The sequence below is a fragment of the Oncorhynchus kisutch genome, linkage group LG14 (assembly GCF_002021735.2).
Source record: "Oncorhynchus kisutch isolate 150728-3 linkage group LG14, Okis_V2, whole genome shotgun sequence".
Lineage (NCBI taxonomy): Eukaryota > Metazoa > Chordata > Actinopteri > Salmoniformes > Salmonidae > Oncorhynchus > Oncorhynchus kisutch.
The window spans coordinates 30,444,990-30,517,078 of record NC_034187.2 but is presented as its reverse complement, the minus strand read 5'-3'; the positions used below and the strand labels follow the sequence as shown (position 1 = coordinate 30,517,078).

General features: G+C 42.3%; 3 protein-coding genes and 2 long non-coding RNA genes across 10 annotated transcripts in view; 2 read left to right on the top strand and 3 right to left on the bottom strand.

Annotated features, from left to right (window-relative positions):
- Nucleotides 1-6,713, bottom strand: part of LOC109904527 (serine/threonine-protein kinase PAK 6) — a 21,177-nt gene extending 14,464 nt beyond the window's left edge. Inside the window, exon 1 of the mRNA XM_020501742.2 lies at nt 6,226-6,713. The gene's annotated coding sequence lies outside the window, so the exon portion shown is untranslated. The remainder of the gene's footprint in view (nt 1-6,225) is intronic.
- A 9,502-nt stretch (nt 6,714-16,215) lies between these two features.
- On the bottom strand, nt 16,216-24,122 carry LOC109903989 (uncharacterized). 4 transcript variants are annotated; one of them, XR_002257113.2, is made up of 5 exons: nt 23,543-24,122; nt 18,102-18,216; nt 17,635-17,819; nt 17,438-17,533; nt 16,216-17,171 (listed from the first exon to the last, which is right to left on the bottom strand). It is a non-coding gene; the product is annotated as an uncharacterized LOC109903989 (long non-coding RNA). The 4 variants fall into 4 exon arrangements; XR_004202740.1 differs by having other exon boundaries at nt 23,852-23,953; XR_004202739.1 differs by having other exon boundaries at nt 18,102-18,271; nt 23,543-23,952.
- A 105-nt stretch (nt 24,123-24,227) lies between these two features.
- Nucleotides 24,228-27,042, top strand: LOC109903990 (uncharacterized). The gene is made up of 4 exons (XR_002257115.2): nt 24,228-24,419; nt 25,161-25,262; nt 25,787-25,954; nt 26,163-27,042. It is a non-coding gene; the product is annotated as an uncharacterized LOC109903990 (long non-coding RNA).
- A 4,306-nt stretch (nt 27,043-31,348) lies between these two features.
- On the bottom strand, nt 31,349-48,023 carry LOC109903174 (protein phosphatase 1 regulatory subunit 14B-like). Its single transcript, XM_020499819.2, has 4 exons — nt 47,621-48,023; nt 36,520-36,600; nt 32,008-32,040; nt 31,349-31,806 (listed from the first exon to the last, which is right to left on the bottom strand). Exons 1-4 carry the CDS (start codon nt 47,807-47,809, stop codon nt 31,738-31,740), a joined length of 372 nt encoding a protein of 123 aa, XP_020355408.1. The 5' UTR covers nt 47,810-48,023; the 3' UTR covers nt 31,349-31,737.
- A 15,798-nt stretch (nt 48,024-63,821) lies between these two features.
- Nucleotides 63,822-72,089, top strand: part of LOC109903991 (kunitz-type protease inhibitor 1-like) — a 17,908-nt gene continuing 9,640 nt past the window's right edge. Inside the window, exons 1-5 of one of the 3 annotated variants that reach the window (XM_031788227.1) lie at nt 69,386-69,615; nt 69,729-69,808; nt 69,952-70,411; nt 71,102-71,259; nt 71,436-71,577. In XM_031788227.1, the coding sequence (XP_031644087.1) occupies nt 69,994-70,411; nt 71,102-71,259; nt 71,436-71,577 (718 nt within the window). In that variant the 5' untranslated portion in view covers nt 69,386-69,615; nt 69,729-69,808; nt 69,952-69,993. Of the gene's footprint in view, nt 64,205-69,385; nt 69,616-69,728; nt 69,809-69,951; nt 70,412-71,101; nt 71,260-71,435; nt 71,578-72,089 lie in introns of those variants that run through there. The other 2 variants (XM_020501041.2, XM_020501040.2) reach the window with 2 other exon arrangements.

The window sequence follows — 72,089 nt, the reverse complement described above, 5'->3', positions numbered from 1 at the left end:
GGATGTGAGTCCCCCAAGCTTAAGTGAATGTTTTCCCTATTTCGTCCTGATTGACTTTCCATCCTTTTTGGCAGGATTGCACTGATGTAGGTAGGATGAAGGTTACTATGCTTGTAAGATCAGTAGCGTGTTCAGCCCTCCTGTGATCCAATTTTAGGACACAGTTTCTCCCACGAGTGCTGACGCACGTTTGTTGTTCACAAAATATGTGTCAAATTGTGAGGTGTGGGTGGGAGATGGGACAGAAGGTTATCCTCTTTTTGTGTTTGTCAATGCAGGGCTGAATTACACAGCTAGACCTGTGCCGTGGCATAGATACCATCAAGGTCTTAACTGCTGTTTTGGACTCTGCAGTGCGGTGGTGTGGGCTCAGAGATTTCTATTCTATCAGCTTCATTATGATGCCCGTTTTGCCCTTTGAGTGTAATGAGACTGCATTGCCTCTCAAGGGGGGTGGAGGTGGAGGGGTATGTTTTTTCAGTACACACACACACACACACACACACACACTCTGAGGGAAGGATAAAGGTACACAATAACTGGACGTGACTGGACGGCACAATTGCAGTGTTTATGATTGTGGTTGATGCTGCCCTTTCCTTCAGTAGCCATGCCTGTCTAAAGAGTCACTTCTAGTGGCAATAACAGAGCTGAATCAACACGCAATAGGGTGATGATTATTGTTTTAATTTAAACGTTTAATTTAAAAGGTGTAATCAGACTGGATTCTTATGACACATAAAGACATACTCCCTCCATATATATTTCATTAGTAAGTGGTCTGGTATATCATGCAAGTGGTGTGCAAGCAAATGAAAGGGGAGACACACTATAGAACCTGCACTAAGTTACTCGTTGCCGGAGTGTGACTGTAGAGTCACTGGGGGCAGACCTTCCTCATAGAGGGAAATGGGGTTTCTTTGCTGATGGCCTCAATCATCATGTTACCGTTACTCAGTATAACATGAGCTGTTACAGGAGAGGGTACAGTACTCTACACCACAGTACATCATATAATAGGAGATAAATTATATACATCTAAAAGTGGTTTAGGATCTAGACAATAACATTGCAATGAAAAGAAAGAAAGTGCATTTGTGCTTAATGTTTGCTCCTCCCAAGTGTGGTCTTTAGTTGAGCTAGTGGTACAACAACAGCATATAAAAACAAAAAAACGTATTGTTATATCGCTAGCTCAAATAAAGACCACACTTGGGAGCAGCCAGCTATGTACAGTATACCCTGGGGCTAGATCATGAACCACATTCATTAGACACTGTAGTTTATTAAAGTAAAGCTCTAAAACAGAAGAATATTCTCGAAAAGTGAGAATGCAAAACTCACTGAACTAGGTCATCTGCCCTTGCAAGCTCCAAACTCCTGTTAAGTAAGCAAGTCAGAACTGCATCAAATCACTGAAATTCTGGTTTTAAAGGAAACTGAAAGCTTTTCCATCATGTTCTTAGTTTTCTTTTCATTGAGTGACTAAGAAATTACTTTCAGAAATTAAGAAATGTCCTTATCCTACAACTTTGCACTGTTTTAACTTCTAGGGTAGAAACAGTACATGACTGCACATAACTTTTGGCTGAATATTGACAGTATGGAGTGGAGGAATAGTCCAAAGAGATAGAAAGGTGTGGGGGGGGTATTTAGCAAGGGCTGTCAGTATTGTCGCCGGACACTGATAACATTTCAATGGTTTTGATGTCTTAGTTTATCTCTCTTTGTGTTGGAACCTCGCCACGTGTTGTCCTCCCTCCTCATCACCAAGAGACTCAAAGACTCAAACTTTTATATGTCAACATTGACTGGCTTCAATGGCTGTAAAAAAAAAAGCCATAATAGGAGGGATTTGAGAAGGGGACAGGGAGCTTGACAGAGAATATACATCATTCTGCCTGAATTAGATTGGCACAGATTCTCCAGGCCCAGTAAGTGTGAGAGAAAATGGCTTAGTTCTTCACTAGGCCAGAGTCGATGAAACACTAACAGTCATGTAAAGTAAAAGCTAGCTCTTATCTACCCCAAGCACCTTGACATAATGACACTGTAAACAGCACATCTCAAGTCGTAAGCCCTGGTGTGCTATTCCCCCTGTATGCCTCCACTGCCTCCGCTGATCCTCAACACTGGAGCTCCCCAGGGGTGCGTGCTCAGTTCCCTCCTGTACTCCCTGTTCACCCACGACTGCATGGCCAGGCACAACTCCAATACCATCATTAAGTTTGCTGACGACACAACAGTGGTAGGCCTGATCACCGACAATGACGAGACAGCCTATAGTGAGGAGGTCAGAGACCTGGCCGGGTGGTGCCAGAATAACAACCTATCCCTCAACGTAACCAAGACTAAGGAGATGATTGTGGACTACAGGAAAAGGAGCACCGAGCACGTCCCCATTCTCATCGACGGGGCTGCAGTGGAGCAGGTTGAGAGCTTCAAATTCCTTGGTGTCCACATCAACAACAAACTAGATTGGTCCAAACACACCAAGACAGTCGTGAAGAGGCCACGACTAAAGCCTATTCCCCCTCAGGAAACTAAAAAGATTTGGCATGGGTCCTGAGATCCTCAAAAGGTTCTACAGCTGCAACATCGAGAGCATCCTGACCGGTTGCATCACTGCCTGGTACGGCAATTGCTGGGCCTCCGACCGCAAGGCACTTCAGAGGGTCATGTGTACGGCGCAGTACATCACTGGGGCAAAGCTGCCTGCCATCCAGGACCTCTACACCAGGCGGTGTCAGAGGAAGGCCCTAAAAATTGTCAAAGACCCCAGCCACCCCAGTCATAGACTGTTCCCTCTTCTACCGCATGGCAAGCGGTACCGGAGTGCCAAGTCTAGGACAAAAAGGCTTCTCAACAGTTTTTACCCCCAAGCCATAAGACTCCTGAACAGTTAACCGAATGGTTAGCCAGACCTTTTGCATTGTGTGCCGCCCCCCCAACCCCTCTTTTACGCTGCTGCTACTCTCTGTTTATCTTATATGCATAGTCACTTTAACTATACATTCATGTACATACTACCTAAATTGGCCCGACCAACCAGTGCTCCCGCACATTGGCTAACCGGGCTATCTGCATTGTGTCCCACCACCCGCCAACCCCTCTTTTTACTCTTCTGCTACTCTCTGTTCATCATATATGCATAGTCACCTTAACGATACCTACATGTACATACTACCTCAATAAGCCTGACTAACAGGTGTCTGTATATAGCCTTGCTACTCTTTTTTTCAAATGTCTTTTTACTGTTGTTTTATTTCTTTACTTACCTACACACACACATACCTTATTTTTTCCCACACCATTGGTTAGAGCCTGTAAGTAAGCATTTCACTGTAAGGTTGTATTCGGCGCACATGACAAATAAACTTTGACTTGATTTGATTTGATGCTACTGACACATGCCTGTACCAAATGAGTGCTCTAAAAAGTCCTAGCTCCCAAATCGCCCGGCCATAGGGTGATATCTAGTCAGTTGAACCAGAGAGGTGTGGGGGGCTGCCTTGTCAGCTCGGGGATTCGATCCAGCAACCTTTCGGTTACTGGCCCAACGCTTCTACCAGCCAGGAAACCTGCTGCCCCGTATAGAGTACTTATAACTGTTCTACTGAGGCCTATAGGCAGTAGGGAAGTGAAGTACAGTACTGACCTGCACTCTGTTTGATTAAAGATGCTACTGGCTTCCACCAGTCCTTTAAACAATCTGACTCTCAGCAGATAAATACATATAATCTGGTTAGTCCAATGAGACAGGCCAAATGGCCTCTCAGGGGTGTAATTTATTGATGCAGAATTCCGCCCTAGCAATCTTTACTGTACACCCTTCTTCCTATGAAAGGGACAAAATGACAAAATATATGTTTTCCCTCCATGTTATCAATTTGCGGCAGCTCAGTTCCTCTTCCATCACCCAGTATGGGCGCTGTCGCATCACACAGTGTGACTGCAGGGCATCCTGTCCTAATTTTACTTGGTCGCGTTCTAATCCTCAGTGTTTGACATCTCATGGCCAGTGGCCACAGAAAACTCTTAATGCCCACTCTCCTCTCCTCTCCTCTCCTCTCCTCTCCTCTCCTCTCCTCTCCTCTCCTCTCCTCTCCTCTCCTCTCCTCTCCTCTCCTCTCCTCTCCTCTCCTCTCCTCTCCTCTCCTCTCCTCTCCTCTCCTCTCCTCTCCTCTCCTCTCTTGGCAGACACAACTGTGAGTCGAGCATTCCTCTTGCCTCCAGCAGGCCCACATGTGCACAGTGCTGGGCTGTATGCTAAGGGTCCAGTATGGGAACTCTGTCTCGGCAGCACCTGTGTGCTTCTCCATGGGGTCCGTCTGTCACCATCCCAGCTGTACCTGAGACAGGCCAGCTCGTTTGTCATCGCCTTGACAGCAATGTGAGGCAGCGCTAGACCGTGAACTTTTAGAAAAATGAGGGACAGAAAAAAGAGGGTTCCAAACAAGTAATGACGTGAGAAGAGGAGTCACGAGTGTGTATGACATGTCACTCACCCTCAGCTAGCATATGTCCACCTGGCTCTGTGCGCTCCATAAAACTCTCCTCTCACATGCTCTTTCTCTCCTTCCCTACCTGGCCTTCTTGAATATCAATGAGAAACCTGAGAAACAAACACATGGCGTGTCCGTTACCTCTTGCTGTGGTATAAAGAGTGTCCAAAGTTTAGTGTTAACTAGAATCTGTAGAATCCCCCCCCCCCCCCACCAACTAATTAAACACACTTACAAAAAATAGAACAGGGTTAATTAATGACCGATCAGGTTATCTGAGTGCTGATTATTGATTAACCTCAATTAATCCTCCAGCACCTAGGAGTGGAGCCTCTGCCACTCCTAACCATCCCTGGTCTGGGGAAGCTGAGCTCTATAGATCTGTTGATCCAGGATGTCCCAGAGCAGTGCTTCTCTGTCTGATGGTTCTAACTGGCCATTAGCCTGCTAGTTAACAGAGGCAACCCTGTGCTGTGCAGCAGGTGCAGAGGGGCCTTTCAGCTGAGTCAAACGGGGTCAACTACTCACAACTCATTTACTGGTGTGAGAGGTAAGTGGTGCATGTCATACTACTGCAGTCAAACATGTATGATTAAGGCATAATTTGCAGTATAACTTCAGGGCATGTGGTTAGAGTTTCAACCTACGGCAGTTATAAACCAGAGCAGAGATTCGTCAAGTTGTTGATCGTACCAGCAATCCCATGAAAACTATATCCCATTATATGATCTCCTTGGTGTAAGTACTTAAAACAAGACTAGTATAACGTAGACTATTAATGTAATACAATCTACAGTATAAAACCTTGTAAAATGGCATGAGTGGTTAATTGTCAGTCTGCCACTTGGTCTCTGCTATTCGCTGAGCAATTCTTCTCTGTATCCTCACTTCCACAGAGTACAAACACGTAGCAGTACATTACAACCATCCTGGCACACTAAAGGAACACATTTTGTGCATGATGTCACAGAGCAGAAGAAGAAAGCTCATGTTTATCTAACAAATCCCACACTCGTCAGTTTGTTCCCCTCCCTCGGCATCCACGTAAGCATAACTATACATACAGCAGCTGGATCCCTCAGTCAGCTTACAGTCAGCTTACAGTCCCAGATAAGGACAGATGCATAGGGACAACAATGAGTACCTTTATTCTGCATGCATGCAATGAGCATGGAATACTATAGCTTTGTCTGTATTGTCTCAACATCATTCATTCTCAGTCAAAACACATAAGTATCTGCTTGCTCACCAGACACTCTGGGAGATCATTTCAACAGAAGCTGAGGAGAGAGAGAGAGAGAGAGAGAGAGAGAGAGAGAGAGAGAGAGAGAGAGAGAGAGAGAGAGAGAGAGAGAGAGAGAGAGAGAGAGAGAGAGAGAGAGAGAGAGAAAGAGGACGAGCAGGTGAAAGCAGCCTTTCAGTCAGTCTTTTCTTCTCTCCCTTATTACCACCTGGGCTTACTGCATCCTGTTCTCTCTCTCTCTCTCTCTCTCTCTCTCTCTCTCTCTCTCTCTCTGATCTCCTCCACCACCGCTGTTGCCTTCCGACACCGCACACCGCACACACACACATAGACACACACTACCTTGTTCATTATCAATGGAGCTAAGCCTCTTTTCCCTTTTTCTGCCCCATGCCCCCATCCCCACTCCCCAGATGGAATACACAGGGTGTGTGTAGGGATTCATTAGTGGAGAAAAAAAAACGTCAGTCTCCTTACCTTGCCGATCGCTGAAGAGGAGAGCCTCTCCTCCAGGAAGGGAAGAGTGCAAGAGTGAGCACACACATATACACACACACACTTGTTATACACACTCCCTCACACACACACCCACACTCTTGCACATACACACATGCATACACACATGCACACACACACACACACACACACACACACACACACACACACACACACACACCGTCGAGGAGGGCTGGCTCTCAAGCAGACGCACACTGCAGGCTGCTGCTTGCTTGAGAAAGCCTGATGCATTCCTCCCTCCAGGCAGAAACACACACTGCCATCTCGAAAGCTCTTTGTTGGGGATGATTCATCCCCAGCTCCCTCCGTGGCTAACAACTCGTCCGTGCACCGCTATACCGCTGCCTGCTCCTGGGGACACAGGGTGGCCAGTGACAGGGACAAAACCAGAGGAAAAGCCCCATCCAAGATGCGAGAATATCACAGCCATGCAGAGTTCCTTCCCTCCCCCTCTCTCTCTCTCTCTCTCTCTCTCGCTCTCTCACACACACACACATCCCCTCCTACTCTCTCTCTCTCGCTCTCTTTATCACCTCCCTCCCTCCTCCCACCCTCTCATTGGGTTGTCTTTGCAGTGGCCCTAAGTTGATAGCAGCGTGCTGTGTGTGTGTCTGTTTAGGCTTGTTTCCAATGACTGAAAGGGAAGTAGAGCTGCTGTACACACAACCTGGGATACCTTTCATCCATCTGGTCCCCCTTTCCTTCTGGGGGGGGGGGGGGGGGGGGGGGGTATTAGAACAGTAACCCAAGGTGCCTTTTTCTCCCTGCCTGGTCAACAGATGCAGGGTCGGGGATGACAGAGTGTATTTTCTCTAACAAAAGATATCTGGAATTAAGGAGAATGATTATAGCAACAAAAAAAACACAACAATAAGAAAATGAAATACATAGCAGAAATAGCCTGCAAGACTAATAAGATTTAGGACACTAATACATGGTCTTTTGATAAAAAAAATACTTGTGCATGAGCTCTACAACAACCAAATATAAAGTTATTTTACCCCACATCAAATAAACCCAAGTAAAAGGCTTGACTCAGCAAATTTGCATAACAATTATACAGATTTGAACACTAGGGGGCTTGCAGATGTGACCCCCCTCCCTCTGTTGTCTTTGTTATCATCACTGTTATTGCTGATATTGATTGGTCAGCCTACTGGGTCTGTCCTGTTAGTACTGTCTGCAATGCAGTGCTATTGGGTGGGCAGCCTTATCCAGAACACAGGTCTCATAGCTCACAATAACAAATAAAAATGCCTCTGTTTGCTCAGACTATCTGATGGTGTCTGGTCCTTTTGCTGCTTGTTTACAGACAACCGTTTGTTTGTTTGCACCTCATATCCTTCTGTGCTACAAGTTTGCATATGGTTGGAGAGACATATATGGCTTAAGTGGGTAAAAAAAAGTCCCTTTCCTCCCTTTATTTAAATCCTCCCTTTATTTATGACAATATGCATTCTGTCTATGGCCTCTGTTATTTATCTGTCTAGGATCGTAATATCATTCAAATTCAACACGAGGCAATACAAACCTCAATATGTTACTTATGTCCAAGAAACTGACACATTGCACATAAGAAATAGTGATACTAAACCTCACCCACCTATTGTTGTTTGTCAAGCATTGTCACGCTTGATGAGGCTGCTACTGCTTCTGATGAAAACATCGAGTCACCAGATAAACTGGGGGTCATGACACGCATTGCAAAGTAGGCCTACATTGACAATGCCTTTTTAGCCTTTTGCAGCTATTGTTATTAAATGAAGCCCTTTCTCTTCGTGAGAGACAACCTAAATTGCTTGCATTTCAATTTCAATGCCATTTAGTGGGGCTTCTCAGGATTATGCCTGGGCAACATTCAGGCAGGGGTTGGAGTGCCTACAGGCTTTAATGTTGACTGTGGTTGTGGGTGGTCAGTGAGTGGTCATCAGTGAGTGGTCATCAGTGAGTGGTCAACGCCCACGTCATTCCATGACCTGAGGATCTCAGAGTGGGCTGCAGCCTCTGAGCCCACATCCTAACATGTCATTATCAAGCATGACATGACATTACTTTCAATTGATTAGCTGTCATACACCTGTCCCTTCCCTATGACTAGTTCAGTATAACCCTGCAGTTAACTAAGCCATGTCTTGCAAAGACTTTTGCTAAGTAAGGTATTGGCCTGGGAAGGAATCATGCTGTTAACTGGTGAATGTATTGTAAATAAAAAAGGACATAGCATAAAAGCACCAGTTGTGAACAAAGCTAATAGTGCCTGGATTTGTTTGTCAATCGAAATATCCTTCTCCCAGGGCCTTGCAAAACCCCAATTAGGCATAGGTACTAGTAGTCTCTCCAAATCGAGCTCCAAGTAGAGAGAGAGGTGTAGATCAGTAGATAGCAGCAAGTCCTGCAGCAAAGATGCTAGTGAGAATACAAAATATTTCAGAATTGCAACAGCACTAATACTCTATAGTGCCTTCATAAAGTATTCACAACCCCTTGACTTTTTCCACATTTTGTTGGGTTACAAAGTGGGATTAAAATGGATCTACAACAAAATACTGTGTAATGTCAAAGTGGAAGAATGTTTTTTACTTTTGTAAAATAATAATGAAAAATAAAGCACCAATATATCTTGATTAAATAAGTATTCAACCCTATGAGTCAATACATGTGCAAATCACCTTTCCCAGTGATAACAGCTGTGAGTCTTTCTGGGTAAAGTCTCTAAGAGCTTTCCAAACCTGGATTGTGCAACAACATTTGCCCACTACTCTATTCAAAATTCTTCAAGCTCTGTCATGTTGGTTGTTGATCATTGCTAGACAACAATTTCCAGGTCTTGCCATAGATTTTCAAGCAGACTGTAAGTCAACCAATCAGGAACATTTACTGTCTTGTTGGAGCAACTCCAGTGTAGATTTGGCCTTGTGTTTTGTTATTAAACTGTTGAAAGGTGAATTAATCTCAGTGTCTGGTGGAAAGCAGACTGAACCAGAGCCTCAACTGTTTTGAGCCCCACCTATTTTGTTTTGTTGCCGGTTTTGCATGTTATTTTGGCATTAATACGTGTTACATTTCAGTTTGCAAACAAATGTATAGATATTTTTAACTAATTGAGTTAATAAAGCCGAATACAATCATGGTTCCAAATACAGGTGTTTCAGCCTAGCTCATAACTTTCTGTGGTGGTGGGGCAGCCAGAAGAGAATACGGAGCGCAGGTAATGTTCTGTAGTTTTACCGTGATTAGCTCAATGTTCTGTCATTCATGGGGACACTACGTCACCGGAAAATCTATGGGAGAGCTCAAAAATTCAGGCCCCTTGGGAGCTGCCATAGAGTTACATTAGAAGTGTTGTGGTGTATTGTGTAATGGCTTTGCTGGCATGATTCTAAACGTTTTGGGGGGAGTTTGCCCAACTACATTTACAAGCCAAAATCGCCACTAGACGTTACAGATAATTGTATGTGTGGGGTAGTAATTCAAAAATCATGACAAACTCTGCTATTGCACAGAGTCGATGCAACTTATGTGACACGTTAAGCACATTTGACTCCTTAACTTATTTATGCTTGCCATAACAAAGGGGTTGTATACTTATTGACATAAGACATTTCAGCTTTTCATTTTCTAATAATTTGTCAAATGGGACTCACCATTTGAGAGGCACTCAAATCCAGTCAAAAATGGAGGGTGAGGTCAAAATAGTAGTTTGAGGGTGGGTTTCTATGTGATATCCTCCAGCAGTCAAAGTGAATGTGATTTATGCTGTCCTTCTCTCCAGCTCCTTGGTGCAGCAGCAGCATTTTGGTGGTAGGGGTCTCAGGGGAGTCACCAGGCCAGCTATGCTGCTCACACAACCCAAGTAAGGAGGCTGGATTTAACATGCTAATTAATGAGTCACCTATCTACCCTCGGTGTATCACATCACAGTGGATTACTCAATAACTTGGTAGTTTGGCTCCTGGATGCTGATTGGATGAAAGCAGTCGTAGATGAAACAATACACCACAGGTATGATGCAAAACTAAATGTTTACTGTTCTAATTATGTTGGTTACCTCTATATACAGTGCATTTGGAAAGTATTCAGACCCCTTGACTTTTTCCACATTTTGTTATGTTACAGCCTAATTCTAAAATAGATTTTTTTTTATCTACACACACAATACCCCATAATCAAAAAGAAAAAACAGGTTTGTATATTTTAGCACATTTATTACAAATAAAAAACTAAAATCACATTTACATAAGCATTCAGACCCTTTACTCAGTACTTTGTTGAAGCACCTTTGGTTAGCGATTACAGCCTCGAGTATGACGCTACAAGCTTGGCACATCTGTATTTTGGTAGTTTCTCCTATTCTTCTTTGCAGATCCTCTCAAGCTCTGTCAGGTTGGAAGGGGAGCGTTTCTACACAGCTATTTTCAGGTCTCTCCAGAGATGTTCGATCTGGATCAAGTCCAGGCTCTGGCTGGGCCACTCAAGGACATTCAGAGACTTGTCCTGAAAATACTCCTGCGTTGTCTTGGCTGTGTGTTTAGGGTCAGTGTCCTGTTGGAAGGTGAACCTTCTCCCCAGTCTGAGTTCCTGAGCAGGTTTTCACCAAGGATCTCTCTGTACTTTGCGCCGTTCATAATACCTTCTACCTCATGGCTTGGTTTTTGTTCTGAGATGCACTGTCAACTGTGGGGCCTTATACAGTGCCTTGCGAAAGTATTCGGCCCCCTTGAACTTTGCGACCTTTTGCCACATTTCAGGCTTCAAACATACAGATATAAAACTGTATTTTTTTGTGAAGAATCAACAACAAGTGGGACACAATCATGAAGTGGAACGACAGTTATTGGATATTTCAAAACTTTTTTAACAAATCAAAAACTGAAAAATTGGGCGTGCAAAATTATTCAGCCCCCTTAAGTTAATACTTTGTAGCGCCACCTTTTGCTGCGATTACAGCTGTAAGTCGCTTGGGGTATGTCTCTATCAGTTTTGCACATCGAGAGACTGACATTTTTTCCCATTCCTCCTTGCAAAACAGCTCGAGCTCAGTGAGGTTGGATGGAGAGCATTTGTGAACAGCAGTTTTCAGTTCTTTGCACAGATTCTCGATTGGATTCAGGTCTGGACTTTGACTTGGCCATTCTAACACCTGGATATGTTTATTTTTGTAGATTTTGCTTTATGTTTTGGATCATTGTCTTGTTGGACGACAAATCTCCGTCCCAGTCTCAGGTCTTTTGCAGACTCCATCAGGTTTTCTTCCAGAATGGTCCTGTATTTGGCTCCATCCATCTTCCCATCAATTTTAACCATCTTCCCTGTCCCTGCTGAAGAAAAGCAGGCCCAAACCATGATGCTGCCACCACCATGTTTGACAGTGGGGATGGTGTGTTCAGGGTGATGAGCTGTGTTGCTTTTACACCAAACATAACGTTTTGCATTGTTGCCAAAAAGTTCAATTTTGGTTTCATCTGACCAGAGCACCTTCTTCCACATGTTTGGTGTGTCTCCCAGGTGGCTTGTGGCAAACTTGAAACAACACTTTTTATGGATATCTTTAAGAAATGGCTTTCTTCTTGCCACTCTTCCATAAAGGCCAGATTTGTGCAATATACGACTGATTGTTGTCCTATGGACAGAGTCTCCCACCTCAGCTGTAGATCTCTGCAGTTCATCCAGAGTGATCATGGGCCTCTTGGCTGCATCTCTGATCAGTCTTCTCCTTGTATGAGCTGAAAGTTTAGAGGGACGGCCAGGTCTTGGTAGATTTGCAGTGGTCTGATACTCCTTCCATTTCAATATTATCGCTTGCACAGTGCTCCTTGGGATGTTTAAAGCTTGGGAAATCTTTTTGTATCCAAATCCGGCTTTAAACTTCTTCACAACAGTATCTCGGACCTGCCTGGTGTGTTCCTTGTTCTTCATGATGCTCTCTGCGCTTTTAACGGACCTCTGAGACTATTACAGTGCAGGTGCATTTATACGGAGACTTGATTACACACAGGTGGATTGTATTTATCATCATTAGTCATTTAGGTCAACATTGGATCATTCAGAGATCCTCACTGAAACTTCTGGAGAGAGTTTGCTGCACTGAAAGTAAAGGGGCTGAATAATTTTGCACGCCCAATTTTTCAGTTTTTGATTTGTTAAAAAAGTTTGAAATATCCAATAAATGTCGTTCCACTTCATGATTGTGTCCCACTTGTTGTTGATTCTTCACAAAGAAATACAGTTTTATATCTTTATGTTTGAAGCCTGAAATGTGGCAAAAGGTCGCAAAGTTCAAGGGGGCCGAATACTTTCGCAAGGCACTGTATATACAGATGTGTGCCTTTCCAAATCATGTCCAATCAATAGAATTTACCACAGGTGGACTCCAATCAAGTTGTAGAAACATCTCAATGATGATCAATGGAAACAGGATGCACCTGAGCTCAATTTCTAGTCTCATTGCAAAGGGTCTGAATCCATAAGTAAATAAGGTATTTCTGTTTTATATTTTTTATACATTTCCCCAAATTTCTGAAAGCCTGTTTTCGCTTGTCATTATTGGGTATTGTGTGTAGATTTTTAAAAAATCCATGGGAAGTTAAGCCCTGGAATTTGGGGAATTTTGCTTAAATTCATCAAAAAAGTCAGCATAACAGTGAACCTTTTGTTGTGGGATACACATAAGGTAATTATATGTCTTGTGGCATATTTTGGTTAAACCCTCTGCATGCACAGTGCATTCTTCCATCACATGTACAGCCGATTCTCAAGATCTTGCACACTAATAAGATGCTATTGAGCCAACACTACTACACGGTCTTAGCCAACGACTACATGCTTTCTGGTTTTGATTACAATACTGGGTGGGGTGAATATATTTTACATTACATACATTATTTTTTGTTAACTAGGAAATAGTAGCCAACAGCAAAGTGTGTTTAAATCATTTCTAATGTGTTAACCATTTCTGCTAGTTAGTTTTTGCTACCATGTGGGTTTTAGCTTGCTTGAGCCTGCTAACTGAGGAATGTTAATTCACCTGTTTCCATACATGTTTCATTTAAAAACATTTATCTCACAAAGGAGTTGTTTAATCTAACTGCTTAGCTATTTTTCTGTTCATGGAATTGTATTTATTCTAATCTTTACAGGAAAATGCCTCAGGCACTATCTGATGTGTGGAGACATTTCACTGCAGATAATGTAGAAGGAAAAGTTGTGTACATTTGCAAATACTGAGCCAAATCATATGTGAAGAATGCAACAAAGATGCAGAATCATCTGACCAAGTGCATAAAGTTCCCTCAGTGCTCACAACAAGCAACCTCTGACAAACGTCCATCTACTTCTATTCGAGGTGAAGAGGATGAATCAGGCACCTTATCGATAGCAACAGCTCATGGTCCTCCTGGAATCAGAAGTTTTTTGGACTCAATGGTGGAACATAGTCAGAGAAATGCTGATGAATGTCTTGCTCGAGCTGTGTATGCAACTCGTTCACCTTTGATGTTCACAGGCAATGTGTATTGGAAGAGATTTCTGAATGTTCTTCGCCCAGCATACACCCGTCCAACCAGACATGCTTTATCTACTCATTTGCTGGATGCAGAGTTCAACAGAGTTCAAGTGAAGGTCAAGCAAATCATAGAGAAAGCAGACTGTATTGCAATAATCTCTGATGGATGGTTGAATGTTCGTGGGCAAGGAATAATTAACTACATCATCTCCACCCCTCAACCAGTATTCTACAAGAGCACAGACACAAGGGACAACAGACACACCGGTTTCTACATTGCAGATGTGCTGAAAGCAGTCATCAATGACCTTGGACCACAGAAGGTATTTGCACTGGTGACAGGCAATGCTAAGAAAATGAAGGCTGCTTGGTCTAAAGTGGAGGAGTCCTACCCACACATCACACCCAATGGATGTGCTGCTCATGGATTGAATCTGCTCCTCAAGGACATCATGGCACTGAAAACAATGGATATACTCTACAAACGAGCCAAGGAAATGGTTAGGTATGTGAAGGGTCATCAAGTTATAGCAGCAATCTACCTCACCAAGCAATGCGAGAAGAATAATATCACCACATTGAAGCTGCCCAGCAACACCCGTTGGGGTGGTGTTGTCATAATGTTTGACAGTCTCCTGGAGGGGAAGGAGTGTCTCCAAGAAATTGCCATATCACATTTTGCCGATATGGACAACTCCATCAAGAGGATCCTCCTGGATGATGTATTTCTGGAGAGAGTGGTAAGCAGCCTGAAACCTTAAACAGTAGCCATTGCACGGATTAAGAGAGACAATGCCATCCTGTCTGATGTTCAGACTCTGCTTGCAGATGTAAGAAAATAAATTCCTACTGCCCTGCCCACTTCACTGTTGCTCCAAGCTGAGGAAACTGCAGTTCCGAAATACATCAAAAAGCGTGAAGACTTCTGCCTGAAGCCCATACACGCCACAGCGTACATTTTGGACTCCAAGTATGCTGGCAAGAGCATCCTGTCTGGTGCAGAGATCAACAAGGCCTATGTTGTCATCACTACCGTGTCTCCGCCACCTTTGCATGGATGAGGGCAAGGTTCTTGGCAGTCTGGTTGAAGTACACGTCCAAGCAAGGGCTTTGGGATGGAGATGCAATATGGCAGTCGTGCCAACATATCTCATCAGCCACCTGGTGTAAGGGACTTGTTTGGGAACACACACACCATAGCTAGCAACAGGCTGACCAATACATGGGATGAAAAATTGGTAGCCATCCTGACAAATTTGAGGGTTTTTGAGCCTGACAACGAGCCATCCTTAACAAGGTTGGAAAGTGACAGTGAAGATGAGGCCTCAGAGTCTGATGTTCAAGAGGTGGACATAGAGGAGATCCAGAGAGAAGAGAGGAAGAAAATCAAAGCTTAAGTTTCTAGACTATCATTTCACATTATCATCACATTATCATATTCCCTTTATTTTGTTGTTCAGTGAAATCATCCCATGTGAAGAGTCAACTCATTTAATTAAAGTTCAATTCGTAACTAAATAATTTCAAAAAATGTCTATTGATACGATTTAATCATTTGCAAATATGTCTACTTATGATAAGGTAAAGGGTTTATGTTTCTGTCTCCATATGATATGGTAAATATATCCAATGCAAAAAAACATCTACATTTAAATTGTATTAATATTAATTTGCATATATTTCCCTTTATTCCCAAGGAAAGTTTCCACCTCTGAATATTCCCCCAAATGTGCAACCCTAGTGGTACATGGCCATAATACCACGACTAAGTGCTGTATCCAGGCACTCCACGTTGCGTCATATATCAACCACACCCCCTCAGGCCTTTTTGTTTAACTATACCAGTGGGGACCGACTGAACCTCATTGGACAACAATTAAGAAAATCTTGTCCCGGTTTCCCAGAAGCATGCGCTCCGTTAGAAACATTGTTCGAACCATTTAGCTTAATGGTTCTAACGATGAACTTAGCCTTAAGATGCTTTTGGGAAACCGGGCCCAGCACAGTTAACGATAAAGATTCTGGATGTAATACAATACGTCAAGTAGCTATATCATTGTGGGCAGTTTTCATAACAGAAAAATACAACATAACACCCTCTAGTTAGAGAATGGAATAATTACATTTGAATAATTAAGATATCCAAGTGGCTGCATTTAACTCTGTTCACCATATTTATGGTGCAGCTCGTTTCTTGTTGTGACAAGCTGCCAGTGTTTACGACTTTAGCTTTCAGCAAGAACATGTGTAGAGCAGTATACCCTTTGCTCTCATATTCAATGAGGTTCAAATAACATTATCAGATGAAAAACATGCAAAGTAACCCATATTTGAACTTCGTGGTCTGCAGTGCCTCTCCCATCCAGAGCTCCTCTTGCATGCCCTCTACTGATAGTGACTTATACGACAAGATCCAGTTAATCAGGCAATGATTATCACAGGAGTCATCACCATTATTTCACATTTATTTAACACTATCACCACATGGCCTTGGGGGGACATTTTTACCAATATATACAGCAGTGACATCTATAATGTGAATTGAGCCTTGTCATAGGCTCCTCCTCTGGATTTCTCTCTGTCATTCTCATACACTACTTTCACCACATGGGGTACTGAAAGTTTAATTCCTAAGAGGTAACGTGAAGAAGGCAAAGAAATAATGGAGAGAGGAACCAGACGGAACATGGCATGTTATCTAAAGCCCTTTTCCAAACATAATAGATTAGTGGAATGAATGTAAAATGTAGAATACAGTTTTGTAGTGAATTGCCATGAAAGAAAATATATTACAGAACAGTCTCAACAGACAATTATTGCAGAATATCCAAGGATATGCAGTAACAACAACCACCAGTATTTCAGTTCTCAAATCATAGCACCATTTTCTCACACAACTCTTTTCAATCCAATTACATTAGATGATTTTTCCCTCTGGGATACTGTGTGGCCCAGAGCCTAGATAGTTATCTATGGCTATGACTGGTGTGACCTATGACGTTCCAACTGCAGTTTATATATACACATCACAAACAGTAAAATACATACATGACGAAAGACATAACAGATGATACTGGCAGTCTGCTACCTAAATACAAAACAATCTGAACATGTCAATGTTCAGGTGGAAAGGTGTCCGTTTGGAAGACCAGAGCCCCCTTGCTCTTCCTTGACACTGCCTCTGACTCCAAGGCCTTCTTCTGGTGGTAGCTTTCTGCCCTCAGTTCCTAAAAGCAGAACTCAGAGGCGACACTGAGCAACAGGTCCTTGCAATACATGCTCTGCTTCTGAGCTTTCCCCTCTTCCTGCTGCTGATGTTGCTGCAGTCTCTTCAGAGGAGTCTCATCCCTGCAGGGCTTTCGTGCAGACAACACCGAATTCACCGCTGGGTTGATCTTACAGTGTCCTGGAGGAAGGTGCCAGAAAAAATAACTAAAACCTTAAGAACACAACTGGAGTAGACATAAACGATGCCACATGAATACACCTTGGGGTTACTGCTGGGTTTTAGTCATCCCGTTTTAAAATAATTTATTGCTAGATAGACATTTCTTTAAATAGAAAAACAGATATTTGCTTTGGGAAAAGCCACAGGCATTAATTCATTCAGTTATGAGAGAAAAGTGAAATGAATGAGGGCAGCAAAATAAGATGATCTCAGTGAACACTTACATGGTCGGAGGCTGATCCGACTCCTCCAAAGGGCTGGAAGTTTGGCTTGCTGGGCGGAGCCACAACACTGTGACCAAACCTGGACTTCATAGACATCTACAATTGAGCACACACAAATGATGTCAAATAATTTAGCTTACAAATTGTCACGTCACCGTGTCATCACATAAAAAGTCCCATTACTGCGTGTCTCATACCTTTATGTTGCTCCATTTCTCATTCTCCTTAGATCTCGATGGGGGTGGGGCCATCCAAGATTCCAAATTTGGATCAGACGGTCCAGCACTGGCAGCCTTGTTCTCATCAAAGATCACAAGGCGACTGTTTAGACCACTGTTGGCAGGGGCTGGTGGGCCTTGTAACTGTAGCCTTAGTGAATTACCTGTGAACAAACAGGAAATATAAGGTAAAACATAACAGATTTGACGTTCAACAGATTTCAAACCTCCATGACATTACACAACCCAACATTACATCTGGTGTTTTAAGATAGCGCTGAAGAGGATGGCTGACGTTTTACATGCCCATAACCAATTGTGCTATTTTTTAAATTTTTATTGCGTTGTTTGTAACTTATTATTTCACTTATTTTGTACATAATGTTGCTACTACCATCTCTTATGACCAAAAATAATTTCTGGACATCAGAACTGGGATTACTCACCACGAACTGGAAGAAGCTTTCTCCTTTAACGAGTCCTACGAGAAGGGTATACTGCTCTCCCGGGAACAGGCACAGATCCCCGTCATTTGCGTGAAGAGGAAGCAGATCGGGCTTCCTTTTGAGAATCAGTAGGCGAGCGAGTAAACTCCCACGGCCATCAATTATATTTGCTATTATGCAATAATTAGAAAATAAAATTGATGACCTACGATTATCCTACCAACATGACATTAAGAACTGTAATAGCTTATGTTTCACTGAGTCGTGGCTGAACGACGACACGGATAACATAGAGCCGGAGGGATTCTCAATGCACCGGCAGAACAGAGAAGCTATGTCTGGTAAGACGAGGGGTGGGGGTGTGTGTCTTTTTGTCAATAACAGCTGGTGCGCGATGTCTAATATTTAAGAAGGCTAGAGTTATTGCTTGTCTGAGGTAGAGTACCTTATGATAAGCTGTAGACCACACTATCTATATTATTTGTAGCCGTCTATTTACCATCACAGACCAATGCTGGCACTAAGACCGCACTCAACCAACTCTATAAGGCCATAAGCAAACAAGAAAATGCTCACCCAGAAGCGGCGCTCCTAGTAGCCGGGGACTTTAATGCAGGCAAACTTAAATCAGTTATACCTCGTATTTACCAGCATGTCACATGTATAACCAGAGAAAAAAAATCCTAGACAACCTTTACTCCACACACAGAGATGCATACAAAAGCTCTCCCCTGCCCATTTGGCAAATCTGACCACAATTCTATCCTCCTGATTCCGGCTTACAAGCTAAAACTAAAGCAGGAAGTACTAGTGACTCGCTCAATATGGAAGTGGTCAGTTGACGTGGATGCTACGCTACAGGACGGTTTTGCTAGCACAGACTGGAATATGTTCCGAGATTCATCCCATGGCATTGAGGAGTATACCACCCCAGTCATCGGCTTCATGAATAAGTGCATCGATGACGTCGTCTTCACATTGACTGTACAAACATATCCCAACCAGAAGCCATGGATTACAGGCAACATCCGCATCGAGCTAAAGCTGCCACTTTCAAGGAGCGGGACACTAATCTGGACGCCTATATAAAAATCTGCTACTGTAAGGGGTAAAATAGAACAATCAATAAATGGGTACATAACCCGACGCACATCAGACATAACGTGCACAAGCACTTACAATAAACAATTCTGGACAAGGACATGGGGGAAACAGAGGGTTAAATACACAACATGTAATTGATGTAATTGAAACCAGGTGTGAGGGAAGACAAGACAAAACCAATGGAAAATGAAAGGTGGATCGGCGATGGCTAGAAAGCCGAACACCGCCTGAACTAGGAGAGGGACCAACTTCCGCGGAAGTCTTGACAGCTACGCCCTCAGACGAACCATCAAACAAGCAAAGCGTCAATACAGGATTAAGATTAAATCCTACTACACCGGCTCTGACGCTTGTCGGATGTGGCAGGGCTTGAAAACTATTACGGACTACAAAGGGAAACCCAGACGCAAGCTGCCCAGTGAGCCTACCAGACTAGCTAAATGCCTTTTATGCTCACTTCGAGGCAAGCAACACTGAAGCATGCACCAGCTGTACCGGATGACTGTGTGATAACACTCTCGGTAGCCGATGTGAGCAAGACCTTTAAACAGGTCAACATTCACAAAGCCAGATGGATTACCAGGACGTGTACTCAAAGCATGCGCAGACCAACTGGCAAGTGTCTTCACTGACATTTTCAACCTCTCCCTGATTGAGTCTGTAATACCGACATGCTTCAAGCAGACCACCATAAACCTTGTGCCCAAGGCAGCGAAGTTAACCTGCGTAAATGATTACCGCCCCGTAGCACTCACGTCGGAAGCCATGAAGTGCTTTGAAAGGCTGGTCATGGCTGACATCAACAGCATCCTCCCAGATACCCTAGACCCACTCCAATTCGCACACCGCCCCAACAGATCCACAGATGACGCAATCTCAATCGCACTCCACACTGCTCTTTCCCACCTGGACAAAAGGAACACCTATGTGAGAATGCTGTTCATTGACTATAGCTCAGTGTTCAACACCATAGTGCCCACGAAGCTCATCACTAAACTAAGGACCCTGGGACTAAACACCTCCCTCTGCAACTGGATCCTGGTAAGGGTAGGCAACAACTAGTCTGCCACGCTGAACCTCAGCACGGGGGCCCCTCGAGGGTGTGTACTTAATCCCCTCCTGTACTCCTAGTTCACCCACGACTACGCGGCCAAACACGACTCCAACACCATCATTAAGTTTGCTGACGACACAACAGCTTCTACCCCCAAGCCTGCTGAACAATTAATCAAATGGCCACCGGACTATTACATTGACCCCCCCCTCCTCCATTTGTTTTGTACACTGCTGCTACTCACTGTTGATTATCTATGCATAGTCACTTCAACCCTACCTATATGTACAAATTACCTTTAACCTGTACCCCCGCACACTGACTCAGTACCGGTACCCCCTGTATATAGCTTTGTTATTGTTATGTTAGTGTTACTTTTTATAATTTTTTACTTTCGTTTATTTGGTAAATATTTTCTTAACTCTTCTTGAACTGCACTGTTGGTTAAGGGTTTGTAAGTAAGCATTTCCCTATAAGGTCTACACTTGCTGTATTCGGCACGTGACAAATAAAGTTTGATTTGATTTGTTGGGGCGGAATGCGAATTGGAGCGGGTCCAGGGTGTATGGTGTTGATGTGTGCCATGACCATCAGTGTCGGTGTCCTGTGTGAATCTAAGTGTGCGTTCTCTAATTCTCTCCTTCTCTCTTTCTTTCTCTCTCTCGGAGGACCTGAGCCCTAGGACCATGCCCCAGGACTACCTGACATGATGACTCCTTGCTGTCCCCAGTCCACCTGGCCATGCTGCTGTTCCAGTTTCAACTGACCTGAGCCCTAGGACCATGCCCCAGGACTACCTGACATGATGATTCCTTGCTGTCCCCAGTCTACCTGGCCATGCTGCTGCTCCAGTTTCAACTTCCACCTGACTGTGCTGCTGCTCTAGTTTCAACTGTTCTGCCTTATTATTATTCGACCATGCTGGTCATTTATGAACATTGAACATCTTGACCATGTTCTGTTATAATCTCCACCCGGCACAGCCAGAAGAGGACTGGCCACCCCACATAGCCTGGTTCCTCTCTAGGTTTCTTCCTAGGTATTGGCCTTTCTAGGGAGTTTTTCCTAGCCACCGTGCTTCTCCACCTGCATTGCTTGCTGTTTGGGGTTTTAGGCTGGGTTTCTGTACAGCACTTTGAGATATCAGCTGATGTACGAAGGGCTATATAAATAAATTTGATTTGATCCTTTCAAAGCATTTCATGGCTACAGATGTGAGTGCTATGGGCGACAGTCATTTAGACAGTTTACCTTGGGTGTTCTTGGGCACAGGGACTACGGTGGTCTGCATGAAACTTGAAGGTATTACACACCGGGTCAGGAAGAGGTAGAAAATGTCAGTGAAGACATGCCAGCTGGTAACTATGTTAACAGTCTGATGTTCAGACAAACACAAACAATGTAAAGCCACTCAAGGACATATTGCACAACTTGTAATGCTTTACAAAGCAAGTAGCAAGCAAGGTGTCACGCATTATACAATGGGTGGTTGGATTCTGGATGCTGATTGGTTAAAGCTGCATTCAAGTCAGTGTCTATTCCACAAGTTACCCCCAGCTAAGGCTATGACACAGACAGAAAAGGTAACCCAGACAAGTCACATGGGCTATAAAGCTGAAGCATCCCTTGGAACGTTTTCTCGCCACCAAATATGGTAGTGAGAGGAAGTCCAGTTGGGGGTAGTGGGAAAGGATGGAACTAGAGCTGTGTTCGAATACCCATAGTAATACTGTATACTACATACTTAATGAGTATATACACTACATACTATAAATTAATTTTAGTATACTGTAAACAAACATTATCCTTTAAGTTGAGTGTACTAGCGCTTCGCCTGTCTGCCGGAAGTTGATGCTGTTGCTATGCAACCTGTCTTGCTATACATTTTTTTTAAACTTCGGGTGTGTTCGTAGATTCAATCGGGAGGACGCTGGACAATAGAGCGAGTCAAAATTCACCCAAGGCTGAAAAACAGCAAAAGGGCGTTGGCTAAGCTGGAACACTAGCACGAGGCCATAGCAAATGAATGGAATCAAATGTTCGCAGAGTCTGTTTTGACTAGAGTGATGCTTACTTCCATTTCGCCTAAATGGCACCAAAAAATGTATCACTTTTTATTTTACCACTACAATCTGTTCGCCGGACGAAACTGGAAAAAAAACAACTTGTGTAGAAGTGAACATCCGCACCTCGATGGTGTCAATCTATAAACAATGTGAGCGGGTCTCATTGCCAACAATAGCGAAGTGACATTGTGACATATAACAATAAACTGGGAATAGAATGTTCGGAAGGAAAGTTGGTGCCACGATGCTCAATAGAACTAATAGGAGCTGGCAGGGTGAAAATTGCCCTAAAATAAGCCGTTTTTTCGTGATTACTTCAAAACAACAGCAAGCAGCTGGGAAATATGGTCATATTATGAAACTGGGCTCCAGATGAACTAGTTATCAGAAAAAAAGTGTTTGATGTTTCCAGCGTATCTGGAGTTCCCTCTGGCGTTCGTAAATTCAGAGCGTTCATGACGCACTGGCCGAGGAGTAGGGTTAATCCGACTCACAACGGCAGTAAGGCACCCTTGCTAACTGGCTAACGTTGTTGGCTAGCTTGCTAGCTACTTCCAGACACAATTTTTTATTTTTTACTTCCAGACACAAATGACACCTCACTCTGACCATTTTGCTCGCCCTAGCAGAGCTGATTAGGCTGTTTATATGTTGTCCAAAAAGTTGGAGACTGTGCTGCTGGAAACAATTTAATGACACTGGCCATATTCAACGTCAGGCGTTGATGTATTTTGGCGAATTTTGTACGACATCCTGGAACTTTTGGCATACTAACTATATCCATACTATGACCAATAAGAACACTACATACTCAATTTAGTCACAAATAGTACAGTTAGTATGAGTATTCAAACACAATTTGGGTGAATCTGGCCAGACATTCTGATAATTTTCTCATTGATGTAACATCTGATCAATACATTTATGTTCCAAAATCTAGCATCTGATAGGAAGTGCAATACGTTTTATAGACTTTAAATTGAGTTGTTTAGGAGTGCAAGGTCGAATTGATTTATGCACACCGCACACACGTCACAGTAAATTTATGCAAATACTTGCTACATGCCAATAGGATCTCGCTTGCTCGTGCTTCACTTTGCCCACCTCCTTGCTTCATTTGTTCCCATTGTAAACGACACCGATTAACTATATTGGGTTAGTTATATATAGATCTTTATAATACATACATTCGCCTATGACGTTGAAATGATTATTACCTTCTCATCAGATCAATCAGGCAATTTGTCCACTGTAATAAAAAAAATTTAAAAGCAAGACATTCTCCCCTTCATCTTAGACTTTCATTTGGTTTTCGACAGCGGATATTTGTAAACCTTGCGGTCTCTCCGACATTGTAACATTTTTGCAAAAGCACTTAACTAGCTAGCTTCAGTAGCAAGTCAGCTAGACAACAAAAAAAACAGCTAGCTAACGTTAGCATTATTAGCCATAGTAGCTAGTTAACGTTACTACAAAGCTGGGTTTCCAAATTGTATTAGGCTAACGTTATATAAAAGAGATCTTACCCTGTTTAGTAAATAGCTATATATTTCATTTTTATTTGTCAAAGTTCAATAACACTAAGTCTTGTCATTTTTTCTGCTGATTGCTCATGTCGCGTTCAAATCAACTGGAAACTCGGAATTCTCCGACTTCCTGGGAACTCGGAGGGAAAAAATTGCTCTGACTGGGGAAAAAATCGATTTGAATGGTCATGCATTTCGGGAAGTCAGGTCTCTCCCTAGAGCTCAGACTTTCCGACCTAAAGATCACTGACGCCATGATTTAACATCGTGTTTTTTTTCGACTTCCCAGTTGTTTTAAACGCAGCATCATTTAACTTCCTCTGTATATTTTGAACTTTGAACGGAACCTTGAGAAAATTTGGACGACGTTGATTGGATGGTCAAGCCCAATGACGTGTTCATACGTGTGGTCCCAAACAAGAAACGAGTTTGAAAAAAAGTTGTTGTATCAACAACTTCCGGTACATTCAGTGAGCGATGTCTTAGAAACATAAACATAATTACTAAATTCGGTAAAATGGACAACCGTTGTTATTGTTGTTCATCAAAGTTCACTCTCTTCAGGAAGGTTTGTTTGTGCCCCCTACCCTACTCCCTTTACGTTTTTGTAGTTGGATATTTTTATTCCACGTGTAACTGTGTTCTCGTATGTTTCGAACTGCTTTGCTTTATCTTGGCCAGGTCCCAGTTGTAAATGAGAACTTGTTCTCAACTAGCCTACCTGGTTAAATAAAGGTGGAAAAAAAAAATATATATATATTTTTAAATGCTACATGCTTTATGTCCCTACCAGCCTATGGTGTATTTCTTTGTAGGCTGTAGCCTTGAAATAATATACCCTAAATAATTCATTTTCATTATTCTTTAGGCTCCCCGTCTGGCTCCTGACCTATTTAGAGTGTTTATATGCTGTTTAATATGTAGCCTATTTGAAATTATGTTTGCTTCATACATTCACCTTTTCATGTTTATTCAACTACTTTTCATTCAAATCCATATGGTTTGGTTTCAATACTTCAAAATCAATTGGTAGGTCCAGGTAGTCACAAAATGGGTGTTGGTTAAATTGTGATTTCAATGAATGAATGGAGTTTTTTTCCCCCTGTGAGCCTGGAGTGGTTTTTAGTGGAGCAGTAGGAAAGGACATAGAGTGCCGGAGCCGTGAACAAGCACCATGTGCTATGTATGAGCAGGACTTTCAACCACTCAACTCCGCTCACATACTCTGGTGGGGATGCATCCCAACCTAATTTTAGATGGTGCTACTTTTCTTAACCACAAGAGGCTGCTGTTTTTAACTCATTCCCAGCTCACGGAATAAGCTGCATTGGATGAGGCCAGTGGCTACAACATACCTCCTGAGCACAGTGGTGCAAAAAACACAGAAATGACAGCTGCCCACAAGAAACAGGTAATAAATATGCAGTCCTTTTTGAACACACACTTCAAAGGCTGCGTTTACACAGGAAGCTCAATTCACATCTTTAGACAATTATTTACATGTCTGATACCTATCATATGTTTCCCCTATTATGTAAATGGCAAAAAAACACATGGAATCGGATATTTGGACTTCATACCACCTCCATATGTGGACCTCAATCGTGATACAAACCCGATCCTCCATATGCGACCTTTGTCTGGATGCTCAGATCAGATATTGTTTTGCTCCTATGTGTTTTTTGTGTGTGTTATTTTTCACATAACCAGATGTTACTATAAAAACCACTCCCAATAACAACAGTGCCAGTAAATGTGCATTGCATCTGTGCTACTTCAAAGACTACATCAGTGTGAATGCGCAAATTGAATATGGGTCACATGTAAAATCTTAGTTCTTAGGGTGGCGGTGTAAACACAGCCAAAGAATCCCACAAATAAAACAGACAGTAAAAGCACAAAATGAAGTATATATTTGTTTGATCTATGTTTAAGACACCAGTTCTATCGTGTTCATCATCGAGGACCCCAGCAGCTGCCCTGGCCAGTCAGGCTTCAGACAGTGATGAGGATGAGCTTCCCTGGTGCTGCATCTGTAACCAGGAGACCTCCATCCGCTGTCACACCTGTGATGGGGATCTTTTACTGCAACCGCTGCTTCAGGTACTGCACAATACTACTACTACTACTACTACTATGGCCACATATCTATGCAATGATTTACAAGAAAGTGAAGTCCCTGTGTGCTTGTCATTGTTTTTTCGAAACATGACCTAGATAAATCTTGTATAAACTTCTGCCATTCTGCAGAGCAACACATGTATGAAGTATTTAGTATGTTAAATTATCAATCTGCTCTCCGTTTCCCCAGGGAGTGCCATGATATGAATGACAGGAAAGAGCACCGCACAGCTACAGTAGTTACACGGCACCTAAGAAAAACAAGAGGACGACGACGTGAGACTGCAGGGGCTGGCATCAGTGTTTCTCGGATTCACTCTAAAAGATGTGTACTATACCTTTTAAGAGGCTGGACAGTGTTCTTGAAATTCTGCAGGATCACGAAGAGAAGGCTTATCCAAACACTACTACCTGTCTTTAGGGTTGAAAAATTCCAGTAACTTTCCCAAAGTGCCCTGGTTTTCCAGAAATCCTGGTTGGGAGATTGCTGGAATTATGAGGGAATAAGCAGGGGTGTAAAGTCCTTAAGTAAAAAAAATAGTTTAAAAGTACTACTTAAGTAGTTTTTGGGATATCTGTACTGTACTTGACTATTTATATTTTTGACAACTTTTACTTCACTACATTCCTAAAGAAAATAATGTACTTTTTACTCCATACATTTTCCCTGACACCCAAAAGTACTTTTTATTTTACTGGATGACATTCACTTGTACTTGAGACATTTTCTATTAAAGTATCTTTACTAGGCATGCACTGATATGACATCTTTGGCCAATATCAGATATTTCCTTGCCCAAAAAAAACGATACCGATAACCAATGTTTAACATTTTAGTGGCCATTTAAGCATTCTAGTGCAGTTAAATAGTTGAAACACTCACACACACTGACCAAAAAGTTATTTTGTTGGCATTTACGTATGTCCCCATTACCTGTAAAACCTCATCAAAACCTATTTCTTTCACTTACTTGCTGTGCTGTTTCCTTGTCCATTTGTTCAGTCTGAACCAGGATTTCATCATACATGTCAAGCAGTGAAGTTTCAGCTCTGTCTGTCTGTGGCCTCTCTTCCTCGGTGTGCACTGTCACTGAGTCCGTTTCCATCTTGTCCAGCTGTGTCTTTAACATTTCACGTAAACCCTGTTTCTTGTCTGCATCGAAGTAGCGGTCCCTGTACCTAGCATCTAGCATGGTGGCAACACAGTAGAGGCTCAGAGAGAATGTCACCGAATCACTTGTTCACAGCCTCTAGTAGAGAACTTTTCCAAGTTAACCCAACGGTCTGTGTTGGCATTTTTGTTGAGCAGGCGTTTCAATGCCTTGACAGGGTACCACGTCTGCTGCAGACGCAGTTGAGCTTATTTCTCGAGTCAGTTGTTTGAATGGAGTTAAGAGTGTTCATGTTTCCAAGTGTCAAACATGTTCTCAAATGCCATTGAAATGGCAGCAGTGGTATGAGAACCAGCACATTCTTGAGCATGCAATACGGCTTTCCTCAGTACGAAATCCTCGTCAACCCACTGTGCTGTCAGACTCCTAATGCTCATGGGGCTGACATCGTTGGTCCAAATGTCAGTCGTGAAGCTAATAGCAGTGGCGCCCATAGATGTGAGTTTCAACAATACTGTGTAACTCCGGTAGGGCAACATCTGAAAAATAGCAGCTACTTGGTAGTGTGTACCAGTGCTCGACCAGTCGGCGAAAGCCAACATCATCCACGACAGAACGGTTGTTTCTCAAGGGTTGTTTCTCAAATGAATTCCATTATCTTGGCGTTAATGGATTTCGCCTTTGAGGGGTCTCGCTGAAATTTTCTAACTCTTTCAAATGACTGCTCGACTTGATGACTGCTCGATACACACAGACATTGTGGGCTAGGTTAGGAATGCTGTGTAGCGCTACATTTTCTTGTGGCGGCATTACGTCATCTACCTGAGTTACATAGGTATGCATGTCAGCTTTGACATCGGTTTTGCACATCAGCGTTAAACTAGACATCGAGCCGATGTTGTCATTTTTAGCTAATATCGGTCGATTCCAATATGCTTACCGATATATCGTGCATCCCTAATCTTTACTTTTACTTAAGTATGACAATTGGGTACGTTTACCGCCACTGGTAATAAGAATTATATCCGGTAATCCTCGAACCAGGATTTCTGTAAAACCAGGGAACTTTTGGAAAGTTTGTTACAGCCTTATTCTAAAATGGATTAATAAAGAAAATGTCCTCATCAATCTACACACAATAGCCCATAATGATAAAATGAAAACAGGTTTGTAGAAATGTTACCTAATTTATTCAAACTAAAAAACAGAAATACCATATTTACATAATTATTCAGATGCTTTGCCTATTAGACTTGAAATTGAACTCCGGTGCATCCTGTTTCCATTGATCATCCTTGAGATGTTTCTACAATTTCATTAGAGTTCACCTATGGTAAATTCAATTGATTGGAGATGATTTGGAAAGGCACACACGTCTTTATAAGGTCCCACAGTTGACAGTGTATGTTAGAGCAAAAACCACGCATTGAGGTCTAAGGAATTGTCCGTAGAGCTCCGAGATAGAATTGTGTCATGGCACAGATTTGGGGAAGAGTACCAAAACATTTCTGCAGCATTGAAGGTCCCCATGAACACAGTGGCATCCATCATTCTTAAATGGAAGAAGTTTGGAACAACCAACTCTTCCTAGAGCTGTCTGCCCAGCCAAACTGTCATTATTAAGTATTGTGTGTAGATTGATGAGGGGCAAAAATACAATTCATTTTAGAATAAGACTGTAACGTAACAAAATGTGGAAAATTTGAGGGGTCTGAATACTTTACAAATGCACTGTACCTGTCTTACAAAGAGACTAAGAAGAAACCCTGATTATGTTGCTAATCTAGTGTAATACATAGTAATTTGTCAAGTGTAGTTATAGATTTCTTCTAAATGGCTATACTATGAGTAACATTATGGGGTTGCATTAGCATAATGTAATGCTTGAGATTAGCTACATAACTGTGTTGTAGATTCACTTGACATTCACAGATCAGTAATCCAATCAACATCAGTCAATTACTTGTGGACTGTATTACCAGTATTGATTTACATTTAATTTGTGAGGTTAGTCTAATTTACTCTCACAAAATGTTTCACATTATTGTATTTTAGCATTACCCATCCTAACCCTTTTGGATTTTGGTCCAATGAAATAAAGTAGTCTGGGCAATTTGATGTGCTACCTCAATTGTAGCGCACTTGAAATGGCTTGCAGATTTCTTATTTGCTGATACTGAGATAGATGTTGAGTTGGTAATAACACAGACTCATGCACGTCGCACAAACACAATTTGCTTATTTGGGAGGATGTACGGTCCCAGACAACTCAGCTTCTCACTAGAGGCTCACAGAGGAGCCAGTATAAAAGGATTAGTGAAGGCTTTGTTTTATTTTGTCAGGCTGCATAGTCTGTGTTATGATCTGTCTTTGGCTGGGACTCTGACATGATTGTTATTTTTCCTGTAGCTGTGTGTAATGTAGATCTAAGGGATGTAAACAATGTGTTTATGAGAGTTTTTTTTATTATGTCCTGATAGCAAAAAAGCTATGTTCCCTACTTCTCCCACCACTAATATCATAACTATATAACACTGTCACTCTTTTGTCATACCCCGCCAGGGGTTCTCCACTCATACATTAGGACAGCCACAGTTTCAGAAAGGTTGGAGAGAGGATTTTTTTTAGGAGAGATTCTGTAGTGAACACCTTTACCAGATTACTGTCAGTATATGACAGAGAGAGCGGGGCAGAATGCAGTTTCATCAGGGTGCATTACTGTCTGGGTCATCTGGAAAGCCATAATGAATCTCACCTCCAGGGATTTAGTCCATTAAGACCCAGATAGAGGCCCCTCTGTGTTTGCCTAACTTTTCTATCCCACACAATGACCACAGACAGGAAATGGACAGGCATAATGGATGCAGATACAGATAATGGACCACCTTTTTGCAACATTTGTTATCTGTGATTCTGATATGCTGTCATTTCAATCAAGTCCCTTGTTTCAATTAGACAATACCTCACAAAGAATACATTTAGAGTAACAAGTGAGAATGAACATTTCCAGTAAAATGTTATTGGTCGCATACACATAAAGCAGATGCTTTTGCAGTTGTAGCGAAATGCTTGTAAAGTGAAATGTACAGTGCATATATATATATATATACACAGTGGGGCAAAAAAGTATTTAGTCAGCCACCAATTGTGCAAGTTCTCCCACTTAAAAAGATGAGAGAGGCCTGTAATTTTCATCATCTGCTTATTTGAACTATTCTTGCCATAATATGGACTTGGTGTTTTACCAAATAGGGCTATCTTCTGTATACCACCCCTACCTTGTCACAACACAACTGATTGGCTCAAATTCATTAAGAAGGAAAGAAATTCCACAAATGTACTTTTAACAAGGCACACCTGTTAATTGAAATGCATTCCAGGTGACTACCTCATGAAGCAGGTTGAGAGAATTCCAAGAGTGTGCAAAGCTGTCATCAAGGGGTACCTACTTTGAAGAATCTCAAATATAAAATATATTTGATTTGTTTAACACTTTTTTGGTTACTTCATGATTCCATATGTGTTATTTCATAGATTTGATTCTTCATTATTATTGTACAATGTAGAAAATAGTTATTTAAAAAAAAATTTTTTATCCTTGAATGAGTAGGTGTGTCCAAACTGTTGACTGGTACTGATTATAAAAACACAGGGGAATCTAGTTTTTGACTGTACTGGGTCTTTAACAAAAAACATGACTTTGTGTAACTTGCGTCAGAGCAATGGTGTGTTAAAGTGCAAACATGCAGAAAATTGAGGGCAATATTTAAATAATTAAAGCGTAACATTTCCCCTCGATGCTGATTTATCCACTGGTGCTGATTGGAATTACATATTGATGGGTGAAGAGCATTGGGAGGGTTGGCAGTGCCACGGTAGCATAGCCTAACAACTGCCTTGGGGCTGCCATTCTCTCTGCCCTACTTCTGGTGGCATCACATTTTCAATCTCTTCCTCTCTTCTTGTACAGTGTCTCCAGTGTGAAGCATGTAGCTTTTAGAATAGTACTGTTTTTTTGTGAATATTAAAACATACAATCTACCTTCAGTGAATCCGGTCAACATTTACATTACATTGTCATCTAACAGACTCCAATCCAGAGCGACCCACCGGAACAACCATGGTCAAGCGCCCCGACCAAGGACACGTTGACAGATAAAAACAGGGACCCGAACCAGCGATCTATCAGCCACTATTTTGATGTTTATATACACTGACTGGCTTTATCCTTCTATGAAATTACATGTCATCCATACACAGTAGGTATACATCCAGAGACTTGTCTCAAAAATGTTGCTTTTATTGACAAACACTTATCAGAACAAAAATATATGTACATAAGTAGGCAAGCAAAAATGTACAGTCTGACACAAAAACATTCCATGTGAGTAATAGACAATACATTTTACTACTGGTGCATTATTTTAATTGAGGGGAATCAAAATGTTTAAACTGTCCATAAATAATGTTCTATAAAACACCAATCAAAACCCACTGTTCTCTTTACAGACCAACATTGACCCATGTGTGCAGAGAGAAGGTCCCATTAACATGCAACTGCACAGAGAGACATCCAAAATACCAGGTAATGACGGGGTGGGTCGCGGAGTCTGGGGCGCTTCACATTGTCTCGATTCTTGATTTGACCTATTATTATTTCTTCAGGGGCCCTGACATTTTGCGTAGGCCCTTCATCCGATAAAGCAGCCCATTGATAAAGTCCTGAAAAGGAGGAAGAGAATGATTTAACACTACCCGTACCAGCAGTTGACGGTTAAACTCGTTCTGAGACAGTGTTTGAGCAGTGGACCATTGAATTGCAAGTATTTCTTTGTAGAGAGTAAATGTACAATAAGTGTAATTTGATGATTTGTTTTTTTCGGTACATGACTAAGGCTATAATAGTTGATGGTTGTGTCTCACCTCTTTTGGCTTCTCACATTCCTGCAGTAACTCCTGTAAATGTACAGAAACAAACATGGCCTCAGTAACTGAAGTGGACATTGCTCTTTCACGTCTAACATTGCGAAAGGACACCAACTGGGGTCAAGCGCTTGTAAAGCAATTACCCTACTTTGTTAAATATGCCCTGGTGTATGTGTGAAGTATAAACAAGGGCATAGCTGAAGTGTAAGTATTGCCTCATACTGTGACCCACAAAATGGCTTCTGACAAGGCTTAGCATTTGTGAAGGTATAGCTTACAGTGAAACCTTGGCTGGAAAATATCTATGTTCTCCCTGTTTGTGTCTCTTAATGAGCTTATTTTAAATGGCTCAAAAGTTACTGTGATAACTCTCATCTTTTATAACTATACTGTAAAACGTTATTGTTGTTTTCTTTGTTGACCAAATGTGTATTTGTTGGGGTACATTATACACTTCAAATTATACATTTATGAAACATGTACCTGTAGGCTGCCACTCAAAAGAAAGTCAACAGCAAGAAATACATACAGTTGAAGTGATAATACATTCAGTATAAACAGGAAACCAAAACAAAAAATAAGTGGGCTTCCAACCTCCCATCCCATTACCCCAAACCCACCAAGCCAACAAGTCTCCATCCAACACCCCCCACCCCAACTCATGGAAACCAAATTCAAATTAAGTTCAAATTAAGGGATTCCAAGGTTATATTTTTTCATAATCTGTTCCAGTTAATGGTTTGTTCAGATTCAATTAGATCTGTGGATCATACTTTTTTAATGGCTAGCTCAGAATATGAGCTTTCCAAAAGTTGTTCATACAGTGCATTCGGAAAGTATTCAGACCACTTGACGGTTTCCACATTTTGTTACGTTATAGACTTATTCTAAAACTGATGAAATAGTTTTTCCCCCTCATCAATCTACACACAATACCCCATAATGACAAAACAAAAATAGTTTTTTAGAAATTTAGCAAATATTACATTTACATAAGTATTCAGACCCTTTACATTGTTGAAGCATCTTTGGGTGCGATTACAGCCTCGGGTCTTCTTGGGTATGACACTACAGCTTTGCACACCTGTATATGAGGAGTTTCTCCCATTCATCTCTGCAGATCCTCTCAAGCTCTGTCAGGTTGGATGGGGAGCGTTGCTGCACAGCTATTTTCATGTCTCTCCAGAGATGTTCGATTGGGTTCAAGTCTGGGCTCTGGCTGGGCCACTCAAGGACATTGAGACTTGTCCTGAAGCCACTCCTGCGTTGTCTTGGTTGTGTGCTTAGGGTAGTTATCTTGTTGTAAGGTGAACCTTTGTCCCAGTCTGAGGTCCTGAGTGCTCTGGAGCAGGTTTTCATCTAGGATCTCTCTGTACTTGCTATGTTCAGCTTTCCCTCGATCCTGACTTGTCGCCCAGTCCCTGCTGCTGAAAAACATCCCCAACACATGATGCTGCCACCACCCTTGCTTCACTGTAGGAATAGTGCCAGGTTTCCTCCAGATGTGACACTTGGCATTCAGGCCAAAGAGTTCAATCTTGGTTTCATCAGACCAGGAAATTTGGTTTCTCATGGTCTGAGAGTCCTTTAGCTGCCTCTTAGCAAACTCCAAACGGGCTGTCATGTGCCTTTTACTGAGGAATGGTTTTCGTCTGGCCACTCTACCATAAAGGTCCTGATTGGTGGAGTACTGCAGAGATGGCTGTCCTTCTGGAAGGTTCTCCCATCTCCACAGAGGAACTCTGGAGCTCTGTCAGAGTGACCACTGGGATCTTGGTCACCTCTCTGACCAAGGCCCTTCTCCCCTGATTGCTCAGTTTGGCCGGATGGCCAGCTCTAGGAAGAGTCTTGGTGGTTCCAAACCTCTTCCATTTAGGATTGATGGAGGCCACTGTGTTCTTGGGGACCTTCAATGCTGCAGAAATGTTTTGGTACCCTTCCCTAGAGCTGTGCCTCGGTCGGAGCTCTACGGACAATTCCTTCAACCTCATGGCTTGGTTTTTGCTCTGACATGCACTGTCAACTGTGGGACCTTATATAGACAGGTGTGTGCTTTTCCAAATCATGTCCAATCAATTGAACTTACCACAGGTGGACTCCAATAGAGTCCTAGAATAGTTTCTTTATTTTTTTATTTAATACATTTGCAAAAAATTCTAAATAGCTGTTTTTCCTTTGTCAATAATAAGTATTGTGTGTAGATTGATGAGGATTTTTTTAAATGTAATCCATTTCAAATTAAGGCTGTAGCTTAACAAAATGTGGAAAAGTCATGGGGTCGGAATACTTTCCGAAGGCACCGTGTATTATAGAGATCAGTCCTTTCGGGAGCCCAGATAATTTATTTACAAATCCCATCATTGGATGTTTCGGTAGTTTGGTTTTCCAAGGGACTCCATAGGCTAGCATAGAATGATTTGTCTGGTAATGTGTATGTATCTTTCAAATCTTGGAACGTTCTCAAACCATTACTGTCCATGATATCGGCAAGGGTACAGATTCCACTTTTGGACTATTTGGGGGACGCAAAAGGCCGCACTCCAGATCGCAAGGTGTTCTTGTGAAATATGGAGTATGCGCATGCTATTTTGTTTGTACATTTTGTGGCAAATACAAATTGAGTGAGCAATAATAGGACCACCGTGTAGTTTAAATTGTTTCAGGGATATATCAGTGAAGACCACCTCTTCCAGGGCAACAACTCCATACTAAGCCAGGGGGCATAATGTCTAAACCAATTTAGGTTTGAGCAAAATACTAGTGCCTGAAAATACAATTGAAAAGTTTGGTATGGATAGTCCTCCTACGTCTTTCCCTCTTTGTACGTTTGTTAATTTGATCCGGGATCGTTTACCTTGCCATATACATTTTGAAAACACACAATTAATTTTATCCCAATAGCCAGAAGGGGGAGCCATGTGAAGCATTGAACTACAGAAATTCAGCTGTGGCAATATGGGTATTCATTTTAGCAATAGATATTCTGCCGGTTAAGGCAACTGGGATATTATTCCACCTACTGAGGTCGGATTGAATTGATTTTAAGCATTCTGTTAAAGTTTATGGCAAAGGTTTTATCTAAGGAAGGAAAAATATCTACTCCCAAATATTTAAAATGGTAAACGATTGGGATTCCATAAGTAGAGAAACTCATCCATCGGGGTCTTGAGAGGCAGTAGGGCTGATTTGGTTAGATTCATTTTATATCTTGAGACTAAGCTGAATTTATCTTTGATCTTCAATACATTTGGGAGTGATTAAGATATATTATCTAGGTATAGTAAAAAAAAATAGATGTAGATTTCAGGGAAATTGGTATTATTTGCTCGATTGAAGAATTGTCTGGCAAATGGGTTCCATGCAAAGGCGAAATTGGATCACTTTGTCTGCTCCTTTTAGGGATTCTGAACGGAGCAGAGCAGGTATTGCCTGTTATAACATTGTTTTGACAGTATTATACAATAAAACTAACAATATAGTACCTTATTAATTATTTACAGTAATGGCAATTCACTCTGGGTGTTTTTATGCGTAAACAGTAAATGATACCGTTTATTCCAAAGAAACTTTGATTTAACAGTACATTACTGTAACCGCACATCATTGTGGGATTGGCAAGCTTCCAACCTACCTCACTTCACTGTTAAAAGAAAATATGAGACACCAAACCCGTTCCAGACGGATTTACCTAGATTGGTATATACTAGTGGAACCTTAATAGTTAACCATTTAAATCTTGAGGTTCCATTAGTTCATACCGATCTAGGTAGATCCACCTTCACTTTTAGTGCCCCCCATTTTTGGAATAGCCTACAAAACTCTCTACATCTTGACTCTCTGGTGTCTCTAGGGCAGTTTAGGACTTTAATGTTGAGTATATTTTTTGAGAATTGCAACTGTTTGGATTGAATGTAAATAATTGTTTTAATAATAATTGTGGTGTTTGATTCTATAGTGTTGATTCTGTACGATTATTTTAATTTTTAATTCTTAATTTATTGTATTGTTTTCCTTGATGCACCATTGTAAATGAGACCCTGGTCTCAAAGGGTTCCGCTGAATAAAAAAGAAAACAAAGATATAAGATATAAAATACCAAAATGTTGTATTTATCCACTTGCACTTCTAGAGGTTTTAACAAAAGCTTCTTCTACACTGTAATTCATCGATATGCTGTAATATGTGAGCAAATTACCTAGCCAACATGCTTGCACCAATCCTTGCAGTAAAATACAAACCTCATCTACACTGAATGAATTTCATTAATTAATTAATCCAATTATTAATTCATTAATTTGTTACAATTCCCATAATATTATTACACTAATGCACTGTACTTTTGTTTTTGCCATAACTTACAGGCCTGAAAGTTACCGTAATAACACAGGTAAAAAAGATTACAGTAACTGTATTGGATACCGTTAAAATATGGTACGGTAACATACTGTACTTAGATTTTGTTTACACCTTTAACCTGACCTCCTCTCAGGACATCGTGCCAGTAATCACCTGCAGTCTGGATCTCTGCTCCGTGTCAGATAGCTCCAGCAGCTCATCTATGTCAATCTCTAACTCTGTGATCTCCTCCTCCTGGACAGAGAGCGAGAAGGAGAGAAAGAAAGAGGTCAGAGACACAGGGACGTTGTTTTACCCGCCATGCAAACATAGATGAACTGTGACTGCGGCTCCCTGCCACCTTAAATAGGCCCTTTTAAATATGTTTGAACATATTTCACTTAACCGTACCAAAGAAAATGAGTCTTAGAGTATCAAGTCTTAAAGGCATTGCTGATGAATCAAGCATGTTGTACCACTAGAACAATAATGTATGTCTAACCTCAAATATAAACGCAACATGTAAAGTGTTGGTCCCACGTTTCATGAATTGAAATAAATACACTCAAAAAGATTATTTCTCTCAAATTTTGTGCACAAATTCATTTACATCCCTGTTAGTGAGCATTTCTCCATGTCCAGGATAATCCATCCACTTGACAGGTGTGGCATATCAAGAAGCTGATTAAACTCCATGATCATTGCACAGGTACAACATGTGCTGGGAACAATAAAGAGCCACTCTAAAATGTTTTGTCACACAACACAATGCCACAGATATCTGAAGAGTTGAGGGAGCATGTAATTGGCATGCTGACTGCAGGAATGTCCAACAGAGCTGTTGCCAGAGAATTGAATGTTAATTTCTCTAGCATAAGCCGCCTCCAACTTCGTTTTAGAGAATTTGGCAGTACGTCCAAACAGCCTCAGAACCGCAGACCACGTGTAACCACGCCAGCCCAGGGCCTTCACATCCGGCATTTTATCTGCGGGATCATCTGAGACCAAACTGTGGGTTTGCACAACCAAATAATTTCTGCACAAACTGTCAGAAACCATCTGCAGTTCAGCAAATGCTCTCCTTTGATGGCCTCTGGCAATCTGGAGAAGTGTGCTCTTCATGGATAAATCCCGGTTTCAACTATACCTGGCTGTAATGAATCTCTCTGTCGTCTGAGGCGTACTAGGAAATATTGGACCAATATGCAGCGTGGTAAGTGTTCGTCATATTTATTACACTGAACACAGGAAACAAACGAACAAGCGAATAAAAAAAAAACGAAACAGTTCCGAATGGTGAAAAACACTGAAACGGGAAATAACCCCCACCAACAAGAGTGGGAAAACAGGCTACCTAAGTATGGTTCTCAATCAGAGACAACGATTGACAGCTGCCTCTGATTGGGAACCATACCAGGCCAAACACATAGAAATATAAACACAAGAACAAAACATAGAATGCCCACCCCAACTCACGCCCTGACCAACCTAAAATAGAAACATACAAAGGAACTAAGGTCAGGACGTGACACTGGCAGATGGTGTTGTGTGAGCGGGTGGATTGCTTATGTCAACGTTGTGAACAGAGTGCCCCATGGTGGCAGTGGGGTAATGTTATGGGCAGGCATAAGCTACGGACAACAAACACAATGCATTTTATCGATGGAAATTTGAACTAGATGCTGAGGCCCATTGTCGTGCCATTCATCCACCGCCATCACCTCATGTTTCAGCATGATAATGCACGGCCCCATGTCGCAAGGATCTGTGCACAATTCCTGGAAACTGAAAATGTCCCAGTTCTTTCATGGCCTGCATACTCACCAGACATATCACCCGTTGAACATGTTTGGGATGCTCTGGATCGACGTGTACGACAGCGTGTTCTATTTCCCGACAATAACCCGCATTGATGAGGAGTGGGACAACATTCCTCAGGCCACAATCAACAGCCTGATCAACTCTATGCGAAGGAGACGTGTCGCGCTGCATGAGGCAAATGGTGGCCAGACCAGATGCTGACTGGTTTTCTGATCCACGCCCCTACCTTTTTTTACAGGTATATCTGTATTCCCAGTCAAGTGAAACCCATAGATTATGGACTAATGAATTTACATATTTTGACAAGGGGCAGGAGGAAAGGCAACTTCCATCTGATTTCACGGATGATTTACCCAGCTAGCATTTTGCTCAACCATTAGAGTAAGAATTCCTCTGTTTAATTAAAAAAAATATGAAATTAGCAGTTAGGAAGTTAGGACGTTTCTGCTTCCTTATTCTGGGCTAATTTCTTTATATGGCAAATATCCTGTGCAGATTAGTCTAGACCTGGGGTAAATATTCTGGGTGTGTTTAAGAATAACCCCTTACTGTGTGATATGTGGTCATTTGTTGTAAACTGACACTTACCTGGAAATCTAATTATCTAATGAATTTAGTAGACTGTGTTAACAGATTTCAAATGAATCCAATTAACTCCTACCAATGTCAGTTACAGCCCCTAGATATAGATGAGTGTCTGCCATCTTTGAGAAACATTGCAAAACCACATCCACACCAAAATGACTCCGCTAATCTAAAATAAATACTAAGGTAATAGTAATCAATCTATATACTGGCTGATATTGCCCTTTGAATACCATTTACTGACAGGATACGATGATGGCTCACTTCTGGCCATGGAAGACTGAGCTGGGAAATATCTGGAGTCAGCAGGTGTAGTTTTAGATTTGAAAAGCCCTTAAAAAGATAATTTTCCAGTTGGGGGTTTAATGGCAGGTCTGTTGAAGATGGCAGATCTCTGGATGAGGAGAGCGCTATAATCAATGAGTCTAGTGCTGAGTGGCAGAATGGAAGAGATCAACAGCCCAGTCCAGAGTCCCCTGTGTGTCCCTCTAATTGATAAATGATGCCAGGTCTGACTGTTTGGGATTCTGCATATTGGCATTATTCCACGGGTGCAGGGCCCTGCTGGGCTGTGCTGGGCCAGCGAACCACTGATCCAGTGATCCTCTCTCTGTCTGACTCTGGCTTAAGACTGCAGGGCAATGCACAGTACCACAGAATATCAATGAAAGTTTCGAAAATTCAGTGGGAGAAAAAGTGTATGCATTTGTTATTGTCATGAGAAAGCCTTTGTAACCTTTTGTAGTAGCTCTTCAATGTTTATATTGTGTGGGGTTGAATGCTTTTCATTTGTGTGATTTAATTTAATTTAAAAATGTATCTGGGACTGAAAATGTCTCGACAGCACTTTTGAAGTTAGAGAAACTAGTCTGACATTAAAATAAATGTTGGCATACATTTTTTTAACACATGAATATGAAAGTGGTTCTTTAGAGGAGCATCATTTTTGAACTGCAACATGGATTAGAACTGCAATCTTAATTAACCATTTTATGTTGAGGATGTTGTTTGGATAAGATGCTCCTGTATCCAAGGGGCCAGTTGTATCCATGCCAGCAGAGCCTAAAACTACATTGCCTTTAGGTAGAGTTCAATTGAAATTTGATTGGAATTTGGGGTTCATGACCATTTATATTCAACATTGACATGACAAGACAGAAATCATATCATAGCAGCCAACTGCTGAGGTATTGTAGATTGATGCATTTACAATAAGTACATGGTGATTATGCAGTATGATAGAGAAGCTACATTCTCCACTTTGCTTGGATCCCTAAAACACTCTGACCACATAACAAACCGATGTTCCTAAACCAATCAGTCTTATTATACTGAACAAAAATATAAACGTTAGAAATGTTTCATGAGATTAAATAAACGTTTCCAGTAATTTTCCATATGAACAAATAGCTTATTTCTGTCACATTTTGTGCACACATTTGTTTACATCCCTGTTAGTGAGCATTTCTCCTTTACCAAGATAATCCATCCACCTGACAGGTGTGGCATATCAAGAAGCTGATTAAACAGCATGATCATTACACTGGTGCACCTTGTGATGTGGACAATTAAAACGCCACTCTAAAATGTGCAGTTTTGTCACACAACACAATGCTACAGATGTCTGAAGTTTTGAGGGAGCGTGCAATTGGCATGGGGATTGCAGAAATTTCCACCAGAGCTTTTGCCAGAGAATTAAATATTAATTTCTATACCATAAGCCACCTCCAACGTCGTTTTAGAGAATTTGGCAGTACATCCAACTGGCCAAACGACCATAGACCACATGTAACCACGCCAGCCTAGGACCTCCACAGCTGCCTTCTTCACCTGCGAGATCGTCTGAGACCACCACCCGGGCAGCTGATGAAACTGTGGGTTTGCACAACCGAAGAGTTTCTGCACAAACTGTCAGAAACCGTCTCGGGGAAGCTCATCTCGTCGTCCTCACCAGGGTCTTGACCTGACTGCAGATTGGCATCGTAACCGACATCAGTGGGCAAATGCTTACCTTCAATGGCCACTGGCACGCTGGAGAAGTGTGCTCTTCACGGATTAATCCTGGTTTCAATTATACCTGGCAGATGGCAGGCAGCGTGCATGGCATCGTGTGGTTTGCTGATGTCAATGTTATGAATAAATGGTGGTCACACCAAATACTGACTAGTTTTCTGATCAATGCCCCTACTTTTTTTATGTATCTGTGACCAACAGATGCATATCTGTATTCCCAGTCTTCAAAATCCATAGATTAGGGCGTATAGAATTTATTTAAATTGACTGATTTCCTTATATGAACTGTAACTCAGTAAAATCTTTGAAATTGTTGCGTGCTGCGTTTATATTCTTGTTCAGTGTAGTTGATACTAATCAGAGACGTAAAGGAAACCTTTCCCACAAAACCATGTTGTTTTGAAAAGAGGCTGACGTGAAAGTCAGACAAGACTGATTGTCGTCTAAATTCATTACTCATGACATTTTTTTCCTGTAAGAGGCTCGAGCTGTCGACCAATCAAAACATACCATAACAGAGGGGTCACAGGTCATACGCATTACATTTATCTGAGATCATCTGCATTGTGAGGAGGCTAATGGCTGTAACAAGTTAGAGGCATCACGCATTTAGTACTATATCCATTGAAACGAGAGCCATATTGCTTTACATGTGTAAATTAACAATTACATTTACATTTTAGTAATTTAGCAGATGCTCTTATCCCTTTACAGGAGCTATTAGGCTTAAGTGCCTTGCTCAAGGGCACATCAACAGATAATGACATAACTGCAGTCTGAAATATATTTCCATTGAGTAAGGATATTTTCTGTTCATTTTGAAGTTTTTCCTACTCTTAGTGTTTTTTCACACCTCTGCGATTTGAGACTATTTTCCTAAAAAGGTGTGAAGTCATCAACGTGGTCCAGTGCCACTGCCACTCAATACCCAACCAATAAGCTACTTGTATAAATTAGAGATGTCACTAAATAATTCAGCTCTTGACACAGGGGGCTGACCACTAAATACTTCCACACGGAAGAGTCAGAGTATCCAACCACAGCCTAACCTGCATTCCCCTGAGTTCATGCAAAATTCATCCCATTAGTCAACGCACATGGACCAACCATGTCTCCTCCTGCCACACCAATGGGTGGTGTCTACCAAACAACTTATCCTTCTCAGATAGACTGGAGTTTGTCTAGTCACCACTGAAATATGACATTAAGACATGAGCACCTCAAATCCTATAAAGAGATAGGCCATACTTAGGGCAGGAGTTTTTTCTTGACTGCGTGACCTGTCCAGGAAACCCTGCTTGCCCTAGTCATACTGTTTTATCCATACAGGAGTACAAACCCACAAAGACTGTACCTACCAGACAACAGGCCTGTTTCATATGGCAGGCCCCATAACCACAATGACAAAGGAGTTGCTACTACTGCTACTGTATCTGTTATCATTCCATCAATCATGCAGGGATCCCATTACGTGCAACATCCTTCAGTCATAAAGGGCCTTCTCTCTCAGGGATTCCCGCAGACAAATTAGTACAGTCAAGAACTCAAACACAATAACATTAGTGTACTGTCTACTAGTCTACTATTAGCGTACTGATGACATGTCCTGAGTAGCTTAGTTGCGCTTGCTACGCTGGGGTTGTGGGTTTGATTCCCACGGGAGACCAGAAAGAAAATGTATGCACTCACTACTGTAAGTGAGTGTCTGCTAAATGACTAAAATGTAAAATATCTACTGTACATAATTATCATGATAATAGTATGACAATAATATCAAACCCTATGCAAATTATAAATAGTTCTGGAACCATATTCTAACTGTGTTCTGCTCGCCTGAGTTAGAATATCAACCCTACCTCGATGCCTGATAAGCGGAACAAGAGGAGGGTGTTCCTGGAGCAGCTGGGAAAGGCACTTGTAACCCCACACATTCAAAGAAGGGAGCGCCTCCCCCGCATAGCAGCCTCTGCAGCGCGTGTGAAAGCTGTTCAGGGGCCCAAATCTTGTCCTGATCCACCTGAGGCTGCAGCTGGGGCAGGCAAGAGGAGGAGATGCCAATAGTCCTGCTAATTAGAGTTGATTGATTCATGTTGTTCACGTTTTTGTTTTGTATCTATTATCTTATTATGTTCTTATTTATTGTTGTTGTTTATACACCTTGTGGGTGGGGGCAATGGTTCAAAAAATGGGAGAAGACTAGTATTTTGTTGTTGAAGTCCTCATTCTACAGTATATAAGAATATATCACTATGTTGCCAAAAAAGTAAGACGGTTATTGTTTCCCTTCAATAAAATGCATTCAAAACTACTTTCTGCACATTTCTGCTACTTTCTTAGGCTATACAAGTGCTATCTCTTGCTAAAAAATGTATGTTTACACCTATGCAGTACCTTTAGTATAATAATAATAATAATAGACCTCTACTTTAGTAAAGAAAACAAGTATGACAGGTGTGTTCAAATAAGTGGTGTCCACAGATTTAAATGCAGTCTGTCTGCATTGTGAAGAGGGAAATCCCAGATATTCACAAAGTTTGTGATGAATGACAGGTTGTTTCTTCATGCAAAATATATTTGGTGTTTAAAATTCAATTAAGCTGCTTTATTTTATGGGTTTAGTGAAGGAGGGTCACTTTTTACCCTTAGAACAAGGGGAGTATACAGAATGTTAAGACTACACAAGGCTTCAAGTAATGATGGACGGTCATTTCTCTTTGCTTATTTTATCTGTTCTTGCCATAACATGGACTTGGTCATGTACCAAATAGGGCTATTTTCTGTATACCACACCTACCTTGTCACAACACAACTGATTGGCTCAAACGCATTAAGAGGGAAATAATTTATTCAAATGTACTTTTAAGAAGGCACACTTGTTAATTGAAATGCATTCCAGGTGACTACCTCATGAAGTTGGTTGAGAGAATGCCAAGAGTATGCAAAGCTGTCATCGAGGCAAAGGGTGGCTATTTTAATCATCTCAAATATAAAATATATTTTGATTTGTTTAACACTTTTTTGGTTACTACATGATTCCATATGTGTTATTTTATAGTTTTGATGTCTTCACTATTCTACAATGTAGAAAATAGTAAAAATAAAGAAAAACCTTTGAATGAGTAGGTGTTCTAAAGCTTTTGACTGGTACTGTACATATCCCAAGAAGCCATGGATTACGGGCAACATCCGCACTAAGCTAAAGGCTAGAGCTGCCGCTTTCAAGGAGCAGGACGTTATACAGTGCTGATTTTAGCATGTAAATCTTGGTGGGGAAAACTCCCCCAATTTTCTGCATGTCAACAAGACCGATACACAACGCAACACAATAAACAATACATTAATTGCACTATAATGGTGCCCACAAACTGTTAGAACCTACATAAAGCCATCCCAGAGTTTTCTTTTCAGCACCATGGAGTGAATCCTTACCACTAATATACCTAGCTATCAGCGAAGCCTTGTCTGGCAGCGAAACAGTTCATTCAGCCTCATTTACTGCCTTTAAAGAAAATAGCTGATATGGCTGACTTGCTTAAACAAATGTTGTTTCTACTGACAATTGAGACGTACAAACTATGGCATAAGGGAATGATGAGCGGATAAGAGGCAATCCATAATTTCGATTAAGACAATGAGTGAGATAAGACGGATGTAGTCAATATAACTATGTATTCAGCACTTTTGAAATGTACAGCGACAGAATTCAGAACATGGACCGTTCTTACAGTATTCTCCCTGTACACCAAGTCAGAACCGTAGGATAAATAAAGGGATTATATACGCAGACAATGAACTCTCTTACAATATTTGATAGTGACATTTCTCTAAAACAGGCTATAGGCTACATGTGCACCACCAAGTCAGAACAGTAGGCTAAATTATGAGGGGGAAAGGGACCAAACTATTAGGTCGAGGCACATGGGCTACTAACAGCTTACTACACAACATACACTTAATATTACTTTCTTAGCTACAGTATACATATCTCGCTGGAATAATACATAATTTATGCAGCAGCATATAATACATTTTTGGACTCACCTTGTTGTGCTGTGCTCATTTGAACAAGAAGGTGGCGCTGTGGTCCTTTTTGTGGGCAAATTTTGTTATCAAACTTTGTCATCAAAGTCTGGCATTCTCTGGATTTATGATGCTTTAAAGATAACTGGAAACTCGAAAATAAAACGGTTGAATCATGCCGTCAGTGATCTTCAGGTCGGAGCTTTAGAAAGAGGCCTGAGTTCTCAACTTGGAATTCTGAGTTGGATGACTGTTCAAAACATATTTTCCCAGTCGGAGCTCGTTTTTTTCTGAGTTTCCAGTTATCTTGAACTCACAAGTCTGAGATTTTCCAGTTGTATTGAACGCGGCAGAAGTCATGCTGGATTGACATTATGGCCAATGTATTCAACCTTTTCTGGCCCATGGTGTTGCATGCAAGTGCTTATCCTTTTAAGCTTGGAAAAGAGACCCTTAAACCCAGACTTGGACCACACACGCTCTCCACTGAATAGCAGGCTAGTGATTGCTTTGTTCAATTTGCAATTTCCAACTTGTTGTCTAATGTTTATGTCCAATGGTCGAAGAGCACTGAAACGTTTTATGCATAATTTTCTCTTTATGACAAGGATTGAAAAGGATTTGCCAGTAAATTGTCAACTTAATTTATGATGATGTAATGTGATTTGACGTAATTTTATCTGTGGCCAAGGACCTTGGGCCTTCTTGGATGGGCACTTCTAATGTAAATCTACAATAAGGCAGCACCCAAGGGGCTTCAATTTTTTAGCTCTCCCTGTAGATTTTGGGGTGACGTAGTGTCCCCATGAATGACAGAAAACTGAGCCAATCACAGCGCAACTAGAGAACATTACCAACCCTTACGCCCTGTATTTTCCACTGGTTGCCCCACCACCACAGAAAGCACTGAGCTAAACTGAAACACCTGCATTTTGGAGCTGCCTTACTCAAGAAGCAAAAAATATCCTATGTTTGTATGCGGCATTATTAACAAAACAAATGTTTGTTTTTTTACATTGTTTGCAAACTGATATATGACATGTATTTATGCTAAAATAACATGCAAAACAGGCAACAGGTGGGGTTCTGCCCTGAATGACGGGTCACCACTGCGCTTGTAAGAAATCCCGCAATGACCTCCGACGAACCATAAAACAGGCAATGTGTAAATACAGGACTAAGATCAAACCCTACCTGTTGTTTAAGAAGCATGTGACGAATAAAATTTGATTTGATTTAAACATATTTATTTTATTTGGTTTTGAAGCAGCAGGCAAGACTGACCTAGCATCATTTGTAAAGCAGCATAGAGATTCTTCTTAACCATAATCTTCTATTCTTATTTCTGAGATTCAGGCATCATTTCAACCCACCGCCTTTCAGGGATCTTTGCAAATATTACCAGAGAAATAAGCAGTTAATGGGATCGCTAAAAAATTTGCACTGCTGAGTGGAATATATTTAGGAGACAGGTGTAATGCAATCCTTACAAAACGCCAACCATTGTTGTGTGTCCAATCTGACAGTAGAGTGGTTTTATTAAAATCACCCAGGCTTACAGTAGCTCACACGGGCTGTCCACTGGCCTGTTCTGAGGTAAATGTGGAGTCTGAGCCGAGAGGAGAATCCTGCAGCAACAGGAAATGTTGAATTATTATGTGTATTATAATTAATTGACTTTTTTTGTAGGTGTTGATACATTTCTTGGTAGGACAAATCAAATCTAACGTTTTAAAGTGAACATTACAAACTTTAGAAGCCTTTTTAAACCTGGAATACACTACAAGTTTGCATTTCCTGCTGTGCAGGAACATTATCAGCAACAAAAGAGTGATCAAATTAAGATCCTACATATGAAGCTATTTTCAGGAACTTTAATGAGGACACCCCTCACACGTGATGCTCTCTCATGCCCTGCAGCATCAGTATGCCATATGCAGTGTTTCTTGGCAGTAGAGAATCATTTTTTGGTTGGAGGCATTCAAGTCACTCACTGCCCCAACTCAACTCCCTCCTCAGTCAGGAAAGTAAATGAGAAACATCATCCTCATCCACCCCGTCCTTCCCCAATCCAGCTTCAAACACAGGCCGTGTTGTCATATGATCTCCATTATCACGCGGATGCCCATGCTCCTGAAGACATCCCTCTGACTCCTCTGTGCCTTTCCTCTTCACGAGGGAGCCAGTCTTCTGTTGCCATGGCATCCCCAGAGACTTCCCAGCAAATCGATGCAGCCTCTGATTATAATTGGATTTACCCCCACCAAATTGCAGTGCAGTGATAACACGGGGGGGTCCTACGATCTCCACACAGGGGTCCCACTCCCTAATCTTTGGAATCAATTATGCTAATGCCCAGTCCCTCCGTTTGTGGTGTGCAATCCTGGCCATAAGCAGTTCTGCAGACAACCTCCCTGCCGAGATCTGAGCAGTAAACCTCTCAAGTTCTTAGAAGTCTCAGACTGCAAACTGACCAGAGACAACAGGGATTTGCTGCCCTGTCTGAACCAGTGTCACAGAGGGGAGTAGATTCTCATCTTTTGAGGACAGATAGTACTGTCTGTGTATAAGTATTTATAATAAGGAAAGGGGTGATTGTATTAGCCAATTAATATGTTTATGTTAGATAGATAATGTTGTGTTACTCTGGAATGCTGTATGTATGTCCATTCAGTGATAGATGTTCAGAAAGGATATAAATAATGTAATATGATGTATAGTCATCCTGATATGAGGGTCAGATAATGTGTATCAACAAGGCTGATAATGCAGTAATAAATCTACCCACACAGCCCCTGGGACCTAGCTGTGCCAGCAGCAGCCGTGCACGACCTACCTCATAGTCGAAGAGCAGGTGCAGCTGATTGTCGATCCACTCCTCAATATCCAGCCTCCTCTGCAGGTCCTTGCGGTTGTATTTGACTGTCAGCTTGCCCAGTTTGCGATGCGTATGCTCCTCTTTTTTATCTGCGGACTGGAACATCACCCTGGACTGGGTGACTGGCTCCGACGCCATGCCTGCCATGGCCTCGGGTAAAACAGCTGAGGAAACACACAGCCGTCTCTCTCTCTTTCTATATCTTCCTCTGTCTCTGGTGCTCTCACTCCCACCCTCTCTCTTGCTGTCTTTCTTGTGTGCTCGATCTTTTTCTTCTTCTCTTGCTCTAGCTCTCCTACATATCTATCTTGCTTGCTCCGTCTGTCTATGTGCACTCGTCTCCCCCCCCTCCCTCCCTCGCTGCCTGTGGAGGATGGTAATGAAATATGCCTCTGTGTGTGTGTGTGTGTGTGTGTGTCTAGGTGTGCTATCCTTCTCTCTCAGGTAGGAGTGCATAGGTCAATTACAGAGTGATAAAAGCTGAGAAAGGGATGAGAGGGCAACCAAAGATCGGAGTGGTTATAAATACATTTATTTAACAATTTTGTTATCCAGAAAAATATCCATGTCCCAAATTCTAACACATGTGGGTTTCCAATTTTCCAATGTGCCCTAATCAGGAGTTTACTCAGTGCTTGACTGAGTAAAGAGCTTACCGGAGCTGAATACCGGCACCTAAAATGTTCTACTGCTTGAGGTCCTGCACCTCTTATAGAATACTGTATAAGCTCAAAAGTATTGTGGAGCTCCTGCACCTAAATATAAAAGGTACCGGCACCCAAAATGAGTACCAGAACCTACTGTATTTCAGTCCAAGTCAAGCACTGAGTTTACTGTATTACTCGGTGGCTTATCATCTCTCCATCACAGCATGTGGAAACTCTTGGCCATCCCTGTTCATCCACACATCAGAATACCTGTGTTTCCCTGACAGGTGATCTAGACTTCCTCCAGTGTTCATTAGATCCCCCCACGTCATTTATAACAGCTATTATCAGGTGTACGTTTAATAAACCTTGAAGTCAAATTGGCATCCTCAGTTACACCTCCATCAATAATGGATAAAAGAGAGAGCAGATAAATGCTGTGAACAATCCCTCAGAGGGTAAAACCAGTGATAAAGACTCTGAACTAACCCATTTCATTTGAGAAGGTCAAATATCACCGGGAACTAAATTAGTCAAGGTTAAAACTACTTAGTGTTTCTTTCTGTGCCAAACTAGTACAGTTGAGACTAGAGGGATAACAAGGGTACGCTGTAGTTTCCACAGATCCTTTTACAATAATAACAATGAGACCCTGCTTTTTGTTTCGGCAGTGTGTATCAGTCAGCCGTGGTGTTGCATGTTCCCCTGCTGAGGCAACGTCTGTTACAAACACCGAATTATTGAGCACCTCTGGCAGCTCACCTTTCCAGGCAACAAATTCATTCATACAATTCACTGATACCCGGTTCTGCCCCATCAGGCTGACTGAAAGGGGACTGGGTCTGGAACTGGGCAATTAGGAGACCTGGACTGGCCATCTCTTCATTCTGGAATGGGAGGAATGAGACACCTCACATAAGTGCTGGATCTCACATCAACTTGACTCTTATCCCTTGATTGGTTATTTTTATACTGCAGAGGCTGTGTTAAATATGATGCTCTTCTGTTTTTACTGGTTTACTGGACTTGGGGGTATAATCGTGTGTTACTCATAACACTGCCAACAACACACATATAGTATGTGTGTTTTAAAAGGTTATTGATTTTCACAAGGGACCCCTATTACTTGTTTCAGGCAGCAGCCATGACTCAGTACAGGAGTCACGATGCAGCATCAGCGTCATGTAAAGAGGACATGAAGATGAGATAAATATGAAAGGGGCCCATGAGACTGACATTCTGACAACTATTTCAGAATACACTAAAGAAACTGACACTGCCATCTAGAGGATATAAAAAGGTTCCATTTGGTAAAAGTGAGAAAGAAAACATTGACGCTATATCGCCTGTCAGAGATTTGAGCACTAAATGCAACAGGACCTTGCATGCATTGGCCTATAGTCTTAGGCATCCACTGTATGATATTAATATTTAATAAATATAAAAGAAGAGAAGCCAGGTTAGTCCTAGCCCCAGAGAGAAATAGAGATATGCTGGTGACATGCTATAACAGCAACATGCATTTCTTTATTCTTGTCAGATGGGCTACTGCGTTTGCTATACATATATCGGGGGACAGAAGGAGACTAATAAGTTATTTACCGTTCAGATTTAAATATATATATATATATATAAAGATAAGCATTATATTGGACTCTGGTAGGCCTAAAATGTTCTTCCTCACCTTAAATTCAACTGTCAGAGTCAGTTGGAGCGCTAGTGCGTGCTGCCTTCATATCATAGGCCTGCAGTATAGACAAATATCCACACCACGGCTAACTTTTACAAAAGGCATCATAACTGCTGTATTTCTGTATTTTTAAAGTTATATACCTTGATAACTTGATTTTGGGACAAAATCAACAATGGACTAATGAAACAAATACCAAAAGATAGTTTTTGGGTGGAGTTTTCCTTTAAACTAAATACTGAGCACACAATTAAAAATACCTAATTTACCCAACGGAAATTACTCAACAGAATGAAATTTAAAGAACTGGTTTAGATTCATAAATAGGCTTAATAATAACAATGATATAAAATAATCATAATAATAATGATGAAACAAATTATTATAAATACAACAACAACAAAAAAGTTTTTTAAATTGCATCCTACCTGAATTGCATTTGGCCATTTGTATGGTTTTAAACATATTCTGCTCATGTCTTCCATCATGTAAAAAAAAATGTCTGCACTGAAGATGTCTATATCAACACCATTATCCCAGAAATCCTAGACCTTTGCATACCGCCTCAACAGATCCACAGATGATGCAATCTCTATTGCACTCCACCTGCCCTTTCACACCTGAACAAAAGGAACACATATGTGAGAATAATATTCACTGACTGCAGCTCAGTGATCAACACCATTGTGCCCTCAAAGCTCATCACTAAGCTAAGGACCCTGGGACTAAACACCTCCCTCTGCAACTGCCCCCAGGTGGTAAGGGAAGGTAACAACACATACATCTGACCATTCTGCCTGCCCTGACCCTGCCTGCCATCCATGTACCTGCCTGACTCTAATCTGAATACAAACCTCTGCCTGCCCTGACCCAGAGCCTGCCTGTTGCCCTGTACCTGCCTGACTCTGACCTGATCACAAACCTCTGCCTGCCCTCGACTTGCTCTTTGCCTGCCCTCGACTTGCTCTTTGCCTGCCCCGTGTTTCTAATAAATCATCTGAGAACTGTACTATCCCCCTCACGTGTGTGCATCTGGGTCATATCCTGAGACGTGATAGCACGAACCAGCGATGCAACGCCGTCTCCTCCCAGGGAGCCACCATTGGAAGGCACAAGGAGTTACTTCAAGGTCTTATGGAAGGATTGCAGACCTTGGAGGAACGCCAGGCCCATGTCTTCAACACATTGCTGTAGCAATTCCGCGGATTGTCTGCGAGGCAGCCCACCACTACAGTAAACCCCCAGACTGTCAATTACCCCACTACCATCGGTGTTTCTCCCCAATCTACCCCGGCTTCCCAAGAACTCCCCAATCCTGGATCCTGCGGTGTTTCTCTCAGTGTTCTCTCATCTTTGAGCTGCAGCCCTCTTCATTTCCCTTGGATCACTCGAGGATAGCGTACGTGATAACGCTGATGTCCCGGAGGGCTCTTGCCTGGGCTAAGCCGATGTGGGAGCAACAATCCACCGTTTGCCTCAGATTGGAGGAGTTCATGGCGGAAGTATGGAAAGTGTTAGATTCTCCATTGTCCGGGAGAGAGGCAGCTCGTAAGCTGCTCCAACTCCAGTATTCCCGTAGTGTGGCAGACTACGCAGTGGATTTTCGCACGTTGGTGGCTGAGAGTGCCTGGAACCCGGAAGCCCTGTTTGACGCGTCCCTTCATGGGTTGTCGGAGGTGAGTAAAGATGAGGGAAATCACCGAAGCCCACATTTCCGAGTGTAACCAAAGTTTCTGGGAAGTCACAGAGGGCTGTCAAGTTGTCTCCTCCGGAGCCCATGCAACTGTGCAGGGCTAGATTGTCTCCTGCTGAGCGCTTACTCAGACTTAACACCCAGAGCTGTCTGTATTCTGGAGCTACGGGACATTTTGTTCTTCCTGCGGGCTTGGGAAAAGTCATGGGCCTCTCCTTCGAACGGTGGGGTACCATGACCTCCGGGAGGTTTTCAGCAAGGCCCGTGCCACCACACTTCCTCCGCAGCGGCCCTATGACTGTGCCATCGACCTTCTCCCGGGCACTACACCGCCTCGGGGCGGCTGTATTCCCTGTCAGGTCCGGAGACCAAGGTGATGGAGATGTACTGTATATTGAGGACTCCCTGGCTGCAGGGGCTATCCATCCTTGTGCTCCCCCACCAGAGCAGGGTTCTTCTTTGTGGAGAAGGACAAAACCTTGCGTCCGTGTATCAACTACCGGGGCCTGAATGACATCGCAGTTAAAAAACGTTACCTGCTTCCCCTCATTTCCTCGGCTTTCGAGCCTCTCCAGGGGGCTACCATCTTCTCCGGGATGCTGGCCTTCTAGGCAGAGTTCCTCTGTTCAGTGTCCGTGTTCTTTTGCCCATCTTAATCTTTTATTTTTATTGGCCAGTCTGAGATATGGCTTTTTTTTGCAACTCTGCATAGAAGGCCAGCATCCCGGAGTTGCCTCTTCACTGTTGACGTTGAGACTGGCGTTTTGTGGGTACTATTTAATGAAGCTGCCAGTTGAGGACTTGGGAGGGCTCTGTTTCTCAAACTAGACACTCTAATGTACTTGTCCTCTTGCTCAGTTGTGCACCGGGGCCTCCCACTCCTCTTTCTATTCTGTTTAGAGACAGTTTGCACTGTTCTGTGAAGGGAGTAGTACACAGCATTGTACGAGATCTTGAGTTTCTTGGAAATTTCTCGCATGGAATAGCCTTCATTTCTCAGACCAAAAATAGACTGATGAGTTCCAGAATAAAGTTATTTGTTTCTGGCCATTTTGAGCCAGTAATCGAACTCACAAATGCTGATGCTCCAGATACTCAACTAGTCTAAAGAAGGCCAGTTTTATTGCATATTTAATAAGAACAACAGTTTTCAGCTGTGCTAACATAATTGAAAAAGGGTTTTCTAATGATCAATTATCCTTTTAAAATTATAAACTTGGATTAGCTAACACAATGTGCCATTGGAACACAGGACTGATGGTTGCTGATAATGGGCCTCTGTAAGCTTGTGTATATATTCCATAAAAAAATCTGCCGTTTCCAGCTACAAAAGTCATTTACAACATTAGCAATGTATTTCTGATCAATTTGATGTTATTTTAATGGACAAAAAAATTGCTTTTCTTTCAAAAACAAGGATATTTCTAAGTGACCCCAAATTTTTGAACGGAAATGTACATTTACATTAAGTGGTTTGTAAGGATGATAAATTAATACTGCACAAAAAAATGTTGTTTTCCATGTTATTTGATCAAAAATATGTCATTTGTTGCGTATGTTTTGTGTCTTTGCCCATACATTTGCACCTTTTGATGTAAAATGTTTGAAGGACAGGGTTTTTGTTCTTTGTGGATTCCATTAGAATGACGATCACAGAGAAAGGGACAGGGCAACAACTCTTACAATTCCAACTATTGAATCCTGCATGATACTGTTCTTAATTACACAACTAACATATTTTTTGTGTGCCTGCACTTCAGATGTCTATATCGGTCCACTAATACTAGTAAAGTCCCAGTGCACTACTTTTGTGAAAAGATATTTTGTTCACCACAAATAATATATATATTTACAGTACCAGTCAACATTTTGGACACACCTACTCATTCAAGGTTTTTCTTATTTTTTAAAAACTATTTCCTACATTGTAGAATAATAGTGAAGACATCAAAACTATGAAACAACGCATATGGAATCATGTAGTAACCAAAAAAGTGTTAAACAAATCCAAATATATTTTACATTTGAGATTCTTCAAAAGTAGCCTTGATGACAGCTTTGCACACTCTTGGCCTTCTCTCAACCAGTTTCATGAGGTAGTCACCTGTAATGCATTTCAATTAACAGGTGTGCTTTGTTAAAAGTTTATTTGTGGAATTTCTTTCCTTCCTAATGAGTTTGAGCCAATCAGTTTTGTTGTGACAAGGTATGAGTGTACAGAAGATGAGTGTACAGCCCTATTTGGTAAAAGACCTAAGCAGTGTTCGAATACTCATACTAACCGGACTAACTGTACTATTTGTGATGTAAATTGAGTATGTAGTATTATTATTGTTGTTCATAGTATGGATATAGTTAGTATGCTAAAAGTTCCAGGATGTCATACTAAATTCACCAAAATATGAAGTACACAAGCAGTGGACACTATTTCCGTGATTTTAGGGCTCATAATACAATTCATCAGAAAATGGGCGTGGCTTCACAACTTTTTCAGATTTCAAGAAAATAGCAGAAAATATGGAGCAGCAGCCCGACGAGAGTGGATACAATTTCATTGCTTTAACTAGTTATGACAAATGTTAAGAAAATGTTGAGCAAAGTAATAAAGTCATTACTTCTCAAATAAGTTACACATAATGTTGGCTGACATTTTGTTGGCTACGCTATCTTTATGAACCGCAGCATATCATTACAGCAGTATGTACCGGTATGTTAGCTAGCTAGCTAACGTTAGTTGGCTACTAATACATTGAACTTGCTAGTATATTAACTATATGTCATTCTTAGCTTAGCTAAGTGGTATAGTCGTTGTGTGTTCTCAATGATCATTGTTAATTCACTCTGGCTATCTACTAAGATGAATTTACAAACACTCAACACCCGGCATTTAATATGGCCGGTATCAGTAAACATCAGCAAAAAAAATGTAATTAAATTGTCACCAACACTCTGGATAACATGAAAACAACCAGCTCTGCTAGGGCGAGTAAAATGATCAGAGGGAGGTGTTCTCTCATTTGTGTCTGGAAGTAGCTAGACAGTTAGCTTGGGTGCTTGACTGCCGTTGTGAGGTCAGAACGTTTGGAATAACCCTACTCCTCGGCCAGAGCGTCCAATGTGCCCTCTGAATTTACAAATGCCCAGAGAGCACTCCAGATTGAATTTACGAACACACTCAGTCATAAAATGTCTAGCTAGTAATTTGTTATGCTAACAAGCTAGCAAGAGGTTGCATAGCAACAGAATCAAATTCCGGCAGACAGGCGAGGAGCTAGTACGCTCAACTGAAAGGATAACATTTGTTTACAGAACACTAAAATGAATTAATAGTATATATACTATATACTATAGTAACAACCCTGGGTTTATAAGCGCGGAAATTGACTCTGCCAAACAAGCAGGCTTTTGCGGCACAGTCGACAGCACGCCGGACCTCGGGCTCGAAGGTCGAGGGTTCGAGACCTGCTCTCTGCTGTTTCATTACATTGGTGTCGGAAGTGATCGGACCTTGCATCCACGACAGTGTGTGTGCTTGGCCGGTGAGCGCGTTCCTGTAAGACGTAGAGCCACAAGCTAGCACGAGGACGTGCTCTTTGAAAGGAGGGAGTAGTGCAACGACCCTGGGTTTATAAGCGTGGAAATCGACTCTGCCGTTCGAGCATGCTTTTGCGGCACATTTGATAGCGCGCCGGACCTCGGGCTCGAAGGTCGAGGGTTCGAGACCTGCTCCCTGCCGTTTCATTACAGTATGTTAGTATGGGTATTCGAACACAGCACACAGCTCAAATAGGCAAAGAGAAATGACATTCCATCATTACTTTAAGACATGAAGATCAGTAAATTCTGAAAATGTCAAGAGTTCTAGTGCAGTAGCAAAAACTATCAAGCGCTATGATGAAACTGGCTCTCATGAGGACCGCCCAGAGGAACCTTTCGGTTACTGGCCCAACGCTCCTGCCGCACCTAAAGGACCTCTACTAAAGGACACCAATAATAAGAAAGGACTTGCTTGGGCCAAGAAACACGAGCAATGGACATTAGACCGGTGGAAATTTGTCCTTTGGTCTGATGAGTCCAAATTTGATGATCTCCACATGTGTGGTTTCCACCGTGAAGCATGAAGGAGGATGTGTGATGGTGTGGGGGTGCTTTGCTGGTGACACCATTTAGAATTGAAGGCACACTTAACCAGCATGGCTACCACAGCATTCTGCAGCGATATGCCATCCCATCTGGTTTGCTCTTAATTAGTTTGCGCTATAAAAAAAAAATCTACAGAACAATAACGCAACACACCTCCAGGCTGTGTAAGGGAAAAGCTGTCAACAAGTGCTCAGCATATGTAGGAACTTGTTTGTTCAAGACTGTTGGAAAAGCATTCCAGGTGATGCTGGTTGAGAGAATGCCAAGACTGCAAAGCTGTCATCAAGGCAAAGTGTGGCTAATTTGAAGAATCTCAAATATAAAACACATTTTGATTTGTTTAACACTTTTTTGGCTACTACATGATTCCATATGTGTTATTTCATAGTTTATGTCTTCACTGTTCTTTTACAATGTAGAAAATAGTACAAATTAAGAAAAAACCTTGAATGAGTACGTGCCCAAACTTTTGACTGGTACTGTATTTATTTATTTTCGGATTTTTCAGGGTGTGCTGCAGTATTCTCAACACCCCTACTTCTAGCAGCTCATCCAAAATGGACCTGGGGCTTTTCCCACCCGGACCGATATGCATGAATATTTTTTAATATAGAGGCCGGTTCCCGAACGGACCTAAGAACAACTAGACCCATTCCGTATAGACCTAGTTCGAGCCCATCCGAGTGAGAGAAGCAGCAAAAAACATTTTTTTAAACTACTTTATTAACCAGAGCTGATAAAGCCTGAGAGGAGGAGAGGTGCTGCTCTAGAAGGTGGGGGAGGGGCCATACTGTGAGCTAGTGACATGGGGGAGAGCAGGAGGGAGAGACAAGAGACAATCAAGCCGAATCGCGCTATAGTAGACTAATAAAGTCAGCAAAAAAAGAAACGTCCTCTCACTGTCAACTGTGTTAATTTTCAGCAAACTTAACATGTGTAAATATGGAACAATGTGTCCCTAAACAAAGGGAAGGTCAAAATCAAAAGTAACAGTCAGTATCTGGTGTGGCCACCAGTTGCATTAAGTATGGCAGTGCATCTCCTCCTCATGGACTGCACCAGATTTGCCAGTTCTTGCTGTGAGATTTTACCCCACTCTTCCACCAAGGCACCTGCAAGTTCCCGGACATTTCTGGGGGGAATGGCCCTAGCCATGGCCCTCAGATCCAACAGGTCCCAGACGTCCTCAAGGGGATTGACATCCGGGCTCTTCGCTGGCCATGGCAGAACACTGACATTCCTGACTTGCAGGAAATGACGCACAGAACAATCAGTATGGCTGGTGGCATTATCATGCTGGAGGGTCATGTCAGGATGAGCCTGCAGGAAGGGTACCACATGAGGGAGGAGGATGTCTTCCCTGTAACGCACAGCGTTGAGATTTCCTGCAATGACAACAAGCTCAGTCCGATGATGCTGTGACACACCGACCCAGACTATGACGGACACTCCACCTCCAAATCGGTCCCGCTCCAGAGTAAAGGCCTCGGTGTAACTCTCATTCCTTCGATGATAAACTTGACTCTGACCATCACCCCTGTTGAGACGAAACCGAGACTCGTCAGTGATGAGCACTTTTTGCCAGTCCTGTCTGGTCCAGTGACGGTGGGTTTGTGCCCATAGGCGACATTGTTGCTGGTGATGTCTGGTGAGGATCTGCCCAACAACAGGCCTATAAGCCCTCAGTCCAGCCTCTCTCAGCTTATTGCGGACAGTTTGAGCACTGATGGAGGGATTGTGCGTTCCTAGTGTAACTCGGGCAGTTGTTGTTGCCATCCTGTACCTGTCCCGCAGGTGTGATGTTCGGATGTACCGATCCTATGCAGGTGTTGTTACACGTGGTCTGCCACTGCGAGGACGATCAGATGTCTGTCCTGTCTCGCTGTAGCGCTGTCTTAGACACCTCACAGTACAGACATGGCAATTTATTGCCCTGCCCACATCTGCAGTCCTCATGTCCCCTTGCAGCATGCCTAAGGCACATTCATGGAGATGAGCTGGTACCCTGGGCATCTTTCTTTTGGTGTTTTTTAGAGTCAGTAGAAAGGCCTCTTTAGTGTCCTAAATTTTCATAACTGTGACCTTAATTGCCTACACTGTTAGTGTCTTAACGACAGTTCCACAGGTGCATGTTCATTAATTGTTTATGGTTCATTGAACAAGCATGGGAAACAGTGTTTAAACCCTTTACAATGAAGATCTGTGAGGTTGTTTGGATTTTTACAAATTATCTTTGAAAGACCGGGTCCTAAAAAAGGGACGTTTCTTTTTTGCTGAGTTTAACTAGAGTATTGTCATGAAATATGATTATCTAGTAGTCTTAGACTGCATCAAACTGGGAGAAGCTAGTTAAGCTAGCTAGTTAGGCTAACGCCTCAATCACACAGACAGCGTCATTGCGTTTTGGTACACCAGAAGTACATTCATTTCTAACGGAACACTGTGTTTGCCTTGCAGTACTGAGTTGCAGTGCATATGTTGGATTTATCGAACGTATGCATCAAATTGTATGTGGAAACGACTTGACAGAAATGGTAGCAGGTGTATGTTGAACTTTTGTTTGCACACATACCATTTTGCACAATGATGCTGTTGGTGTGACAAAGGTAACTGAGGTTGCAGTGCATGCGCTTTCTCATCCAAAAGTTACAAATAACAACTCCTTTCAGAATATTAAGTAGCAGCCCAGTTAGCTCTTGGTCAGTATAGCCGATCCTTCTCCTTTAACTGTAAATTCCATCATTTTAATTCCATTTTCCATTGATAAGATAACTCCTAACTTTTGCCACACATGGAGCGAGGCTCCAGCAGTCAAACAGTCTGGCCGTGTGGAGAAGTGCCACTATATTGAGAGGCAACTTACCGGTTTGGTCAGGGCCAGCATGAGGGTTCAAGTTCATCCTCTGTCGGTGAGTGTAATTAAGTTCAGTTTGAGCATCTTAGCAATGCAATGTGTTCTATACCGCTGTCAACATTCTATAAGGAAAGAGCCACTTAATCAGTTATATAATCATTAACCATATTACCCCGGATACCAGACTTAGATGAGTGATATCTCAGTTCTAGAATGTTGTCATTGCTGAGAATGAATCATAACATCTATTGCCATTCAGAACTGACTTTGTTTAGACATCCAGCCTGTATTGTAGTTTCATAACCGGAGGCAAATCTTCAAAAGCACAGTATTTATTTATTCGGAGTGGTACATGCGTTCATACAGTCTAGATTTATAGGATCCTTCCCACTATATGATTGATGTCAAATGATAAAATCCCAAGTTATCAATTAAAGGTTTATGGAAAACCTGCACTGCAATTACAGTTTATTAAATATTTTACAGCTGTAATATCATTAATCAAATCAAACTATTTATATATCACATTTCTTACAACGAATGCATTTCAAGGTGTTTAAAGTCATGCGTGTGGCACTTAACATCCTTCATCTTGGCAGGTCTCTATAAGTGACCAGGGCACTCTCTCTACCACATGCAAACACCTCCGTGGAGCTCGTAAGTGTAGCGATGCAGCCAATTTTGGCGGTTCACAATATCGGCCGTACGGACGTGGAATGCGAATGGAGGAAGACAGCCGTGCCCAACCAGGAACAGTCAGTGGAGGACCTGTACCCAGTCGAAGACTGGGTGGAGGATCTTCAATGGCTAAGGAACCATCTTCGTGGCAGGTTCAGTAGAATAGCATGTCTCCTTGAACCTGAGCCAGAACAACCGCTACCCTCCCTGTGATCCCTGTCTGTACCAGACATTGTTTTAAAAAAACAAGGGCATGCAGGCGCATGCAGGCATCCTGGCAGGCAACAGTTGGATAGCGCACCAACCCCAACTGGCACACAATGAGGAGGGAAGTTGACAGCCAGCAATTATGGAACAGTGGTTAGGCCAAGCGCGTTACTACATCGCTGCTACAAAGGGTTCTCAGATCAGTCATTGGATGGGGTACTGTCTCTAAAGTGGGGCAGATAATGAAGAGGAGGGCATCAAGGCATTCAAAATGGCTACAGGGATGGATGTGCAGGAGTCAGGGCTTTGGTCGGGGGCTCTTGGGCGCCTACTGGTGTACCACAGCAGTGGTGTAGATCAAGTGTCCCTATGGTGCAAGGGACCTTACCATTGAAGAGGCAGTGAAGTCTGAGGATTTTTTAATCAAGGAGGGAAGACCTCCCTCACTGGCACCAGGTCAAAGGTCAGCTCCACATCACAGGAAGGAACACCTGCTTCTTCGTTGTGTGGACCACCAAAGCCTCCATCACCATCCAGCACGACGACCTCACTCATATTGCTCCTCCTGCCAGTACCTGTTTTCAGAGAAGCCAAAAGGTCCAGAAATATTCCATATAGTTCACACACACACACACCTCCCAGAACAGGTTATATTACATACATGTTTTGCTCAAAGCAGACAACTAAAGTAATGTAGTTAACTTTATTATGGGCACAGTGGGAATTTATATCTGTGATGTTGAAATTATTTCTTATCCCGTGTCTTACTTGCTGAAGGCCCCAGTCATCCCTGCCCGTACTTGATATTGTTGAAAAACAAGTGAACAGTGAATAAAGATCATACACAAACAATAGGCTCCTAGAATAGGCTATATTACATTTAAGTTTTGCTCAAAGCAGCCAACTAGAGTAATGAGGTTAACATAAGTTCAATCACAAAGGCTGGTCTGAGTGCATCTCCTCACAGTTTCATTCAGAAGTACGACACAATTCACATTGCATTTTATCATGGGCTCAGTGGGAATTTATATTTGTGATGTTAAAATTATGAGTGAGAGTGAGAGAGCACATCACTTCCAGCAGTTCTCCTTGCTGAGAGTGGTGTTGATCATGCACTCCTTGTTGTGGGGTGTGCCTGATGTTCCACATGTCACACCTCATGTCTAAAACATGGGGAAAAGGGGACATAAAGTTAAAATGTTGATGCATCTAGAAATGCAATGTTTTACACAATATTGTATTATATTTGATGTATTACTGACCTGTCCGTCCACAGGCTCGATGTGCTGTACAAATGGATACTCCTGCTCGGATCAGACTGGTACAGGATGTCCATGCCCCAGATGGTCTGAGAGATGCACTCCTGTTGGAGATGCACTGAACAAACTTTATTTGACTCTTTGCAAACTGGAATCCATATATCCGGAGGCTGCATTCATTGTAGCTGGGGATTTTAACAAGGCTAATCTGAAAACAAGACTCCCTAAATTTTATCAGCATATCGATTGCGCAACCAGGGCTGGAAAAACCTTGGATCATTGCTATTCCAACTTCCGCGACGCATATAAGGCCCTGCCCTGCCCTCCTTTCGGAAAAGCTGACCACGACTCCATTTTGTTGATCCCTGCCTACAGACAGAAACTAAAACAAGAAGCTCCCGCGCTGAGGTCTGTTCAACGCTGGTCCGACCAATCTGATTCCACACTCCAAGACTGCTTCCATCACGTGGACTGGGATATGTTCCGTATTGCGTCAGATGACAACATTGACGAATACGCTGATTCGGTGTGCGAGTTCATTAGAACGTGCGTTGAAGATGTCGTTCCCATAGCAACGATTAAAACATTCCCAAACCAGAAACTGTGGATTCATGGCAGCATTCGCGTGAAACTGAAAGCGCAAACCACTGCTTTTAATCAGGGCAAGGTGACTGGAAACATGACCGAATACAAACAGTGTAACTATTCCCTCCGCAAGGCAATCAAACAAGCTAAGCGTCACTATAGAGACAAAGTAGAATCTCAATTCAACGGCTCAGACACAAGAGGTATGTGGCAGGGTCTACAGTCAATCACGGATTACAAAAAGAAAACCAGCACTGTCACGGACCAGGATGTCTTGCTCCCAGGCAGACTAAATAACTTTTTTGCCCGCTTTGAGGACAATACAGTGCCACTGACACTGCCCGCAACTAAAACATGCGGACTCTCCTTCACTGCAGCCGACGTGAGGAAAACATTTAAACGTGTCAACCCTTGCAAGGCTGCAGGCCCAGACGGCATCCCCAGCCGCGCCCTCAGAGCATGCGCAGACCAGCTGGCTGGTGTGTTTACGGACATATTCAATCAATCCCTATCCCAGTCTGTTGTTCCCACATGCTTCAAGAGGGCCACCATTGTTCCTGTTCCCAAGAAAGCTAAGGTAACTGAGCTAAACGACTACCGCCCTGTAGCACTCACTTCCGTCATCATGAAGTGCTTTGAGAGACTAGTCAAGGACCATATCACCTCCACCCTACCTGACACCCTAGACCCACTCCAATTTGCTTACCGCCCAAATAGGTCCACAGACGATGCAATCTCAACCACACTGCACACTGCCCTAACCCATCTGGACAAGAGGAATACCTATGTGAGAATGCTGTTCATCGACTACAGCTCGGCATTTAACACCATAGTGCCCTCCAAGCTCGTCATCAAGCTCGAGACCCTGGGTCTCGACCCCGCCCTGTGCAACTGGGTACTGGACTTCCTGACGGGCCGCCCCCAGGTGGTGAGGGTAGGCAACAACATCTCCACCCTGCTGATCCTCAACACTGGGGCCCCACAAGGGTGCGTTCTGAGCCCTCTCCTGTACTCCCTGTTCACCCACGACTGCGTGGCCACGCACGCCTCCAACTCAATCATCAAGTTTGAGGACGACACAACAGTGGTAGGCTTGATTACCAACAACGACGAGACGGCCTACAGGGAGGAGGTGAGGGCCCTCGGAGTGTGGTGTCAGGAAAATAACCTCACACTCAACGTCAACAAAACTAAGGAGATGATTGTGGACTTCAGGAAACAGCAGAGGGAACACCCCCCTATCCACATCGATGGAACAGTAGTGGAGAGGGTAGTAAGTTTTAAGTTCCTCGGCGTACACATCACAGACAAACTGAATTGGTCCACCCACACAGACAGCATCGTGAAGAAGGCGCAGCAGCGCCTCTTCAACCTCAGGAGGCTGAAGAAATTCGGCTTGTCACCAAAAGCACTCACAAACTTCTACAGATGCACAATCGAGAGCATCCTGTCGGGCTGTATCACCGCCTGGTACGGCAACTGCTCCGCCCACAACCGTAAGGCTCTCCAGAGGATAGTGAGGTCTGCACAACGCATCACCGGGGGCAAACTACCTGCCCTCCAGGACACCTACACCACCCGATGTCACAGGAAGGCCATAAAGATCTTCAAGGACAGCAACCACCCGAGCCACTGCCTGTTTACCCCGCTATCATCCAGAAGGCGAGGTCAGTACAGGTGCATCAAAGCTGGGACAGAGAGACTGAAAAACAGCTTCTATCTCAAGGCCATTAGACTGTTAAACAGCCACCACTAACATTGAGTGGCTGCTGCCAACACACTGACTCAACTCCAGCCACTTTAATAATGGGAATTGATGGGAAATGATGTAAAATATATCACTAGCCACTTTAAACAATGCTACCTAATATAATGTTTACATACCCTACATTATTCATCTCATATGTATACGTATATACTGTACTCTATATCATCTACTGCATCCTTATGTAATACATGTATCACTAGCCACTTTAACTATGCCACTTGGTTTACATACTCATCTCATATGTATATACTGCACTCAATACCATCTACTGTATCTTGCCTATGCCGCTCTGTACCATTACTCATTCATATATCTTTATGTACATATTCTTTATCCCCTTACACTTGTGTCTATAAGGTAGTAGTTTTGGAATTGTTAGCTAGATTACTTGTTGGTTATTACTGCATTGTCGGAACTAGAAGCACAAGCATTTCGCTACACTCGCACTAACATCTGCTAACCATGTGTATGTGACAAATAAAATTGGATTTGATTTGGTGGATGAGCTACCTTTTCTGGTAAATACAGGGCCATTTCTCTTTCCCACTGGAAAATAGCAGCTACAGACCTGAGTGTTGTCACTGGGTTTCCGGTCCGCCCATCTGAAAGATAAAAAAATTAAAAAAACTTGCTAGCTAAGTTGTTTACTAAAATGGTAACATCTATATTAAAATACCATAACCCACAGACTTGACTATAGTAACAGTAAAATAGACTGGGCTTTTCTGCACATCAAAAATCCTACTATGTGGATGATACATTTCTGCTGGGATAGAGGAATTATCTGGAATGTTCAACTAGATGATCAGGACAGTGAAGTTTACTATTTGCCCGAAGAGGTGAAGTATAGCAATGAGCTATTATACTGTACTTTTGATTATAATGCTCAAGAGGAAAATTAAAACCCTCAGCCGTGAGGTCACTGAGGAGGACCAACAGTGATAAGGGACCGACATGCATGGATGGAATGTAAGGATTTTGGAGACTGGCCAGCAGACCACGATTTGTACTAGCCCAGGTAACATGCAGGTCCTAAATCTGTGGCATGTTTGAAAAGGCTAAATGTCACTGCTGTGTCAGGCTAGTTTGGCACATTTCCTACTACTGTATCAGGTTAGTTTGGCACATTATTTACTAGCCCAGTCTGAAAAGTACTAGCCTCGGGCTAGCTTAATTTACATCTCTGCTGGTGACTTTACAGGTCATTTGATTAGTTATGTACAACAGATGTACTCGTGGAACAAAACCATGTGTTTTCTATGGGCAAACATTGCGACAAGTCCTTTGTGAGCCAGTTAACGTTAGCTCACCGTTCGTGTAAGTTAGTCACTTTTCCACGCGGTGACGTACTTGGCAATGTTAGTCCATCAGGGCATGGATATTTATCTAACGTTTAGCTCGCTAGTTAAACTTATCCAACCTATTAGTTCCACCACCCACACATGCAATGACATCTCCTGGTTTCAACGATGTTTCTAGAGACAATATCTCTCTCTTCATCACTCAATACCTAGGTTTACCTCCACTATATTCACATCCTACCATACATTTGTCTGTACATTATACCTTGATGCTATTTTATCGCCCCCAGAAACCTCCTTTTACTCTATGTTCCAGACGTTCTAGACGACCAATTCTCATAGCTTTTAGCCGTACCCTTATTCTACTCCTCCTATGTTCCTCTGGCGATGTAGAGGTGAATCCAGGCCCTGCAGTGCCTAGCTCCACTCCTATTCCCCAGGCGCTCTCTTTTGACGACTTCTGTAACCGTAATAGCCTTGGTTTCATGCATGTTAACATTAGAAGCCTCCTCCCTAAGTTTGTTCTATTCACTGCTTTAGCACACTCTGCCAACCCGGATGTTCTAGCTGTGTCTGAATCCTGGCTTAGGAAGACCACCAAAAACTCAGACATTTTAATTCCAAACTACAACATTTTCAGACAAGATAGAACTGCCAAAGGGGGCGGTGTTGCAATCTACTGCAAAGATAGCCTGCAGAGTTCTGTCCTACTATCCAGGTCTGTACCCAAACAATTTGAACTTCTACTTTTAAAAATCCACCTCTCTAAAAACAAGTCTCTCACTGTTGCCGCCTGCTATAGACCACCCTCTGCCCCCAGCTGTGCTCTGGACACCATATGTGAACTGATTGCCCCCCATCTATCTTCAGAGTTCGTGCTGCTAGGCGACCTAAACTGGAACATGCTTAACACCCCAGCCATCCTACAATCTAAACTTGATGCCCTCAATCTCACACAAATTATCAATGAACCTACCAGGTACCTCCCCAAAACCTTAAACACGGGCACCCTCATAGATATCATCCTAACCAACTTCCCCTCTAAATACACCTCTGCTGTCTTCAACCAAGATCTCAGCGATCACTGCCTCATTGCCTGCATCCGTAATGGGTCAGCGGTCAAACGACCGCCACTCATCACTGTAAAACGCTCCCTGAAACACTTCTGCGAGCAGGCCTTTCTAATCGACCTGGCCGGGGTATCCTGGAAGGATATTGATCTCATCCCGTCAGTAGAGGATGCCTGGATATTTTTTTTAAATGCCTTCCTAACCATCCTAAATAAACATGCCCCATTCAAGAAATTTAGAACCAGGAACAGATATAGCCCTTGGTTCTCCCCAGACCTGACTGCCCTTAACCAACACAAAAACATCCTATGGCGTTCTGCATTAGCATCGAACAGCCCCCGTGATATGCAGCTGTTCAGGGAAGCTAGAAATCATTATACACAGGCAGTTAGAAAAGCCAAGGCTAGCTTTTTCAAGCAGAAATTTGCTTCCTGCAACACTAACTCAAAAAAGTTCTGGGACACTGTAAAGTCCATGGAGAATAAGAACACCTCCTCCCAGCTGCCCACTGCACTGAAGATAGGAAACACTGTCACCACTGATAAATCCACCATAATTGAGAATTTCAATAAGCATTTTTCTACGGCTGGCCATGCTTTCCACCTGGCTACTCCTACCCCGGACAACAGCACTGCACCCCCAACAGCAACTCGCCCAAGCCTTCCCCATTTCTCCTTCTCCCAAATCCATTCAGCTGATGTTCTGAAAGAGCTGCAAAATCTGGACCCCTACAAATCAGCCGGGCTAGACAATCTGGACCCTTTCTTTCTAAAATTATCTGCCGAAATTGTTGCCACCCCTATTACTAGCCTGTTCAACCTCTCTTTCGTGTCGTCTGAGATTCCCAAAGATTGGAAAGCAGCTGCGGTCATCCCCCTCTTCAAAGGGGGGGACACTCTTGACCCAAACTGCTACAGACCTATATCTATCCTACCGTGCCTTTCTAAGGTCTTCGAAAGCCAAGTCAACAAACAGATTACCGACCATTTCGAATCTCACCATACCTTCTCTGCTATGCAATCTGGTTTCAGAGCTGGTCATGGGTGCACCTCAGCCACGCTCAAGGTCCTAAACGATATCTTAACCGCCATCGATAAGAAACATTACTGTGCAGCCGTATTCATTGATCTGGCCAAGGCTTTCGACTCTGTCAATCACCATATCCTCATCGGCAGACTCGACAGCCTTGGTTTCTCAAATGATTGCCTCGCCTGGTTCACCAACTACTTCTCTGATAGAGTTCAGTGTGTCAAATCGGAGGGTCTGCTGTCCGGACCTCTGGCAGTCTCTATGGGGGTGCCACAGGGTTCAATTCTTGGACCGACTCTCTTCTCTGTATACATCAATGAGGTCGCTCTTGCTGCTGGTGAGTCCCTGATCCACCTCTACGCAGACGACACCATTCTGTATACTTCCGGCCCTTCTCTGGACACTGTGTTAACAACCCTCCAGGCAAGCTTCAATGCCATACAACTCTCCTTCCGTGGCCTCCAATTGCTCTTGAATGCAAGTAAAACTAAATGCATGCTCTTCAACCGATCGCTGCCTGCACCTACCCGCCTGTCCAACATCACTACTCTGGACGGCTCTGACTTAGAATACGTGGACAACTACAAATACTTAGGTGTCTGGTTAGATTGTAAACTCTCCTTCCAGACCCATATCAAACATCTCCAATCCAAAGTTAAATCTAGAATTGGCTTCCTATTTCGCAACAAAGCATCCTTCACTCATGCTGCCAAACATACCCTTGTAAAACTGACCATCCTACCAATCCTCGACTTTGGCGATGTCATTTACAAAATAGCCTCCAATACCCTACTCAACAAATTGGATGCAGTCTATCACAGTGCAATCCGTTTTATCACCAAAGCCCCATATACTACCCACCATTGCGACCTGTACGCTCTCGTTGGCTGGCCCTCGCTTCATACTCGTCGCCAAACCCACTGGCTCCATGTCATCTACAAGACACTGCTAGGTAAAGTCCCCCCTTATCTCAGCTCGCTGGTCACCATAGCATCTCCCACCTGTAGCACACGCTCCAGCAGGTATATCTCTCTAGTCACCCCCAAAACCAATTCTTTCTTTGGCCGCCTCTCCTTCCAGTTCTCTGCTGCCAATGACTGGAACGAACTACAAAAATCTCTGAAACTGGAAACACTTATCTCCCTCACTAGCTTTAAGCACCAACTGTCAGAGCAGCTCACAGATTACTGCACCTGTACATAGCCCACCTATAATTTAGCCCAAACAACTACCTCTTTCCCAACTGTATTTAATTTTAATTAATTAATTTATTTTGCTCCTTTGCACCCCATTATTTTTTTATTTCTACTTTGCACATTCTTCCATTGCAAAACTACCATTCCAGTATTTTACTTGCTATATTGTATTTACTTTGCCATCTTGGCCTTTTTTGCCTTTACCTCCCTTCTCACCTCATTTGCTCACATTGTATATAGACTTGTTTATACTGCATTATTGACTGTATGTTTGTTTTTACTCCATGTGTAACTCTGTGTCGTTTTATCTGTCTAACTGCTTTGCTTTATCTTGGCCAGGTCGCAATTGTAAATGAGAACTTGTTCTCAACTTGCCTACCTGGTTAAATAAAGGTAAAATAAATAAATAAAAAAACGTTAGCTCATCGTTCGTGTAGTCAGACGATAATCGCCAACGTTAAATTATCTTCCCATGACCCCTACCGAAAAATGAATGGTGGAAAAATGATTGGCACCATTTCCGTGGTTTACGGGTATTATGACTCAAACTGTGGTATTCCTGCTTTGATGACTTATGACCAACAACAAGCTACATGCGCCATGTTCCACTCTCCTGAAAAGCAAGAGCAGCAGCATAAATGATCACATTTCTCGATCTCTCTCAACTGCAGCAGTCACGTTCGGATCTGTACCGCCCTACAGACAAGTCAGTTAAAATTACACTCGTGAAAGACTCGTGAAAATCAGTTTCGACCCAGACCCGTGACATTATTTATAATTCTGTATTCGGACCTGTCTCGGGTATTTAGGTGTAGGTGGATCCTTGAAGCCATCAACCACCTATTGTGTTCACATCTTGGGTCATATGAATAAGTGAAGCCATCAACCACCTATTGTGTTCACATCTTGGGTCATATGAATAAGACCGGTCGCCATTATGAAAGCTTACCATAGGACTATTGTGAATAAAATATTTCAAGAACAATATTTAATCAATCTCTTCATTTCTTTAAAAGTATTCCATTCTTCCCTTGACACAACTCGAAATAGGAGTGGCATCGTGAATGTCTTTGGTCCCCTCGGTGGAAAATCTGTCTCCCTCCAGCAGGTGGCGTTGTTTCGCCAACCAAGCAATGAGTTTTTGTATGGAGGTCATGAGAATTTGGTCAACAAATAAACTATTCATTTTTTCTACGTGAGGTTTATTTGATCGAACATAAGTTTCGTAATGCTAAAGTTGTTAGGAGTGTACTTTTATAAGTAGGACACGTGACTTCCCGGCAACTTTGAGAAAAAACACTATATCGAAGTTGTCTCGAGATGGCTATGCATATTCATGAAATGAGGCTAGTAGCATACAGGTGGGTGACGTCAACAACCCTCATCGAGTATTCAATTATGTACAATAATGAGATATATCCACCAATCCAAATAAAGGTTACGCGGGATCTAGACAGCCCGCTGTGCCGCTTTGTGGACAACGATTCCCATTGTTATGGCGGAGAGACATATATCTTGTCATTATATCAATAATATTCGGTGTGGTCAAGATGGGAGTAGAATTTCACTTCCTGTATGTAACAGGGGTGTATTCACAACATAATCAAACGGAACGAAATGGGCAGCGACCGAATTGAATTTGTCCAATAGAAACTCGTTTTCTTTGCTAAATGTTTTCCGTTTTGAGTAAATGGTTTCCGTTGCAAAACGTTTTGGACTAAAACGTTTTGGACTAATGATTACACCCCTGGTACCCGACAGAAACACACCTGTGAAATGGACATATTTTGATAGTTTGTATACAATAATCGACGACAGATACAGCATTTACAGGTGACACATGTTTGTTAATTCTAAGTGTTGTTTTTGAAGAAATATGGATCTATAAAGTTACAGAAGAGATAGATATTGGATTATTAATTTGCTATTCTTGACGTAATTCTTAGGCTACCTTTGAAATCAGGAAGAGAGAGAGAGAGAGAGACTGCCGCTGACAAAAGTCCTAAGTTTGTCTATAAATGATTGTGTGTGTGGAAATGTTATCTTATTTTATTTAGATCATGTTACGACTACTTAAACTATTTTCATTTTAATAATTGATATTTAATCACAAGGCATTCCATGCTATATGTTACGTATTTTAAATTGCTTATATCACTCTGTTTTCAGATCATCCGCTCGATTGTATTTGTGATTAATAGTTTTCCTGGAATGTCTTGTAGAATGACCTCTCTCCAAATTGGATTGTTATTGGGCGCTTCGGTGTGTTGTATTATTTTCCTGGGGCACGCGGAGGCTCAGGCATTCGGGGAACAATGTTTGGACAAGTTCAAGAAGGGCAGAGACGATTTCGTTCTCGACACCAATGAGTCGGTCAAAGACGGTGCGACTTTCATCTCTTCAGTGAAAGTTGAGCGCTCCAATGACTGTATACGCTCCTGCTGCAAAGACCCCAGATGTAATGTCGCTTTCATGGAGGTTTCAGATGAGGGCATGATCAAGTCATGCTTTCTCTTTGACTGTCTATACAAGCAGAGCTACGTCTGCCGATTTGTCAGCAAGAAGGGATTCCAGAACTACATCATAGACTCTGTGTATGCAAGTGATCTGGCAACAAATGGGTTCCCAGGTAAGATGGGTATCATTCTCACCCATCACAACATAGACACTCATCAAATTAACTAATTGAGTCTACTCATATATTTAGGGTTGGGCATGTCCATAATGAACTTCATGTTGACATTGAACTACCTACTAAAGTAACCTGAACACGCAGACCATTTGGCTACTGTATATTATTATGAGCAGAGAAAGCAACCCAATGGGCTTTTGACTCAAACCACAAAGACAGTCCCAACAGCCAAGCCTCTTATCTCCAGAGGAGGTGAAACCACCGGCTTAGAGAAGAGCATTACCCAGCATGTCCACACATGCCATGGCTCATTATATGGCCCGTTGTCATAGGTTTCTGTTTTTTTTGCTGCTGAGAAAGCTTTTTACAGGGGAGATTGGTATTGTGCTGTGAGTCAAGTAATGGATTGCACTCAGACTTTACTCCGAGTGAATATTGTATGTCAACAGGATGTAGTTGTTAATTGTGCATGAGCACCACCAAACTAATGGATTTGCTTATGTTGTGTTGACACTCAAAACCATTCAAATGCCATTAAAGTTCAGCCTAGTCAAACTTAAACCAGCCATGATGCGTTTACTCTTTGCACAACAGTTTCTGACATAACAGATTGTCTTAAAGCTGCATGTATTTTCAGTATGACTATGTTGCATTGAATATGTGATTAAGGCTGTATTCAACTTTCAGATGAAGAGGACCACCCTCCAGTGGCCAATGGAGGTCCGGACAGAGTGGCCCAGCCCCAGGAAAGTTTGACTCTGAATGGCATTGAGAGCAAAGATGACCACGAGATTGTCACGTACCAGTGGCACCTAGTGTCAGGCAACTCCTCCGCTGTCATAGAGGTGAGTGATAAGTCATTATTGGGGTGTTTATCTGATCATAGATTTCTCTCTGACTGTAAGAGTACATGAGATGGACAGGTCACTCTCAGAACACCAGAGGATCACAATTAACTCCATTTCCAAAGTTCTGCCATACTAGACAACAAATTTAAACATTTTCTTTCCTCGTCTCCTAGAAAACTCAATTCGATGACCAAGTGATCGTGTCCAAACTGACGTCTGGGGTGTACAAGTTCCAGCTGACCGTCACAGACTCCAGCGGGCAGTCCGACCAAACCCAGATCACCATCCTGGTGCTCACCCCTGAGCAGTCTGAGGGTGAGTATGCTATAGTCTATGTGAAACACCTGCAGAAGTCACCTAGCTACACAGTTTAACACAGCTGTGTTGGGGGTGAAGGGAAATTCATGCTGTATATTGAATTTCAATTTACTTCTACACAGTAAGTTGCCTGTGTAGGAAATCAAACTAAAGTGAGAATGATTTCTCATAGCAGAGAAACGGTTGTTTCTTATGTGGTGAGACATTCCTCTTTTAAGTTATATGTGGGATTGCATGTTGTTAGTGTCAGCATGACATGAAAACCACTTAGATCCCTGTATAAGTATAAGTTTCCCTTATGCAAAGTCAGATGTCATCTATTTGACTGCCTGGCTGTGCTCCTCCATTCTGTCATGTCTTCTTTTATTAGTCACATGACATTATTATTTTGATCATATCACTTCTAACAGTCAATAATCTGCTTCTGCATTTCACTCTGCTGAAGATACTCAACATTAAGGTCAAGTTTGAATGTGTGTGTGTGCGAGTTTTAAAGATGAATAGGTATG

Coding starts and splice junctions, on each gene's coding strand:
- LOC109903174 (XM_020499819.2), bottom strand. CDS start 47,809: ATGGCAGGCATGGCGTCGGAGCCAGTCACCCAGTCCAGGGTGATGTTC. Junction 36,601..47,620: donor ACCTGCTCTTCGACTATGAG/GTAGGTCGTGCA, acceptor CTCTCTGTCCAG/GAGGAGGAGATCACAGAGTT. Junction 31,807..32,007: donor AATGTGAGAAGCCAAAAGAG/GTGAGACACAAC, acceptor CCTCCTTTTCAG/GACTTTATCAATGGGCTGCT.